Raw genomic sequence first — 72,089 nt, forward strand, 5'->3', positions numbered from 1 at the left:
TTTATACAGATAACGAGTACAAACAGGTGCAGTTAATACAGGTAATGAGTGGAGAACAGGAGGGCTTCTTAAAGAAAAACTAACAGGTCTGTGAGAGCCGGAAATCTTACTGGTTGGTAGGTGATCAAATACTTATGTCATGCAATAAAATGCAAATTAATTACTTAAAAATCATACAATGTGATTTTCTGGATCAAATACTTGTTCTCCCCACTGTATATACAGCAAATGCTTTAGCAAACCAACGACCAGCAAATGAAGCACAAGAAACCTGAAAACACCATCCAACCTGGAACTGAGTGAGTAATGTTTAGTCTGAAGTTACTTTTAAAGCCAAGAAGAAAAATAAATTACAATTATATATTTCACTTCATAAGGACTGAATGCTAAGTTAAGGTTACCAAGCTTGCTAGGACAGATCAGATCAATTAGCACAGGTGTGAAGTGTGAGGTGTCAAAGCCCTTGAGCCCAACAATGGCGGGAGAGTTTCACAGCCTCCCCCACCCAAATGCAGAGGCCTTTGAAGCCCTCTCCATCTGTGCAGAGGTCATTACTATACAGTACCCCCTTGATTCATCTATTTTGAACTGATATGCTGCCAGGACACTTCGATTGTCAATTGCCTCAATAAGAAACAATATTGTTGCTTTGATCACATCAGAAAATATCCTCCCTGCAATCCAAAATACAACGGCCGCAGGACAACTTTGTTTGGACGTCGTAAAGGACCATTCGCCAAAACTAAAAAGTTATAGCTAGCTAACGACCTTCTCCACGTGGAAAAAAAACTGTGGAGAGAGACTTGCTAGCTACGTTAGCTAGCTAGCTGGGATTTTCTACAAGGAATCTGCCTCCCGAAAAAAGCTTCTCCCAAGTGGGTGTGACATCTACTCCCGTTGCATGCTGCACTGCTGCTCGGATTCCACCTGGTGATCTGTTCACAGTGCCCTGGCCTGTCTCCCCCTGTCTGGTACAGGTACCCCCGCCATACTCCCCCCTCTCTCCCGAGCTTTCGCTCGCCTCCAGTACACGCGCTGTTGCGGAGAGTGATTCTTGGCTAGCCCCGAGTCGTTATATATTTTTTCTTGTGCTTTATACTATTTGCCCCATGAGTCCTGTGTGCTTTGTTGACTATGGATTTGCTTGATTACCCAACCATGGGACAGACTATGTTTGTTCCCACACTCGGGACTCTGACTCTCTATTGGTTACACGGACCCTTGGCCTCTCATCCTATTCTAACCACCTCGCGCCTTTCTTTGTATTCATGTTACCTGATGAAATTGCTGTACAATAGGATCTTGTTGCCATCTAATGCACATTCAAATGTCATAAATCAACACTGCAGAGCTCTCCCTGTCCTCTGCCTTGCCTGATTGTATTACTGCTGATGATATCTGGAAATGTGCATGTACACCCTGGCCCATCTACTGTTGCTAGCCCCAATATCTGCTTCACTGATTTCTGCTCTCGTAAAAGCCTGGGTTTTCTGCATGTTAACACTACAAGCTTATTACCTAAAATTGATCAATTGAAATTTTGGGTTCACAGCTCCAATCCAGATGTGTTACTGAGACGTGGTTAAGAAAGTGTTTTGAACACTGATGTTAACCTTCCTGGTTATAACGTTTTTTTCGGCAAGACAGATCTTCCAAAGGTGGTTGAGTGACAATCTTTACCAAGGAACACCTTCAGTGCTCGGTTGTCTCCACCAAGTCTGTCCCCAAACAATTTGATTTCCTGGTTTTAAGCATTAAACTTTCAAATAGCTCTTTGTTGACTGTTGCTGGATGTTATCGTCCACCATCAGCACCGGCCTGTACCCTAAATTCCCTAAGCTCTCTCCTGGCCCCTTACACTAAGTCTGAATTTGTCATGCTACGTGACCTAAACTGGGACATGCTTAAACCACCTGACCAAGTCCTAAAGCAATGGGACTCCCTAAATATTTCTCTGATTATTACCAATCCCACAAGATATGACTCCAAACTAGAGGTCGACCGATTATGATTTTTCAACGCCGATACCGATTATTGGAGGACCAAAAAAATGCCGATACCGATTAATCGGCTTCTTCCTTGCTGAGCGGCCTTTCAGGTTGTGTCGATATAGGACTCGTTTTACTGTGGATATAGATACTTTTGTACCTGTTTCCTCCAGCATCTTCACAAGGTCCTTTGCTGTTGTTCTGGGATTGATTTGAACTTTTCGCACCAAATTACGTTCATCTCTAGGAGACAGAACGCGTCTCTTTCCTGAGCGGTATGACGGCTGTGTGGTCCCATGGTGTTTATACTTGCGTACGATTATTTGTACAGATGAATGTGGTACCTTCAGGCATTTGGAAATTGCTCCCAAGAATGAACCAGGCCTGTGGAGGTCTACAATTTTTTTTCTGAAGTCTTGGCTGACTTCTTTTGATTTTCCCATGATGTCAAGCAAAGATACACTGAGTTTGAAGGTAGGCCTTGAAAAACATCCACAGGTAAACCTCCAATTGACTCAAATGATGTCAATTAGCCTATCAGAAGCTTCTAAAGCCATGACATAATTTTCTGGAATTTTCCAAGCTCTTTAAAGGCACAGTCAACTTAGTGTATGTAAACTTCTGACCCACTGGAATTGTGATACAGTGAATTGTAAGTGAAATAATCTGTAAACAATTGTTGTAGAAATGACTTGTGTCATGCACGAAGTAGATGTCCTAACCGACTTGCCAAAACTATAGTTTGTTAACAAGAAATTTGTGGAGTGGTTGAAAAAACGAGTTGTAATGGTTCCAACCTAAGTGTATGTAAACTTCTGACTTCAACTGTAGCCTCGCTACTGTTATTTTATTGTTGCTCCTTAATTATTTGTTATTTTTCTATTTTTACTTCAGTTTATTTGATTAAATACTTTCTTAACACCTATTTTTCTTAACTGCATTGTTGGTTAAGGGCTTGTAAGTAAGCATTTCACTGTAAGGTTTACACCTGTTGTATTTGGCGAATGTGACAAATACAATTTGATTTGAAACAAGAAAATGAAAATGAAAAACAGGTTCAGCCCCTGGTTCGACCGTGATCTGACAGAGTTACTCCACCTTAAGAATTCCATTTGACGAAAGGCTTGGCACACGTGTACTCAGACTGACTATCTCCCGTTCAGGCAAATGAGAAATAAGTACACTCAGGCTATCCAGAAGACCAAAGTTAGTTACTTTAAGGAGCAGTTCTCTCTCTGTGTGTCTAACCCCAAGAAGTTCTGGAAAACAGTTAAATACCTGGAGAATAAACCCCCCTTCTCACTGCTGCCCATGTCCCTTAATGTTGATGATGTGGTTGTTACTGACAAGGAGCACTTGGCTGAACTCTTTAATCACCATTTCTTTAAGTCAAGATTCCTGTTTGACTCAGCCATGCCTCCTTGCCCGTCCAACATTTCCACATCTCCCACCCCTTCTAATGTGACTAGCCCCGATATTCATCCCTCTTTTTTCCCTGCCCCACTACAAAGTTTCTCCCTGCAGGCGGTCACTGAGTCCGAGGTGCTATGCTAAAGGAGCTCCTGAAACTTAACCCCAAAAAAACATCTGGTTTAGAGCAGGCCTGGGCAATTATTTTCCATGGAGGGCCACATTAGAATATATTTTTTGCCATCGCGGGCCAGAATCATATTACAGGATTATACATCATGTGTATGACTGTGTTGACAGATATACAGTGGCAAGAAAAAGTATGTGAACTCTTTGGAATTACCTGGACTTCTGCATAAATTGGTCGTAAAATGTTATCTGATCTTCATCTAAGTCACAACAACAGATTTATACAGAAATCCAGATAGTTCTAAAGGTTTCACATACTTTTTCTTGCCACTACTGTATCTACTGTAAACCACGTCCATTTTACTTTTTTAACATGCACAGAAATGAACCACTTCCATGTTCTTCTTTTTATAGGTATTTTCATTATTCAACATGCCAGGAACTACAAGGAGGGGAAAAAAAGTACACTTTTCATTCAGTACCACGGACAGAACTCTTGTTAATGGGTATGCACAAAAACACAAGAAAGAGAGAGAGCTCAACATTACATGTAAACTACTCAATCAGTGTGAGGAGTGAAATCTATAATGGGCATTGACTAGAGCAGTGAAGTCAGGTATAGTTTCTGACGTCGCTATGCGCAGGATTGCTGAGAGGTGAGAGTCAGTAAGAGATGACCAGTGCCTTGATTTGTTATATTTCATCACTGAAAATGTCTGTTCACATGCATAGGCTGACCCAAACAGTACAAACATCTTCTGAGCATGACTCCTAATCTTTGGAAAGTTTTGTTCATGGGGAGTTGCATAGAACCTCGTCAATGACATTGTTTTCATTGTTTTCAAGTTGCAGGTCTGTGGGAGTGTTATCCACATTGAAGGTGAAAGGAGAGGAAACCAACAGCATGTCATTTTCCAACACTTTGACATCCTCAAAATGACGATAAAACTCACCGTTCAAAGCACGCAGCTCTCAACCTGCTCCACTACAGCCCTGTCGATGAGTGCTCGGTCCTCCTTTTCCTGTAGTCCACAATCATCTCCTTTGTCTTGATCACAGAAGACCAGCGTTGCAGATGTGTTGTTACCTACCCTTACCACCTGGGGGGCGGTCCGTCAGGAAGTCCAGCATCCAGTTGCAGAGGGAGGTGTTTAGTCCCAGGGTCCTTAGCTTAGCTTTTAGGGCACTATGGTGTTGAACGCTGAGCTGTAGTCAATGAATAGCATTCTCCAGTAGGTGTTCCATTTGTCCAAGTGGGAAAGGGCAGTGTGGAGTGCAATATCTGTGGATCTGTTTGGGCGGTAAGCAAATTGTGTGGTACCATGTGGTGCTGCTGCCATGTTGTGTTGCTACCATGTTGTTGTCATGTTGTTTTGCTACCATGCTGTGTTGTCATGTGTTGCTGCCATGCTATGTTGTTGTCTTAGGTCTCTCTTTATATAGTGTTGTGGTGTCTCTCTTGTTGTGATGAGTGTTTTGTCCTATATTTATCTTTTTATTTTTTTTAATCCCCCCATCCCCGCAGGAGGCCTTTTGCCTTTTGGTACAGCCCAAATAATTCTAAAACCTGTGTTTGCTTTGTCATTATGGGGTATTGTGTGTAGCTTGATGAGGGGGAAAGAAAGATTGAATCCATTTTAGAATAAGGCTGTATCCAAACAAGATGTGGAAAAAGTGAAGGGATCTGAATACTTTCAGAATGTACTGCAAAGTGGATAGCGGAGAACATGCCTTAGTTTACCCTAACTTCTAGGACAGACCACAGACATATGCAGTTTTAGAATCTGTTCTTCATCCTGTAAGCATTACATTGCAATGCAGGAATTTTGATAGTGCACAGGGCTGCGGGCCAGAAAGTTGTGGGTTAGCAGACCAACATAGAAGTGGAAAGATGTTCTTTATAATAAAATCATTGCACGAATCTATCATTGCATTAGCGGGTCTGAGGAAAAGTTGCCTTTTATAAACATTTCATGCAATTCTCCATAATTTTACGTGACTGGAGACCTTAGCAGAAATTACAGGCTAAGAATGAACAGAGATAGGCCTATGCATAAATGTGATCATATATCTCCAATGCCAAATCAGTATGTCTTGTTTGCAACGAAACTGTCCCTGTTTACAAATAATTTAACCTGAGACATCATTATTAATCTAAGGATGGTACTTTCAAAAGTATCTTTCTACCATAGACAGGGTAGGCCTACCAATGCAGAATAATGTAAGCTTTAACTGCTGGCTACTCTTGTTCCGTAGCTTAACCCAATGACAAAAGATCACAAGTTTTCCCTGAAAGCTGTCTGGGTCTGAACATCTTCTATTTTACAGAAAGTGAATAGCTCAATCAATTGACAGTGACAGAATTAGATTACTTTCCAAGCACAGTCAAGATTGTAGCTCAGCCAATGAATATCATAGAAATGAAATATACATTCGGAGTCTTTCCCGGATATTTTACAGCTTGTTTCTAGCATAAACCATTTTGGACGAAAGTGCTGTTACAGATCACTTTATATAATTGGATCCATTTTAATTTCTTCAAAATCTTAAGCTAACAAGGGGTTGTTCTATGCTTTTTGCCATTTTCTTTAACAAAAGGTAGGCCTGTGGCATATGCATACCCTCTCATACCCCCTCAATTCGAGTCCTGGTTTTAACTTCACTGACATTGAGGTAGGCTATTTAAAGAGTGCATGGTGGGTGGAGGAATTGGCTGACAAATCTATAGATAGCAGCCTAGCCTAATTTCGTCCATCAAACAGGTAAACTTACCTCTTATTTCTTAAATAGGAAGAAATAGGCTCCAACGCAAAAGCCCTCTTGTTTTTAGTAAAGTCAAATTCAAAGGAAGACAGTTGAAATGAATTCTGCTTACTCAAATTACCTTCTTTCAGCAACATGAGCTGTCCAAATTGCTCTAATCTGGTTTATTGAGAGGTCAATAACTCTGATAAGTAGCTTCATCATGGGAAAGAAACATATTGTTTTATTTATTCAAATCAATTACAGTAGTAGCAAGCTACAGTATCAAAGTTGATCTCCCCGGTCCTCCTTCTCATATTCGCGCTCTCCCTCTCAAATTGAACAGAACATAGGCTAGTCCGCATGCACAATATTGAATTTTGGACTAATAAAAAAGTATTTTCGGAAGAAGCCTTTGACTCTCCTCCTGAATTGTCCCCGTGGGCCTACACAGCACTGCCTTGGTTAGGCAGCACAAAAAAAAGGATTTGATCAGCATGAGAAGAGTGTAATGCAGCATAGTTTTATTTACACAATCCCAGCAGTGCAAAAAACTCAGGAAGGAAGTACATTTTCTTAGAAATATAACTTTGCTTTGTGCTTCTTTGAGCATACACTTCGTATAGCCTAGCATTTAGCCTATAGGCTATGGATAATTTGGTTGAGACCACTCTAAATAGCCTATAGGCACACTTGATGTTGCAGACTCAGCTGGGAATCAGAGATGAGGGGCAGCATCATGCACACATCGATATATAGCCTAATAAGACTAATAATAGCCTAATAATTCTAAAACACTGAGAAATATTGGAATTTAATCAATTACAAATGACATGACCCTCCCCTGGACTAGATTTTAAAAAATACTCAACCCTGCCCCTAACTGAAATTGAACAATTTTCCTCCAGGTTCCCATTCGAACCATCCCTAGCTCCATTCCAGTTCTTTTTCATCCGGAAAAACTCCCCAATTTTAACGATTACAAGCATACCCATAACATAATGCAGTCACCACTATGCATGAAAATATGGAGAGTGGTACTTAGTAATGTGTTGTATTGAATTTGCCCATTTGCCCATAACACTTTATATTCAGGACAAAAAGTTATTTGCATTGCCAATTTTTTTGCAGTATTTAGTGCTTATTGCAAACAGGATGCATGTTCTGTAATATTTTTCTTCTGTACAGGCTTCCTTCTTTTCACTCTGTCAATTAGGATAGTATTGTGGAGTAACTACAATGTTGTTGTTCCATCCTCACTTTTCTCCTATCACAGCCATTAAACTTTTTAACTGTTTTAAAGTCACCATTGGCCCAATGATGAAATCCCTGAGCGGTTTCCTTCCTCTACGACAACTGAGTTAGGAACGACTCGTGTAAAAAACCTCCCAGGTCTTTGTGGTTGAATCTGTTTGAAATTCACTGAGGGACCTTACAGATAACTGTATGTGTGGGGTACAGAAATGAGGTAAACATTTTAAAATCATGTTAAACACTATTATTGCACACATAAGTCCATGCAACTTATTATGTGACTTGCTAAGCACATCTTTTCTCCTGTACTTATTTAGGCTTGCCATAACAAAGGGGTTGAATACTCAAGGTATTTCTGCTGGTTAAAACATATTTTCACTTTGACGTTATGGCGTATTGGGTGTAGGCCAGTGACAAAAACTCTTAAATGAATCTCTTTTAAATTCAAACTGTAACACAATAACATTTTGAAAAAGTCAAGAGCTGTGAATAGGGCTGGTACCATGACCGCGCTCAAATTCCATGTGACCTTTGAGTCACGGTAACTAGGCTTCTCCAAAACTGTGCTCTGATGGTCATTAGTAGCCCACCAAACTTGCTAATGGCCAGTACTCAGTGCACTATTGTCCTTCTAATCACTCTGACATCAATGCAAATGCATTCGAAAATCAAATCAAACGAGAGCCATGACATTCAGAGTTTGAGTGGAATAGGATCACCTGTTGCGCAGCGAGCATGAGCTCCTCATAGCTGGTTGATGCATGGAATGAAAAATGTGTTCTTGTTGCCCGAACATTTCTATAGGCTATGTTATGCAAATGTGTGAGAGAACCGTTTTGATGGCCTCTATTAAAAAGAGGATCCCATCAGCTTTCTATAGGCTAGGCCTACTATATTTATTTCTCAACTTTCCATATATTAATAAGCACATTGCTTCACTTTACAACTGGAGTAGCCTACCTGGCTGGAATTAAAATCATCTGCGGGAAAAGCATCCTCCATTTGCTATTCAAGTGCATATGGATGATGTATTTGTTTTACCCTGCTCCTGTTCCAACAGGTGCATCATAATTCTAAATCAAAACTAATTTCACACGTATTATTTAGTATATGTTAAGACAAGCTTACAGAGCCTAGTGAAACGTGTTATTATACTGTAAGCCCTGTCATTTCGCAATCGTGTGTGAAAACAGAGTTTTGAATGGCCACTGTTTAAGAGCGGATCCTAGCTTTCTTGTGCTGCTATATTTATTGATAAAATATTTTTTTAAATCATATAAAATTAAGCACAAAAGTAACTGCACGTAACCTCCATTCGCTATTCGAGTGCAGGCTATGAATGCCATTATTCTGTGTGCCATTCTAAATCAAAAATAATTCCACACATATATATTAGTAGGCTATACTGTATGTAAAGACCAGATTGAGAATACTGCTTGAGAATATTATCAAGTGCTTGTCAAATTGTGAATGAGAGATGACTAAAAAAGACATATTTTAATTTAACTAGGCATGTCAGTTAAGAACAAATTCTTATTTACAATGACGGCCTACTACGGCCAACTCCCAATCACGGCCGGATGTGATACAGCCTGGATTCAAACCGGGTACTATAGTGACGCCTCTTGCACTGAGATGTAGTGCCTTAGACCGCTGCACCACTCGGGAGTCTATAAAAGTGTGTGCAGTGTGTGCAGCCTGCGCAAGAAACAGAGCAGAGCGCTTCCCTTTCATGCAACTTTTTTGTATCACAACTAAAGTTGCATAAATAACTAAATTAAGCATATAGGAGGACCTGTTAATTTGTTAAAACTCAACACAGAATACTGCGCACTCCCTCAGAAATCGTTTGGGTAAAAATAATCTTTATATTTTATTCAAATATGTTCAATTGTATTGTTCTTAGTATAAAATCATATAAAATAATGCCATGGGAATTATTGTGATGGTGTAGGCTATATTAAATAGATTTATTGGATTTTTAAAAATGTAGATGTTCCAAAGGTCCTCATCAGGCTATGCTTGGAAGCCGGAGATGCTACATTTGTTTATGTTAATTAAATGTCAATTACCGTGAGACCGGCAGTGATTTGAATGACAATACAATATACTATATTGCCTATAAGTGGGGGGTTGAGTGTCTGTGCTTTTGTTTCCTCAAACCTTTAATAAAAATAATTGAGCTTGTCTGGGAGGTCAGGGTCCTCATTTGAAGGGGGGAGAACATTTCTTTTGTAGTTTATCATCTCCTGTAAGCTTTTCCAGACTAATCTGGAGTCTTTGGCAGTAAATTGTGCTTCACATTTTTTGTGATTTGTTTTGGCCTTCCTTATTGCAAAGCGTATTTCATATTTGGCTGATTTGTATTTTCCTTTCCCCTTCCTTCTCTGAGGATCCTCCACTAAGCCCTAGGTGGGAATACTTTCCGAAGGGACTACATACTGTTCCCTGAAGGAGGGAACAAGGTAAAACATACTATGGGGAGTCAACGACAAATCTTATTCATCTGAAGCAAACTGAAATCACGCCCAACGGGCCAATGGATGCCGAGCCCACCCTACAGAAGCCCCGCTTTTCTGGCTATAATACCGGGGCTCGCATCCATTTCCTCAATTCAGTACCACCCTTCAGCGAGCACAAACCCCCTGCTGACACAGGGCCTTCATGGAACAGTATTTATATTCATAACTGTATGTTCCCTTTCAGTCGGTCACTCGGTATAACATACTATTGGGACATAGTCACACCCCAAGCCAGCTCAGAGTGCACCAATCTAGGAGGCCCATGGTAGCCCAAGCACACTGTCACGTCCGTCATATGAATCGGACCAAGGTGCAGCGTTGTATACGTACATTCTTCTTTATTAAAGAAAGAACACTGAACAAACTAACAAAACGAACGAAATGTGAAGCTATATGAAATAGTGCAGACAGGCAACTAAACATAGAATAAGAACCCACAAACACCAAAGGGAAATGGCTACCTAAATATGATCCCCAATCAGAGACAACGACAAACAGCTGCCTCTGATTGGGAACCATATCAGGCCACCATAAACATACAAATACCTAGACCTACAAAACCCTAGACAATACAAAACCCCTAGACAATACAAAACCCCTAGACAATACAAAACCCCTAGACAATACTAAAACTAGTGTATCCACCCTAGTCTCACCCTGACCTAACCAAAATATAAAGAAAACAGAGATATCTCAGTTCAGGGCGTGACAGTACTTGTCCCCCAAAGGTGCGGACTCCCGGCCGCAAACCTGAACCTATAGGGGAGGGTCTGGGTGGGCATCTACCCTTGGTGGCGGCTCTGGTTCTGGACGCCCCCCCCCCCCCCCCCCCCTCTTTACGCTGATCCCTCCGCCTTTGTAGAACCGGACCGTGGATCATCGCCGGAGGCACTGGACTGCGGATAATCACCGGAGGGAACCGGGAATCATCGCTGGAGGCCCCGGACTGGGGACCGTCGCTGGAGACCCCGGACTGGGGACCGTCGCCGGAGGCTCCGGACTGGGTACCGTCGCCGGAAGCTCCGGACTGGGTACCGTCGCCGGAAGCTCCGGACTGGGTACCGTCGCCGGAAGCTCCGGACTGGGTACCGTCGCCGGAAGCTCCGGACTGGGTACCGTCGCCGGAAGCTCCGGACTGGGTGCCGGAAGCTCTGGACTGGGTACTGTCGCCGGAAGCTCTGGATTGGGAACCGTCGCCGGAAGCTCTGGATTGGGAACCGTCGCCGGAAGCTCTGGACTGGGAACTGTCGCCGGAAGCTCTGGACTGTGAAAGCGCACTGGAAGCCTGATGCGTGGTGACGGAACTGGTGGTACCGGGCTGATGGCACGCACCTCAGGGCGAGTGCGGAGAGGAGGCACAGGACGTACTGGACTGTGGAGGCGCACTGGAGGTCTGATGCGTGGTGCCGGCACTGGTGGCACCGGGCTGGGAACACGCACCTCAGGGCGAGTGCGGAGAGGAGGCACAGGACGTACTGGACTGTGGAGGCGCACTGGAGACCTGATGCGTGGTGCCGGAACTGGTGGTACCGGGCTGAGGACACGCACCTCAGGGTGAGTGCGGGGAAAAGGCACAGGCCGTACTGGACTGTGGAAGCGCACTGGAGGCCAGATGCGTGGTGCCGGCACAGGTGGTACCGGGCTGGGGACACGCACCTCAGGGCGAGTGCGGAGAGGAGGCACAGGATGTACTGGACTGTGGAGGCGCACTGGAGACCTGATGCGTGGTGCCGGAACTGGTGGTACCGGGCTGAGGACACGCACCTCAGGGTGAGTGCGGGGAAAAGGCACAGGCCGTACTGGACTGTGGAAGCGCACTGGAGGCCAGATGCGTGGTGCCGGCACAGGTGGTACCGGGCTGGGGACACGCACCTCAGGGCGAGTGCGGAGAGGAGGCACAGGATGTACTGGACTGTGGAGGCGCACTGGAGATCTGGAGCGTAGAGCTGGCCCAATGCGTCCTGGCTGGATGCTCACTTGAGCCCGGCAAGTGCGAAGAGCTGGAATAGAGCGCACTGGGCTATGAATGCGAACTGGAGACACCGTGCGCATCACTGCGTAACACAGTGTCTGACCAGTCACACGCTCCCCAGCATGCCTGCTCTGCAGCACTCTCAATGCTAGCACCTCTCTCCGGAATCTTGCGTCGAACTCCTCATCCGACACCCTGACTGGCACTGGTTCGCTCCTCGGCTCCACCGACTGCTCCATGTGCACCCCCCAAAAAATTATTGGGGTTTCTGTGGCCTACCTTGCTGGTATAACTCCTCGTAGTATCGCCGTTCTGCTTTTGCTGCCTCTATTTCCTCCTTCAGAAGGCGATACTCCCCAACCTGCGTCCAGGGTCTTGCTCCATCCAAAATCTCCTCCCAGGTCCATTCCTCTTGAACACGCTGCTTGGTCCATTTATGGTGGGTTCTTCTGTCACGTTCGTCATATGAATCGGACCAAGGTGCAGCGTGGTATGCGTACACTCTTCTTTATTAAAGAAAGAACACTGAACAAACTAACAAAACAACAAAACGAACGAAACGTGAAGCTATATGAAATAGTGCAGACAGGCAAATAAACATAGAATAAGAACCCACAAATACCAAAGGGAAATGGCTACCTAAATTTGATCCCCAAACAGACACAACGACAAACAGCTGCCTCTGATTGGGAACCATATCAGGCCACCATAAACATACAAATACCTAGACCTACAAAACCCTAGACATACAAAAACCCTAGACAATACAAAACCCCTAGACAATACAAAACCCCTAGACAATACAAAACCCCTAGACAATACAAAAACCAGGGCGTGACACACACACAGGTTCCACTTGCTCCAAAAAGGGGTTACAGAAGCCACCTTTTCCCCTAATACTTACCCGAGAAGCCTGAACTGTCAGAGTCCCATTTAGGGAACTAGAACCGTCTGCAACTTGGCTATGCGGTTCCAAGAACAATACTTACCTTGCAAGCCTGAAATGTCAGAACTCGTACAAGGAACCCCAAATCCAAGACAACAGAACACCTGTCATGACTTGGTAAAACACACACGCACACTGCATTGCACCGACCAGAGTCGATCAACCACGGCAGCCCGGGGCTCAAACCTACAGGGAAACTGTGGTAACCCGGGAACCAGGGTTGTCTGGGCCAGCTGGGAGCCACCCAAATCAACAACAGACCCTCCTGACGGACCCTCTCCACAGTGGCCTGAATCAAGTCCACCAGAGGAACGCATAGAGCAGGGTACGAGACCACTGATACACCAAAGCATCCGTTCCCAAACCCATGATTTAGAACCGGGTTCAGAACGAGACCCAGAAACTGAATGCGCTGAGCCAGAGTCAAACAACTTTCCTTGTGATTTACTATGAACCCCAGAGACTGAATACAGGAAACCAGTGTGGCAGTGTGGCGCTCCACCTGTTCCCTCGACTCCACAACGGCCAGCCAATCGTCCAGATAGGCCAATACTCTGATCCCCTAGCACCGCACCGGGGTTAAAGCCACCTCCACCACCATTGCAAAGGTTACAGGGCAATAGAGAGATGGGGAGGATGCATAGCACATGAAAATATACATCCTTCAGATCAATAGACGTGAACCAATCACTGGGATGCACCTACTGCAATAGTCAGCGAAGTGTGAGCCTTGAGGTGCTTGTTTAAACAGTCCAGGATGGAATGCAACGTTCCATTGTCCTTGGGAACTAAGAAGTACCAGCAGTACCAACCACTCCGTACTTCTGACACGGGGACTACCTGAACAGCCTGCTTTTGAAGGAGAGAAGAAATCTCCTCTCAAGACAGGCACTAGGACCTCAGGGACCATTGAAGTAATGACGCCACGAAAAGGAGGAGGGCGAACAGCAGACCATACCCCCTCATCACCGATGGTGAAACTGCGCATGCCCGCCACTGTATGGAGCATGCTGCCAGTCTCCCATACATTATCTCCTGAACGGAAAGAGCACCAGTCTGAGGATTGGAATATATATTATTTGTTATGCTCATTTTCATATCCATCACTCTTGACAACCGTGTGTCTGAAGGGGAAGGAACTGTGCATTCTGATACCCGGCCTACACCGGGTTTGGGTACCTCAGCAACCAGTAACCGACCCACATGGGAGCATTGTTGGCACAGTAAATGCTTGGGGAGGAGGGCCCCGAGCCAAACAACCTTGTTGGCAAAACTGGCTCTTCCAATTACATAAGCCTGTCCCTCTCAGGAATCCTGAGAACCTGAATCGCATAGCTATCGTGTGCTTGAAAATTTTGTAAGTTGCGTGACACATTTTTCCTTCAGAGGAGCTGAAGAGTAAGGAATTAAAGAAATGGATGCGAGCCCCGGTATTATAGTCAGGAAGGCGGGGCTTCAGAGGTCGGGCTCGGCATCCATTGGCCTGTTGGGCGTGATTTCAGTTTGCTTCAGGTGGATAGGATTGGTCGTTGACTCCCCATAGGATGTTATACCGAGTGACCAACTGAAAGAGAACTTTCACATGTGAAAATCGAACTCTTACATTTGGAATTGTATTTTCACGTGAAAAACGTTCAAATGTCACGCGTAGTTTCATGGTATCACATGTTGAAATTTTGTATCCCCATGTTGTCACATTTATTTCACATGAGATCATGTTTTCACATGCTCAAATATTTTCACGTGTAGTTTCATGTTATCACGTTTCTTTTACATATTGTCCCGTTATCACATTAACTTCCCATAAGATCACGTTAAACATGTTAAACTCGTGATCACCTGAAATTCATGTGTTTTCTCTGTAAGAGCGTTAACATAAGTGACTATTTCATTGGGGGGCCTGTAGTAAGCGTCACACACACACACAGACACACAGACACACAGACACACACACACACACACACACACACACACACACACACACACACACACACACACACACACACACACACACACACACACACACACACACACACACACACACACACAAACCCCAAACCCCAAACAGGGATAGGATTAAGTCGCTTCTAGACTAAGGTAACCATGATCTAAAGACTGATCTTAGTTCTGTGCCTAAGGGCATCTGCAACCCAGAGAGACTCACCCTGGGTGTATCTGGACAGTCTCAGGACATCCTGAGGGGTCAAATGTCCCCAAGCCTAAATTCAACCACCTCCTCTCCTCCTGAGATGAACCCGTTCCACTCCTTCGTGCCCCATTGTTCTGTCCTCCATTGCATGTCTTTCTCCTCTTGTCTCTCAGCTAACATTTCATCCTCCTCTTCTTCTTCTCTACTCTCTGTCGTGGTTTCTTCTCCCTCGTTCTCCATTTGCTCCACGTGCTTCTACACCTGCATTGCTTGCTGTTTTGGGGTTTTAGGCTGCGTTTCTGTACAGCAGTTTGTGACATCAGATGATGTAAGAAGGGTTTTCTAAATACATTTGATTGATTTGGCATGCTCTCACTGACAACTCTTTGTCAATCCCTCTTTATTCCAGATGACACTGGTCTGTATGGCTCTCTTTCTTCACTGTCTGCGTGGCTTGATGAGTTAATACGGTTGTCCTTTCTTCACCCGGTGCACAGAGCCAGTGCATTTGTGTGGTAATCCATACCTCGCACACCCTCAGTGTCAGTGACTCGAACAGATTAGGTCAATCTCTGGTTGGTAATCTCAGTTAATCCCTAATTAAATACGGACACAGCGGATACAGGAGGTACAACAAATAGAGGGAGAGTAGGAGAGTTGAAATGATAGAAAATAAGAAAAATATGAAAGGCAGTAGAGAAAAAGTAAAAGGACGTGATCGACAGAGCTTTAGAGGGAACCAGTTTGTTTTTAACTGTTTGTTCAAACAATGTAATTTACACATCCTGTACACGTATGTTCATAAATTCATCATCTATGGAAAATTATTTTACAGAATTGAACAAAATTCCCCTAATCTGCACTGGATCATTTTTTTGTCAAGCAGGCATTATGAATAATTACATTATGAGTAAATTGTTTGACATCACTGTTGACCTCAATGGCAAAAACGATAATTACAGACTTGAATGCTATCTGTCACTTTTCTCACCAAACGTCCGCTTATCACTTTGAATCTGTAACGTGTGAAATGGATTGAGTCAACAGGAAGCGGGGTGTAGATCATGTTTTTATTCCAAACTGCCGTCTGAGGGGACTGAGCAATGGAGGATGGAGGCAGGGCCATGTCATACCACATCATCATACCACATCCTGCCTCACCCTCCAACCTGCACCTTATGGCTCTGTTGGCATGGTAATCAAACGGAACGTTTCCTCATGTCAACTTCGAATGGGTGGCTTCTGGTTCGAGGTATCCCATGGGGCCATACGGCAGGGTGCGATGACGAGTGGTGCCGCAGAAGAGGAAATCACGAGTAAAGAGGAAGAGGCAGTGAGATGAGAAAGCTGGACAATTAGGTATGTGTACTTTTCTGTTTATTTGCATATCTATTTTATTATCCATGTTGAGCAGAGTTGATCTCCAATTGTGTGAAACCACTAGATGTACAACTTTGTCATTGAGAACTGACACCTTACTGAGTATGAGACTGAGTGACAATGGGAAGCAATGGCAGAGTGTTCAAAAGTGTGCTACAGTATTACAAGCAAAACAAAGTAATCTGATTAACTGGATGCCTCTGTCTCTCTCTCGTTTTCGCTCTTTATTTCTCATTCTCTTTCTCTCTATCCCACTATTCCTATCTTTCTCTGTCCCTCTCTTTCTCGCACACAGACATGATGAGATTGACTCTGATTTCTCTCGCCATGTGCCTTCCTCACCTCCTCGCCACTCTTGTCTTCCATTCTACCACTTCGGCTCCACCAAGTGCCACAGAAACAACAGCAGCTCTAGACCTTAGTATCAGCACTACAACATCAGACCCCCTGATACTTCCACTCTCCACAACTGAAAACCACTCTGGTAGGACTAGTGGCATGTTCAACACACAAGTGAAGAAAAGCGCTAGTTTAGCAGCTGTCAACAACTCAGGCAGAACGACTCAAGGAAGAGGCATTCTCAGAACAGGAACTGCCACTTACGCCACCACAGCCGTACAGAAGAGCAACAGGCACATAACTGCAGGAGACTTGAGGATGGAAACAGAGAGCCACAATCACCATGAGACTCTTCCCTTCAGCAGACACAAAGCCTCACCCACAACTGACCACCCCAGCACCACCTCTCTCCCCGGGGAGGAAGGGACTGAGTATCATGACAGCAGCACCACTGAAACAGCCAGAGAACTGAGCACACCAAATTCCATAGAGACAGGGGCTGCTGACACCATTAATGACTCCAGGCTAGCGAAGCCACACTTAGACAGGTCACAAGCAGCAGACCAGCACACTGCTACACAAGGACTAGAGATTGCATCAGGAGATTACCACACAACACAGAAAGACTTCTTCACAAACACCCCAACTAGTAGAGTGACAGGTTTGAACAGAGCTAAACAAAGCAAGGCCAACAGCGTCACAACAACGGTTTCACCTACGTACACAGTCACACGTCCTGGTTTTTATGAGCACATGACTGTGACTTACAGGGCTCCAGGCTACAAAACACAACCTGACGACACAAGCCAGTCTATGGACAACCAGGACCACACCACAGCCACAGTTTCAATCCCCCATGCTGACAATAGGACAACTCCATATATCAATGCAAACACGTTTACAGATAATGACACAGGCAACGACACAAACACACTTTCATACAGTAATACCACAACCTCTAATAATCGTAACACAACAGTGCCTTTGAAGAAGAAAACTCATTCATTCAGACACAACCACACAATCTCAGGTTATGACAACAGGCTGAACAACACAACTGAAAACACTGTGCACGATCGTCCAGAGTGCGGAGAGGCAGATGATAGGTCCCTATCGTTGCTTCCTGGCTCTACTAGACTGGTCTGTTTCATTGTTCTGTGGGCTCTGGGATTGACTGCTTCTCTCTTCCTTGGTCTCACTGTCTTCCTGTGGGTGCGTTTGTCAGTCCAGAGAGAGAGGGAAAAGAGAGCGAGGAGAGGAGGAGAGAAGGTGTCAGGGGTGGATCTGGAGAACCTGTGGGTTGACCAGATGTCATCTGTGGAAGAAAGGGTTGAATTCTGGTACACCAACAGCTCCACTATGGCACCCGACCATAAACGGAGGGAGAGAGGGAGAGAGAGGGTGAAGGAGAGGGGGAGGAGGGAGCAGGGGAGGCAGAAAGGGATAGAGTGTGACAACCTGTGGACTCAACCCAAAGTGACACTGGAGAACATCACTGATTTCTGGTATGCAAATGGAAGAGTGATACCAGAAGAAACTACAGACCAAACGCTGTTGGAGACCTGCGTATGATTCTGTTTTTTGTACTACAGTACTACAATTTACCTGGAATTACTTTGGAGAGAAATGTTCACCATTATTTTACCAATTCCATGGCAGATTTGAACACTGTAATCCTGACCGAGTTTAAACATTTCCAAAATGAATTGATAATCTGTATGTTTATTGGCTTTAACAAAAGTATAAGTATATGATCTACATAAATCTACTTGAAAGATAGATTAAGCCTGGGTCTGATCAGAGAGAAAGAAGAGGACAGAGAGAAAGAAGGAGAGAGAGGAATAGAGAGAGAGATTAGAACAACATGTCTAACTGGAAATAACACTTGATAAGAGAGTTTCCATTTTAAGAGAATTCAGACCTTGTTAAGAGACACATCATCATTGTGTGTCAGACAGCAACGAGGAGATAGGTGCCATTTCTACAAACACACTGACACAAATACCGTTGACTCCTAATACTGTACATGCACTGTTATTAGGAGCTAGTCAAATAAAAAGGACTGCACTGGGCGTAAACAATTTAGCTTAATTTATCTGACTGACCATGTTTACACGCGCACAGCATTCCAGATAATAGCTCATAACCTAGTTAAGGTCTTATTCGAGATAAGCTGTTAAAATACATCTTTGATATCCCGCTTACGAGTATCCCTGTATAAACAGAATATTCCTAAATTTACCCATGATACTATGCAAAACCGAGCCTGTACAAACAATGTAAAACAACAGTAAACGGAATAATATATTTGTATGACACAGTATCCCGTCTACGATCAGCATATCCCAGGCATTTTAACTGGGTTTCTCATAACCGGGACACAAGCTTATTCGGGTTATTGTAAACGGGATATGATGCTAATATGCGTCAACTAAAAAACGGAATACTACTAGAATATCCCAAATAGTAATGGAAAATTGGTGTGCCTGTGAACATGTAACTTACCAGGAATCGACTATAGGTCTACCTCACAATTTATAGTGGATCGGGACATTTGATCAATAATGTATAACTGTAAATACAGTAGAAAATATACCCTTGTAGAATTTAACACCTAACCAGCTGAAGTATGACATATAATCTCCCAAGACATGAGATTCATTTTTTAAATTACATAATAAAATTGAATTTATCATCACTCTCTCTACTTTGAATTCTCATGTTTTGACAACCTACGCCCTTTGACTGCCTGCTCCCCACACACATGCACACACACCGTCAAACAAACACACATTCAAGTAGGCCTGTGTGTAGGTGTGCAAACACACTCTGGCTCAAACATTTCAACACACACACCTTCTCTTTGTAGGACCAACTTCTCCTTTTTCCTCGTGAAAATAATCACAAGCTACTCTTAAGTTATTTGGCATCTCTCCAATCGCACCTCTTTTGCAGTTAACAAAACTGTTTTATGACGAATTTGATACCCTGAGGGGAAGAAATAGAGAGAACCAACTAGAGAGAGAAAGGGAGGGGGAGAGAAAGAAGGGAGTGAACAGGAGGGAGGGAGGGAGGGAGGGAGGGAGCGAGCAAGCAAGCGAGTGAAAGGTGATTTGGACATGTACTAGTGCACGAGATGTCATTCACACAGTACAGGAGTTAAAGCATGTGCCTTTAAGGTGGATTCATAATTTCAATCCAATCGTTTTCTCCAAGCAACATGTGGGTAAGTACGATTTTTGTTTTTTATCAAATGGCACATATTGATATATGTCTGATCTAAACAGACACTGATCTGATTAACTGTGTGAAGAGGCAAGAAAAAGGAGGGAGAGAGAGGTTTCGAAAATACAATCAGGTGAACTTTCTTAGGCTTGTGTTAAATTTACTGCCACGCTCTTGTAGTAAGATGGTCCTCCTAATGTATCTCTTCATAATTATTTTTAAATACATTTTTAGGGGCCATTCTTTAAATAGGTTATTTTTATCAATTGGTCTTTAAGTCTTCATCTTTTATCACTGTCTTTTTAAGACAGGCCAACTTGCTTTTAGAAACTCATTTAGATTTTTCACCCCCCTTTCTATTATAAGTAACAGTCAAATGCATGGTGACATCGTGGACAAGAATAAACAACAAAAAGTAGTGTTGGTAACTTCCTTAATTTTTTAGGTGTGTACTAAGCAAACATTTTACATCTACAGCGGTTCAGATAGTGGACGCTGTGAGGAGGTAAACATATTATACAGTACATGTGGCAATGTACGCATAAAATAACCTCTACATTCCTTCTTCCATATCTTCCTTTACCCTTCAATCTGTCCTTTTCTCTATAGGTCTCGTGCTTTTTCTTGGTTCACCGTTGCTGCAATCTCTCACGCTACACTTGAAATAGGCAGCTGATATACAGAAAAGTAGCGTGAAGTGCAGGGGAGGGGAGGAAAGCTGAAGGGCGAGAGAGGAAGAGAAGGGCTGTGTCTTTCCGGTCTATTTGCGCCCAAGTGCACCCTAGTGAACAACAAGTCCAGCAACCAGGAGAGACAGCAAGAGAACAAAAGTTGGACTATGTAAGTGCACTTCATATGCCTAACACTCAGTCAAACCTTAGATTATTAACAAAGGCAAGGCCTGAAAGAAAGGGAAATTCCGAGAGCAGTGAAGATCAAAGCCTGACACACAATCGTAGTCAAACCAAGAACCCCGGTACCTGATGACGAATACCGCTTTTCTTTTCTAGAGTGTACATTCTTCTGCTCTAGACTTGTACAACAAACCTCCAATACCTTTCAAGCCACAACGCTGTCGCTGACGCACCCCAGAAAGAGGAAGACAAACGTAATCTGAGAGATCAGCAAAACCCTTTAGGGACGGTTGACCTCTGTGACCCCTCTCACTTCTTGCCCAGTATGGAGCGGATACGGCTGATGCTTGGGGCTCTGCTCCTCTCCCTCTCTCTGCCCAGTCTCCCTGCCCAAGATAATGTCACCGTCACTGTACCTGAGAATGTCACCATGGCAGCACCTATTAATGAGGATGTCACGATGGCAGCCTCTACACCGGAGGCCACCATAGAGACAAAGCCTGTTCCTGTGCTCGTCACTTGGGCACAGCCTGCCCCTGAAATCATCACCCCGGTAACTGCTATTCCGAAAGTAACTTCTGTTTCAGTACCTACCACTGATGCCATCACTATGGTAATAACAAACCCTGAGATCACCATCGTTCAGGATTCCACCTCTGATGCACCAACTACTACTTCAGAGGCTGAGACGATGACACCTTCCCCTGTGACCACTGAAGGGCTTATAGATATGACCACTCCAACTGGCCCTAAACCCACCCTCTCTCAAGACGTCCTTACGACCGCCTCTTATCTCCCAACCACTTCCCAGGACCACCTGACTTCTGTTATCCCAGTCTGGCCCCTCACCACCCCTCGTCTGACGGAGGACTCCACTTACACACCTGAACCTATCCACACTGCCTCAGAGATTACTGCCTGCCACACAGAGGGACTTACCACTGCACCCACCTCCCCATCGGTCAATGCCGCTCCCGGCCATGCCACGACCCCCGCTACCACCCACACCTCCACAGATCCAGACTCTACAAGTGCTGGGATCAGGGGGAAGACAGGTCAGCCCAGCTTGTTATGGGTCATCATCGTCGCTCTTCTGATCGTGGTTATATTCGCGGGCGTGGGCTACTGTGTATGTCTGGTCATCAGACGAAAGAGGCAGAGCCACACCGCGCACTTTGTGTCCAGCTTCCGGAACGGGAAGAGTTCCAAGCGGAAGAAAGGGGCGGAGGAAGACGCCTGGGCAGGGCCAGTGAAGCTAGGGGGTGGGGACAGGAAGGAGGATGAGGGTGGGGAGGAGGGAGGGAGCCCAGAGGACAACAAGAGAGAGGGGGCTGGAACGGATGTGGTGCTGAGCACATTCATAGCCAACGAGACTGAGGGAGAGAGGGGTGAGCCTGATGGGGGAGTAGGGGTGGCTGGGAGCAAGGAGGCAGAGAAATGGGAGGAGAAGGAGCCTCTGCTGTACATTGATGAGGGAGTGGAGGAGGGGCAAGAGAGGATGGCTCCTCCTTCACTTTCAAAATCGAACTGAGAAAAGACAGGAGGGGAAAGCGGAGAGGGGGAAAGTGAAAAAGAAATGGAGAGGGGAGAAGGGAATGGAAAGAAAGACAATTAGAGTGAAAGAGGTAAGAAGAATGGAGGAGCTGCATTCTGTCTAACCGCTGCAGTTTAAAATAGAAGAGTTTTCCATAAAAAGTTTTTCGAGGTGATAATGTAAAAGTAAAAAATATTTTTGTACTACTGAAAAGGCCTTTGACATTGTATGTATCTGTGATTGTGTGCTCTGTCAACATAACTCAGGGAAGATAGAAGTGATTGTGTGTATGGTCATAAGTTTTACCCTTGGTATTTTGTATGCTGTTTTGCCTTAACATTTTTTTGTTGAATAAAGTTTTAGATGTGCAGAGTGCATGTTCTAGAATGAAGTTGAACGCGACAGAATATGAATACTTTTTGCTTAACAATTTGCGGTCTTCAAATGCACTTTATTTCTGGAACTGCTTAAATCAATAGCACTCAATTCATAGGTGCAAATCTGAACTTCCACTGAGACAAATTTTCACTTAGTCTCCCATTGACATCAATGCATGACTAAGTGAGTATTCAACTTCAGTGGAAGTTAGGATTTGTCCCATAGAAAAGGCTTTGTTTACTTGATTTGATTTGGGGCTCCCGAGTGGCGCAGTGGTCTAAGGCACTGCATCTCAGTGCTTGAGGCGTCAATACAGACACCCTGATTTGAATCCAGGCTGTATCACAATCGGCTGTGATTGGGAGTCCCATAGGGTGGTGCACAATTGGCCCAGTGTAACCGATATGAAATGGCTAGCTAGTTAACGGTGGTGCGCGCTAATAGTGTTTCAATCGGTGACGTCACTCGCTCTGAGACCTGAAGTAGTTGTTCTCCTTGCTCTGCAAGGGCCGCGGTTTTTGTGGCGCGATGGGTAACGATGCTTCGTGGGTGTCAGTTGTCTATGTGTGCAGAGGGTTCCTGGTTCGAGCGAGGGGACGGACGAAAGCTATACTGTTACACCAGCATCGCCCGAATTTGGCCGGTGTAGGCTGTCATTGTAAAGAAGAATTTGTTCTTAACTGACTTGCCTCGTTAAATAAAGATAAAATCAAATATGTGTTGCTGATTATGGCCACTATGTTTGTGCTCTTTCCCTGATCCTTTATGATCAGAGCACAGTTCAATTATGTGACCTGCAGTAAAGAGCGGGTGTTGTGATGACACACAGGTCTTCCGTTCCACTGGTCTGTTTTTGTGGAAGTTGCCTCTGTTGCAAACGTCTGGCAGAGATAACAGCAGAGATCAAAAACAGTTGTTCAGGCAAACAACTCAGTCACAGAACCCCTCTGATGTGATCACAAATTAAACTTAAAAACACAACAACCGCTTTTAGTAATTGATCCTTGGTAAATATAACATTTTATCCTGGCCACTACACCCCTCAACCTTCTTCAACTATTTTTTCAGGAAGGGGAGTAAGTGTGTGTGTGGGTTGGGGGAGGGGGGTGCGTACAACAGAATCAGAGGAAATGGAAGAGAAACAAATCTGCAACTCTTTCAAAGAAACACCTTAATGTCTCTTTGCTCTGCTGAATAGGATAATCTGACAGAGAATAATGTTTGTTTAGAGAGAGAGAAGGAGAGAGGTAGAGAGTGTGAGAGGGAGGGAGGGAGAGAGATGTGGTGAGTAAGGGGACGGAGGTGAGGAGGAAGAAGGGGCGCTGGAGGAGGGACGGCAAAAATACTGAGGAGAGGAGGGGGGAGCAAGAGAGAAAAGAGAGCGGCAACAACACAGTCGCATCTGGAAGTTATTGAGAAGTAGAGAGAGCGAGGGAGAGAGAGAACTGTATTGTGAATTGAAAAGAGGGAGAAAGGATAAACAAACTCTAAATTTAGAGATAGTTGATACATTTAATAAGTCTATCGGAGTTAAAGTTTTACGGGAGGACAGAGTTTATCTAAAAGTTGACAAGAATTCTACAGTGGACAGAGAGAAAGGAACAGAGGAAAATAAAGAGAGAGCGCAAGAAACTGTAATTCTATCCTAAGAACAATCCATACCAAGAGGGGAGGGCGACAAAGAGGGAAAACTAATGTAGCTTTCTAATCTGGAGGACCGTCTAAAACAGAACAAAGTGGACTGAATCAAAACTTATGTTATTGAGTTGAAGTTAAATCAACTCAACAAAGGAGAAGAGTCCAGAGAACAAAAGAGGAGTCCCTTAGTCTGGAATTCTTCTACGCATTTGTCTTCCTATCAAGCCTGTGGAGTCAACCGTCAGACAGGTACAGTAGACTTAATTAAAACACACACACACACACACACACACACACACACACACACACACACACACACACACACACACACACACACACACACACACACACAGTCTTGTACAGCTAACCTTGTGGGGACACACAATTCAGTCCCATTCAAAATCCTATTTTGGCTAACCCCTAACCTTAACTCATATTCTTACCCTTACACTAACCCAAAAAGCTAACCCTAACCCTAACCCTAAAACTAACCCTAGCTCCTAACCCTAACCCTTAACGTTAATCTAGCCCAAACACGAATTCTAACCTTAACCCTAAACTCCCTAGAAATAGCATTTGACCTCATGGGTAATAACAAAATGTCCCCAGTTGATCAAATGTTTGTTTGTTTACTATTCTTGTGGACACACACACACACGTTAAAGGTCTCGGCCATTGCAGGTATGCCTTGTAAGTGTATGCATGAATCCTAGTAATGGCATATATTGATTTAGGATAAATTGGTTGTGTAAGACTGAGACTAATTTATATGTAATATCATTTACATCAGAACTTAAGCCAAAGTAGTTTTTTTCTTCTTCTGTAGGTCTGCCTCCAGTTATGTCCATTCTAAGCGTTGAACAAATAAAAACGCATAAAATGCTTTTGCATTGTTCACACTATTAACATGAATGTCTTTTTGCTTGATCAAGAATTGTTCCCCATTTTCAAAGACTGACTCTTACTTTACAACTATTAATAAAAGACGTACTCCTCTGTTTCATTCTGTTCAAAGTATTTTTAAGTCTATTCTACCACACTATTCTGCCCTCTGGCATTAGCATGCCTTTAGAATGAGCTCTACTTCCAGTCGTGTTATGAGTCATGTTTATCATGTCTCTGGCTGGTCATGGTAACCTTCCACGACCGCCCCACATGAGTTAAATTAGCACGCACACATGCACACACACACACAATTAGCAGTCCGGCAGGAGAAGGGAGGTTCCTTCCTGTCCGCTCCAACAAGCTGACTTCCTGTGTGTGGAACAAGTCACTAGATTCCACCACAGTGGCTGTGTGACCTATCAGACCCACTCAGGAACACAGCCTAGGAAACAAGTACACCATACACACTGTACTGGCTGGCTAAGAACACTACAACACAGGCATAGACCCCCCCCCCCCCCTCCACACACACACACAACTAACCACAGCCACACCATATAAATAACTTTACAAGTAAACTAACCACAATACACAAAACCATCTGCCACCACAACCACACCTCAAATGTGCTGCATGTCCAAGGTATACTTGAGTAGTGTTAAGTAGATTAAACTTCTCAAGTCTTGTCTTGAACTTGTTATAAACTAATTAGCTTGAACTTGATATTAGTATATAACATAATTTGTTCTCTCCCTGACAGGATGTCAGCCTCTCGGAGGTGCCTGTGCTGCGTGAAATACCTCATGTTCGTCTTCAACCTCATCTTCTGGGTCAGTACCTTTACATCTCTGTTCTTTGGCATGCCTCAGCTTTTTGAAGGCACAATCTGTACGATTTTCTGCTGTCCAATGGTAATTTAAATGAATAACATATAGTACAGTATACCAATTGTTTGAATCTTGAAGAATATAACTTACCAAACAAAGTGGGAGGGACAGGCTGTTGAAATCACAGATTGGGCTTTTCAGCTCCAATTCCAGTTCTGATCTGTTTCTGGTCTTTGTGTGGTTGTATTATGGTGTTCCTCTAGCTCTCTTCTTGTCCTGTTCTGGCTCAGTTCTGGTCTGTTCCACTCTGGCTTTGTTCTAGTTTTGTACTGGTTTTGTTGTGATCCTGTTTTTATTATGTTCAAGTTTGGTCTATTTATTTGTCTCCCAAATTAATATATTTGTGATCCCAGATAAACGTGAATATGGCCTTAGGCTGGGGAACAAGTTCACCGTGCACCACACATAATGTACAGTATTGGCTAATAACACAAGGATGTGAATACAAACTCTGAATTCGATATAATAAAGTGCAAAGTCTTAAAGGGTCATGGAGTAAAAAATTTAAAAAGGGTCACAAAGTGGGAAAACACATGATAAAGCCTCTAGTTGGTGCCACCAAGACATAAAACTACACTCCAACAAAGCTGGACATACAGTACTAGTCAAAAGACACATCATACTCATTATAGGGTTTTTCTTTATTTTTACTATTTTCTACATTGTAGAATAATTGTAAAGACATCAAAACTATGAAAAAATACATATGGAATCATGTAGTAACCAAAAAAGTGTTAACAAATATATTTTATATTAGAGATTCTTCAAAATAGCCACCCTTTGCCTTGTTGACAGCTTTGCACACTCTTGGCATTCTCTCAACCAGCTTCATGAAGTAGTCACCTGGAATGCATTTCAATTAACAGGTGTGCCTTGTTAAAAGTTAACAGTTCAAGTAACAGACAAATCTCAACATCCACTGTTCAGAGGAAACTGCGTGAATCAGGTCTTCATCAAATCAAATCAAATTTTATTGGTCACATACACGTTTAGCAGATGTTATTGCGGGTGAAGTGTAATGCTTGTGTTTCTAGCTCCAACAGTGCAGTAATATCTAACAAGTAAAATCTAACAATTTCACAACAATACACACAATACATACAAATCTAAAGGAATGGAATTAAGAATATATAAATATTTGGATGAGCAATGTCGGAGCGGCATAGACTAAAATACAGTAGAATAGAATACAGTATATACACTACCAGTCAAAAATGTTATAACACCTACTCATTCAATGTTTAATTTTTAATTTTTAAAACTATTTTCTACATTGTAGTGAAGACATCAAAACTATGAAATAACACAAATGGAATAATGCAGTAACCAAAAAAGTGTTAAAAGTTAATTTGTGGAATTTATTTTCTTCTTAATGCGTTTGAGCCAATCAGCTGTTGTGACAAGGTAGGGGGGTGTACAGAAGATTTGGTAAAAGACCAAGTCCATATTATGGTAAGAACAGCTCAAATAAGCAAAGAGAATCGACAGCCCATCATTACTTTAAGACATGAAGGTCAGTCAATACGGAAAATAAGAACTTTGAAAGTTTCTTCAAGTGCAGTCGCAAAAACCATCTAGCGCTATGATGAAACTGGCTCTCATGAGGACCGCCACAGGAATGGAAGACCCAGAGTTACCTCTGCAGCAGAGGATACGTAACAGACACATCTCAACATCAACTGTTCAGAGGAGACTGTGTGAATCAGGCCTTCATGTTCGAATTGCTGCAAAGAAACCACTACTAAAGGACACCAATAAGAGGAAGAGACTTGCTTGGGCCAAGAAACACGAGCAATGGACATTAGTGGAAATTTGTCCTTTGGTCCGGAGTCCAAATTGGCGATTTTTGGATCCAAGATCCGTGTCTTTGTGAGACGCGTTGTGGGTGAACGGATGATCTCCGCATGTGTATTTCCCACCGTAAAGCATGGAGGAGGAGGTGTTATGGTGTGGGGGTGCTTTGCTGGTGATACTGTCTGTGATTTATTTAGAATTCAAGGCACACTTAACCAGCATGGCTACCACAGCATTCTGCAGCGATACCCCATCCCATCTGGTTTGGGCTTCGTGGGACTGTCATTTGTTTTTCAACATGACAATGACCAACACACCTCCAGGCTATGTAAGGGCTATTTTACCCTTACCAGAGTGCTGCATCAGATGACCTGCATCAGATTATTTGTTTAACTTCTCTGGGGCAGGTGGGACGCAAATGTCCCACCGGCCAATAGCCAGGGAAAATACAGCGCGCCATATTCAAATAACATGATATAAAAATCAAACTTTCATTAAATCACACATGTAAGATACCAAATTAAAGCTACACTCGTTGTGAATCCAGCCAACATGTCAGATTTCAAAAAAGCTTTTCGGTGAAAGCATAAGATGCTATTATCTGATGATAGCACAAAAGTAAACAAAGAGAGAAGCATATTTCATCACTGCAAGCACGACACAAAACGCAGAAATAAAATATAAATCATGCCTTTGACGAAATTCTTTTGTTGGCACTCCAATATGTCCCATAAACATCACAAATGGTCCTTTTGTTCGATTAATTCCGTCGATATATATCCAAAATGTCAATTTATTAGGACCGTTTCATCCAGAAAAACACAGCTTCCAACTTTCGCCAAGTCACTACAAAATATATCAAAAGTTACATGTAAACTTTACCAAAACATTTCAAACTACTTTGGTAATACAACGTTAGGTATTTTTAAACGTTAATAATCGATCAATTTGAAGACGGGATGATCTGTGTTCAATACAAAAAGAAAACAATCTGACGCAACTTTTTTCGTAACGTGACTCTCTCAAAATATTTACTTCATGTGACCCTCATTTACGATAGCCCTAGTTCTTCACTACACAAAGTAATAACCTCAACCGATTTCCAAGGACTGGTGACATCCAGTGGAAGCGGTAGGAACTGCAAGCAAGTCCATTAGAAATCTGGTGTCTCTAAAAAACCTAATTGAAAAGACAGTGACATCAAAAAAATACAAATTCTGAATGGTTTGTCCTCAGGGTTTTGCCTGCTACATAAGTTCTGTTATTCTCACAGAGATGATTCAAACAGTTATAGAAACTTCAGAGTGTTTTCTATCCAAATCTACTAATAATATGCATATCTTATATTCTGGGGATGAGTAGCAAGCAGTTGAATTTTGGCATGCTATTTTTCCCGAAAGTGAAAATGCTGCCCCCTGCCCTCAAGAAGTTAAGAAGGCACACCTGTTAATTGAAATTAATTGCAGGTGACTACCTCATGAAGCTGGTTGAGAGAATGCAAAGCTGTCATCAAGGCAAACGGTGGCTACTTTGAAGAATCTAAAATATACTTTTTTGGTTACTACATGATTCCATATGTGTTATTTCATAGTTTTGATATATTCACTATTACATTTAACATTTACATTTAAGTCATTTAGCAGACGCTCTTATCCAGAGCGACTTACAAATTGGTGCATTCACCTTATGATATCCAGTGGAACAACCACTTTACAATAGTGCATCTAACTCTTTTAAGGGGGGGGGGGGTTAGAAGGATTACTTTATCCTATCCTAGGTATTCCTTAAAGAGGTGGGGTTTCAGGTGTCTCCGGAAGGTGGTGATTGACTCCGCTGACCTGGCGTCGTGAGGGAGTTTGTTCCACCATTGGGGTGCCAGAGCAGCGAACAGTTTTGACTGGGCTGAGCGGGAACTGTACTTCCTCAGAGGTAGGGAGGCGAGCAGGCCAGAGGTGGATGAACGCAGTGCCCTTGTTTGGGTGTAGGGCCTGATCAGAGCCTGAAGGTACGGAGGTGCCGTTCCCCTCACAGCTCCGTAGGCAAGCACCATGGTCTTGTAACGGATGCGAGCTTCAACTGGAAGCCAGTGGAGAGAGCGGAGGAGCGGGGTGACGTGAGAGAACTTGGGAAAGTTGAACACCAGACGGGCTGCGGCGTTCTGGATGAGTTGTAGGGGTTTAATGGCACAGGCAGGGAGCCCAGCCAACAGCGAGTTGCAGTAATCCAGACGGGAGATGACAAGTGCCTGGATTAGGACCTGCGCCGCTTCCTGCGTGAGGCAGGGTCGTACTCTGCGAATGTTGTAGAGCATGAACCTACAGGAACGGGTCACCGCCTTGATGTTAGTTGAGAACGACAGGGTGTTGTCCAGGATCACGCCAAGGTTCTTAGCACTCTGGGAGGAGGACACAATGGAGTTGTCAACCGTGATGGCGAGATCATGGAACGGGCAGTCCTTCCCCGGGAGGAAGAGCAGCTCCGTCTTGCCGAGGTTCAGCTTGAGGTGGTGATCCGTCATCCACACTGATATGTCTGCCAGACATGCAGAGATGCGATTCACCACCTGGTTATCAGAGGGGGGAAAGGAGAAGATTAATTGTGTGTCGTCTGCATAGCAATGATAGGAGAGACCATGTGAGGATATGACAGAGCCAAGTGACTTGGTGTATAGCGAGAATAGGAGAGGGCCTAGAACAGAGCCCTGGGGGACACCAGTGGTGAGAGCACGTGGTGCGGAGACAGATTCTCGCCACGCCACCTGGTAGGAGCGACCTGTCAGGTAGGACGCAATCCAAGCGTGGGCCGCGCCGGAGATGCCCAGCTCGGAGAGGGTGGAGAGGAGGATCTGATGGTTCACAGTATCAAAGGCAGCCAATAGGTCTAGAAGGATGAGAGCAGAGGAGAGAGAGTTAGCTTTAGCAGTGCGGAGCGCCTCCGTGACACAGAGAAGAGCAGTCTCAGTTGAATGACTAGTCTTGAAACCTGACTGATTTGGATCAAGAAGGTCATTCTGAGAGAGATAGCAGGAGAGCTGGCCAAGGACGGCACGTTCAAGAGTTTTGGAGAGAAAAGAAAGAAGGGATACTGGTCTGTAGTTGTTGACATCGGAGGGATCGAGTGTAGGTTTTTTCAGAAGGGGTGCAACTCTCGCTCTCTTGAAGACGGAAGGGACGTAGCCAGCGGTCAAGGATGAGTTGATGAGCGAGGTGAGGTAAGGGAGAAGGTCTCCGGAAATGGTCTGGAGAAGAGAGGAGGGGATAGGGTCAAGCGGGCAGGTTGTTGGGCGGCCGGCCGTCACAAGACGCGAGATTTCATCTGGAGAGAGAGGGGAGAAAGAGGTCAAAGCACAGGGTAGGGCAGTGTGAGCAGAACCAGCGGTGTCGTTTGACTTAGCAAACGAGGATCGGATGTCGTCGACCTTCTTTTCAAAATGGTTGACGAAGTCATCAGCAGAGAGGGAGGAGGGGGGAGGAGGGGGAGGAGGATTCAGGAGGGAGGAGAAGGTGGCAAAGAGCTTCCTAGGGTTAGAGGCAGATGCTTGGAATTTAGAGTGGTAGAAATTGGCTTTAGCAGCAGAGACAGAAGAGGAGAATGTAGAGAGGAGGGAGTGAAAGGATGCCAGGTCCGCAGGGAGGCGAGTTTTCCTCCATTTCCGCTCGGCTGCCCGGAGCCCTGTTCTGTGAGCTCGCAATGAGTCGTCGAGCCACGGAGCAGGAGGGGAGGACCGAGCCGGCCTGGAGGATAGGGGACATAGAGAGTCAAAGGATGCAGAAAGGGAGGAGAGGAGGGTTGAGGAGGCAGAATCAGGAGATAGGTTGGAGAAGGTTTGAGCAGAGGGAAGAGATGATAGGATGGAAGAGGAGAGAGTAGCGGGGGAGAGAGAGCGAAGGTTGGGACGGCGCGATACCATCCGAGTAGGGGCAGTGTGGGAAGTGTTGGATGAGAGCGAGAGGGAAAAGGATACAAGGTAGTGGTCGGAGACTTGGAGGGGAGTTGCAATGAGATTAGTGGAAGAACAGCATCTAGTAAAGATGAGGTCAAGCGTATTGCCTGCCTTGTGAGTAGGGGGGGAAGGTGAGAGGGTGAGGTCAAAAGAGGAGAGGAGTGGAAAGAAGGAGGCAGAGAGGAATGAGTCAAAGGTAGACGTGGGGAGGTTAAAGTCACCCAGAACTGTGAGAGGTGAGCCATCCTCAGGAAAGGAACTTATCAGGGCGTCAAGCTCATTGATGAACTCTCCAAGGGAACCTGGAGGGCGATAAATGATACGGATGTTAAGCTTGAAAGGGCTGGTAACTGTGACAGCATGGAATTCAAAGGAGGCGATAGACAGATGAGTCAGGGGAGAAAGAGAGAATGTCCACTTGGGAGAGATGAGGATCCCAGTGCCACCACCCCGCTGACCAGAAGCTCTCGGGGTGTGCGAGAACACGTGGGCAGACGAGGAGAGAGCAGTAGGAGTAGCAGTGTTATCTGTGGTAATCCATGTTTCCGTCAGTGCCAAGAAGTCGAGGGACTGGAGGGAAGCATAGGCTGAGATGAACTCTGCCTTGTTGGCCGCAGATCGGCAGTTCCAGAGGCTGCCGGAGACCTGGAACTCCACGTGGGTCGTGCGCGCTGGGACCACCAGGTTAGAGTGGCAGCGGCCACGCGGTGTGAAGCGTTTGTATGGTCTGTGCAGAGAGGAGAGAAGAGGGATAGACAGACACATAGTTGACAGGCTACAGAAGAGGCTACGCTAATGCAAAGGAGATTGGAATGACAAGTGGACTACACGTCTCGAATGTTCAGAAAGTTAAGCTTACGTTGCAAAAAATCTTATTGACTAAAATGATAGTTGGCTAGCTGGCTAGCTAGCAGTGTTGCTAGCAGTGTTGACTAGGTAGGAGAACGGCGGCGCTAGCTAGCGGCGGCGCTAGCTAACCTCGATAATTACTCGATAATTACTCTAAACTACACAATTATCGTAGATACAAAGACAGCAAAGACAACTATGTAGCTAGCTAACACTACACTAATCAAGTCGTTCCGTTGTAATGTAATAGTTCCTACAGTGCTGCTATTCGGTAGAAGTTAGCAAAAAATCTTATTGACTAAAATGATAGTTGGCTAGCTGGCTAGCTAGCAGTGTTGCTAGCAGTGTTGACTAGGTAGGAGAACGGCGGCGCTAGCTAACGGCGGCGCTAGCTAACCTCGATAATTACTCGATAATTACTCTAAACTACACAATTATCTTAGATACAAAGACAGCAAAGACAACTATGTAGCTAGCTAACACTACACTAATCAAGTCGTTCCGTTGTAATGAAATAGTTCCTACAGTGCTGCTATTCGGTAGAAGTTAGCAAAAAATCTTATTGACTAAAATGATAGTTGGCTAGCTGGCTAGCTAGCAGTGTTGCTAGCAGTGTTGACTAGGTAGGAGAACGGCGGCGCTAGCTAACGGCGGCGCTAGCTAACGGCGGCGCTAGCTAACCTCGATAATTACTCGATAATTACTCTAAACTACACAATTATCTTAGATACAAAGACAGCAAAGACAACTATGTAGCTAGCTAACACTAGACTAATCAAGTCGTTCCGTTGTAATGTAATAGTTCCTACAGTGCTGCTATTCGGTAGAAGTTAGCTAGCTGGCTAGCTAGCAGCTAGCAGTGTTGACTACGTTAGAAGGACGAAAATAGCTGGCTAGCTAACCTCGATAATTACTCTAACTACACAATTATCTTTGATACAAAGACGGCTATGTAGCTAGCTAAGAAAAAATTGCTAAGATCAAACAAATCAAACCGTTGTACTGTAATGAAATGAAATGTAATACTACCTGTGGAGCGAAGCGAAATGCGACTACTCGCTCCAACCCGGAAGTGTAGAATGACCCCTTCTGATGTCTGTTTGATTATCCCCCGCGATCCGATCGAGCACAGGTTTGGCCTGCGTCATGCCATTATTGGGCTTACGTATGTATGTTATCACAATCACACCATGAGTAGTTAATCATGAAACATACACCCCCGCGCTTCTTCTTCCCGGAGAGATCTTTATTCCTGTCCGTGCGATGAACTGAGAACCCAACTGGCTGTACGGACTCAGACAGTATATCCAGAGAGAGCCATGTTTCCATAAAACAGAGTATGTTTCAATCCCTGATGTCTCTCTAGAAGGAGATCCTAGCCCTGAGCTTGTCAACATTATTATCCAGAGATTGAACATTAGCGAGTAATATACTCGGAAGCGGTGGGTGGTGTGTGCGACTAGGAGTCCACTCCGAATACCTCTTCTCCGCCGGCTGTGTTTTAGATCAGCCTCTGGAATCAGTTCAATTGCCCTGGAGGATACGAACAAAGGATCCAATTCGGGAAAGTCGTATTCCTGCTCGAAATGCTGGTGAGTTACCGCCGAAAGTTCTTTCCGGTTGAATGTAATAACACAAAAAAAACCTGGGCTAATAATCGAAGAAATAACACATTAACCTCTCTGGGATATGTGGGACGGTAGCGTCCCACCTGGCCAACATCCAGTGAAAATGCAGAGCGCCAAATCAAATAAATTACTATAAAGATGTAACTTTCATGAAATCACACATTCAATATACCAAATTAAAGCAACACTTGTTGTGAATCCAGCCAACGTGTCAGATTTCAAAAATGCTTTACGGCGAAAGCAAACAATGCTATTATCTGAGGATAGCACCCCAGCTAACAATCACAGACCATCATATTTCAACACTCCCGGCGCGACACAAAACGCAGAAATAAAGATATAATTCATGCCTTACCTTTGACGAGCTTCTTCTGTTGGCACTCCAATATGTCCCATAAACATCACAAATGGTCCTTTTGTTCAATTAATTCTGTCGATATATATCCAAAATGTCCATTTATTTGGCGCGTTTGATCCAGAAAAACACCGGTTCCAACCTGCACAACGTGACTACAAAATATCTCAAAAGTTACCTGTAAGCTTTGTCCAAACATTTCAAACTACTTTTGTAGTACAACTTTAGGTATTTTTTTACGTAAATAATCGATAAAATTGAAGACGGGATGATCTGTGTTCAATACCGGAGGAAAACAATGTGTAGCATGTTTTCTGGTCACGCGCCTCTAACAAACAGTACACTTCACTGGAGCCTCATTCTGAACATGGCTAGTTCTTCATTTCTCCAAGGAAAAACCTCAACCAATTTCTAAAGACTGTTGACATCCAGTGGAAGCGATAGGAACTGCAGGAAGGTCCCTTATACATCTGGATTCCCAATGAAAACCCATTGAAAAGAGAATGACCTCAAAGAATTTAATCTGAATGGGTTGTCCTCTGGGTTTTGCCTGCCAAATAAGTTATGTTATAGTCACAGACATGATTCAAACAGTTTTAGAAACTTCAGAGTGTTTTCTATCCAATACTAATAATAATATGCATATATTAGCATCTGGGACTGAGTAGGAGGCAGTTTACTCTGGGCACGCTTTTCATCCAAACGTGAAAATGCTGCACCCTATCCTAGAGAAGTTTTTAAAAATACTGCAAAATTCATTGCCCTGGGAGCTAAAAGCACAACTGCCCTATCTGTCGGCACCATTTTATCATGGTCGAATTGCTGCAAAGAAACCACTACTAAGGGCCAAGAAACACGAGCAATAGACATTGGACCGGTGGAAATCTGTCATTTGGTCTGATGAGTAATATGTGAGATTTTTGGTTCCAACCGCCGTGTCTTTGTGAGACGCAGAATAGGTGAACAGATAATCTCCGCATGTGTGGTTCCCACCGTGAAGCATAGAGGAGGAGGTCTGATGGTGTGGGGGTGCTTTGCTGGTGACACTGTCAGGGATTTATTTAGAATTCAAGGCACACTTAACCAGCATGGCTACCACAGCATTCTGCAGCGATACGCCATCCCATCTGGTTTGTGCTTAGTGGGACTATCGTTTGTTTTTCAAAAGGACAATGACCCAACACACCTCCAGGCTGTGTAAGAGCTATTTGACCAAGAAGGAGAGTGATGGCCTGCTGCATCAGATGACCTGGCTTCCACAATCACCCGACCTCAACCCAATTGAGATGGCTTGGGATGAGTTGGACCACAGAGTGAAGGAAAAGCAGCCAACAAGTGCTCAGCATATGTGGGAACTCCTTTAAGACTGTTGGAAAAGCATTCCAAGTGAAGCTGGTTGAGAGACTGCCAAGAGTGTGCAAAGCTGTCATCAAGGCAAAGGGTGGCTACTTTGAAGAATCTCAAATATAAAATATATTTTGATTTGTTTAACAATTTTTTGGTTACTACATGATTTCATGTGTTATTTCATAGTTTTGTTGTCTTCACTATTATTCTACAATGTAGAAAATAGTAAAAAATAAAGAAAAACCCTTGAATGAGTAGGTGTGTCCAAACTTTTGACTGGTACTGTATGTTAGTTGCTAGGAACATATGGAAACACGATCAACGGGAGACTCCTGCCAAATCTCTACGTATGTAGGTCAAGCAGGCAGCATTGATGATCTCATTCTGTTTTAGCTTTTAAAATGCACAACTTATAACACAGGGTAGCATGATCCCATATGTAAGTGCTTTTATACATGTAAACACATACGGATCTGGGACCAATCACAACAGGCAGGGTGAGTCCCAATGCAAAAACTTCCTTTCCTATGTACTATTTTCTAACTATTGATGCAACTACTTCTGACTCGAAAATCTAAGTTTATCCAACAAATAGATTACTTTTGAGTACTGAAAACATGGATCAAACTTTGATTTTGGAAAGAACTACCACTACGTATTGGGATTCACCCGAAGTCACCTTTTGTGTCTCCTCTCTCCTCTGTAGCTGGGAGGGTGTGGCCTGTTTGGAGTGGGAGTGTGGCTATCATTCACCCAGTCCGAGTTCTCCTCCCTGCCGCTGTCTTTTCCCTCACTCTCTGCAGCAAACCTACTTCTGGTCGCTGGGGGCGTCACCATGGTGACAGGCTTCCTGGGTTGCCTTGGCGCCCTGAAGGAGCAGCGCTGCCTGCTGATGACGGTGAGTCCCCATGACATCACAAAACATGGGTCAACCTCAATCATGTTAAATACCTTTACAAGTCAACTTACCACAGCACACAAAACCACATACACACGCACAGGTCCAAATCATTTTAAATATCTATTCTCATCCCCTAACCCATCCCTCTCTCCCATCTCTCTCTCCCTCCCTCTCCACAGTTCTTTGTAATCCTTTTGCTCCTGGTGTTGACAGAGGTGACTCTAACTCTGGTCCTCCATATCTTTCACAACGAGGTGAGTCCAGTCTACCATCCATCTACAACCCTCCTGGCCACTAACAAAGATCTAGTTTAACCCACTGATGTTTAACAACCCCAAATGGGGGTCATTAGTAAAGTTTTACCACTATATTACCACTAAATTAACAACCAGTGTTTAAAAAAAAAACGATATACCGATACAGAGGTTGATGCAGAAGACAAAGAGGTGGTACAGTCATCTACATTCTAGAAGCCTTTACATTATCCCCTATATCTGTCTCATATGCTGCAAGTATATGAAGGCCCCCACTTCATCTTTCTCTTTCTTTCTTTCTCCCTCTCCATCCCTTCTTTTAGCTGGACACGAAAGCTCAGGATGAGTTAAGGAAGGGGATGAAGGATTACTTGACAGACGAGGGACTGAAGAAGTCATGGGACAATGTGCAGAAAATGGTAGAGGGGGATGGGGGTTAGGGGAAACCCACCAATCTCTAGTTTGTCACTTTATATGGTGCTTGTGTCTGTTCTGTGTATATTTTGTGTATTTCGTGATAAATCACTTAATCTGACTGACGAGGATAGGTAGGACTTACACTGAGTATAGAAAACATTAAGACCACCTGCTCATTCTGTGACAGACTGACCAGGGGAATCGAGAGGTGAAAGCTATAATCCCTTATTGATGTCACTAATTAATCTACTTCAATCAGGGTTAAAGGAAGATTTTTAAGCCTTGAGACAATTGAGACGTATTGTGTATATGTGCCATTCAGAGGGTGAATGAGGCAAGAAAATATATTTAAGTGCCTTTTAATGGGGTATGGTAGTAGTTGCCAGGTGCACCGGTGCAATGCTGCTGGGTTTTCACACTCAATAGTTTCCCATGTGTATCAAGAATGGTCAAAGAGCCAACTTAACACAACTGGGGGAAGTATTGGAGTCAGTATGGGCCACCATCCCTGTGAAACACTTTCAACACCTTGTAGAGTCCATGCCCCGACGAATTGAAGCTGTTGGTTAAATTATTTAAAATTTGTGTCATTATTTCGATAGGCTATACAGCCTACACTTTCTCGTTTTGAACTTCTAATGTGAGTGGGATGGGTTAGTTTCATGACAACTACACGAGCAGACACTCACCGATTTGACAGCTCTAATGCAGTTACACATCCGACATCGCAAAAACACCAGGGGTGTGTTCAGTTCACTTGAACGTTTGCTACGTTGTGGAACAGCTTGTACTGAATGACACGTTTCCCCAAAACGTTCTTGAACAGACTTTGAGGTACGTTTGCTCTGTTTGGTGGATGTGCCGGAGTGTGACTTGAAGCAATGACTGGCATATTTAAAAGGCAGAGGTGCATTTTGAAATCAGAATCCAACACCTCCCTGTTTTTTAACAGGTCGTTCAGTACAGCACAGTTTACGTTCAATTTAACGTTCTATTAAGTTTTATGTACTGCACGCAGCCCAGCTATGCGGGTGTAGGCCAGAGATCCCGGCCTTAGTGATCATCCCGGCCTTGGAAATCAGCTAACTTCCTGCATTTCAACACATTTTGGCATGGTGCAGAGAGAAACATTTGCAGTTTTATAATGCTATTCCACACATTTTGTCTTGAGGCTAAGAGAAAATGTTGCTGTTTTAAAGCAAATTTCCTGCAATTCTACACTTTTCTGTTTTATAGCTCTCCGCTGGGCACTATTCCATGTTGGTTCAACTAAATTTCAATCAATCAATCAATCAATTTTATTTTATATAGCCCTTCGTACATCAGCTAATATCTCGAAGTGCTGTACAGACACCCAGCCTAAAACCCCAAACAGCTAGTAATGCAGGTGTAGAAGCAAATTTCATTGAAATGACGTGGAAGCAAGGTTGATTCAACCAGTGCGTGCCCAGTGGGCCATCCCATGCTTTTGTTCACATTTTACCATGAGGCTGAGAGAGAATTGTGCAATTTAACTGCTAATTTCCTGCAATTCTACACATTTTGCTATCATATGCTATCTGGGGGCCCCCCGACCTCCTGATGGGGGCCCCAAAACCCCCAAAATTAAAAATGTCACGTTTTTGGGGGGTTTGGAGGCCCCCTGGAGGTCAGGGGCCCGGGGCACGTGCACTGCATGCCCGTTTTGGTAATCCGGCCCTGTACCCTCTCCCGTTTCAGGAAAAATCTGAATGATGGGCTGGAGAAACGTAACCACTCTCAAATTTATAGACAGAGCTATGGATGCTAGAGGGGTATCCTACAAAGCACGCTCAATCTACTCAGAGTTATCTAAAGCTAACCAGCTTCAATTAGCTTCACATTCCAGCTCAGGCTTCATCCATACTACAATGGTGGATATTGCTCGTCCACCTGCCGCTAACTCTAGCAGGCTTGTAACTAGAGGTCGACCGATTAATCCGAATGGCCGATTAATTAGGGCTAATTTCAAGTTTTCATAACAATCGGAAATCAGTATTTTTGGACACCGATTTGGCCGATTAAAAAATATATATATATACGTATATATATATATATTTTTTTACACCTTTATTTTATACCTTTTATTTAACTCAGTTAAGAACACGTTCTTATTTTCAATGACGGCCTAGGAACGGTGGGTTAACTGCCTTGTTCAGGGGCAGAACGACAGATTTTTACCTTGTCAGGTCGGGGATTCAATCTTGCAACCTTACAGTTAACTAGTCCAACGCTCTAACCACCTGCCTCTCATTGCACTCCACGAGGAGCCTACCTGTTACGCGAATGCAGTAAGAAGCCAAGGTAAGTTGCTAGCTAGCATTAAACTTATCTTATAAAAAACAATCAATCAATCATAATCACTAGTTAACGACACATGGTTGATTATATTACTAGTTTATCTAGCGTGTCCTGCGTTGCATATAATCGATGCGGTGCGCATTCGCGGAAAAAGGACTGTCGTTGCTCCAACGTGTACCTAACCATAAACATCAATGTCTTTCTTAAAATTAATACACAGAAGTATATATTTTTAAACCTGCATATTTAGCTAAAAGAAATCCAGGTTAGCAGGCAATATTAACCAGGTGAAATTGTGTCACTTCTCTTGCGTTCATTGTATGCAGAGTCAGGGTATATGCGATAATAACAAACGTTTTGTTTTCGAAATGATAGTTTCCGGATTCTACCATATTAATGACCAAAGGCTCGTATTTCTGTGTGTTATTATGTTATAATTAAGTCTATGATTTGATATTTGACAGAGCAGTCTGACTGAGCGATGGTAGGCAGCAGCAGGCTCGTAAGCATTCATTCAAACAGCACTTTCGTGCGTTTTGCCAGCAGCTCTTCACTGTGCTTCAAGCATTGCGCTGTTTATGACTTCAAGCCTATCAACTCCCGAGATTAGGCTGGTGTAACCAATGTGAAATGGCTAGCTAGTTAGCGGGGTGCGCGCTAATAGCGTTTCAAACGTCACTCGCTCTGAGACTTGGAGTAGTTGTTCCCCTTGCTCTGCATGGGTAACGCTGCTTCGAGGGTGGCTGTTGTCGATGTGTTCCTCGTTCGAGCCCAGGTAGGAGCGAGGAGATGGACGGAAGCTATACTGTTACACTGGCAATACTAAAGTGCCTATAAGAACATCCAATAGTCAAAGGTATATGGAATACAAATGGTATAGAGAGAAATAGTCCTATAAATACTATATTAACTACAACCTAAAACCTCTTACCTTGGAATATTGAAGTCTCATGTTTAAAGGAACCACCAGCTTTCATATGTTCTCATGTTCTGAGCAAGGAACTTAAACGTTAGCTTTCCTACATGGCACATATTGCACTTTTACTTTCTTCTCCAACACTTTGTTTTTGCATTATTTAAACCAAATTGAACATGTTTCATTATTTATTTGAGGCTAAATAGATTTTTATTGATGTATTATATTAGGTTTAAATAAGTGTTCATTCAGTATTGTTGTAATTGTCATTATTACAAATAAAAATTAATTAATTAATCGGCCGATTAATCGGCATCGGTGATTTTTGGTCCTCCAATAATCGGTATCGGTGTTGAAAAATCATAATCGGCCGACCTCTACTTGTAACTGCGCGTGCATGTCGCACATGGCTAGTCGAACACCCAACTTTTCATTGAGACAATGCTGAAACATCAATCCGTGGGCGAGTCAGTGCCATATTTTAAATTGTGCCGAAATCAAAATGAAAGTAAAGTTATCTTGCAAATTCAGCAGCGTGAAATAGGCTTTTAGAAGTGCCGTTATTGTATTAAATATCGTTAATATGCTTATCAATGCACAAACTCCTTTTTCCCCCCACTCCTATCAATATTTATTAAGTCATACGAAAGTGTTACATTGCGTGAAGTTGCATTATGTCATTACATTGCGTTCTGTCATTACCAAATGTGTAATTTTATATTTTAACCAAAAAGTGATTAATAAAATATTTAAAATCAGTCAACTTCCTCAAATGAAGGGGATGATGATGCAATCTTTGCAAGAGGGAGGGATCTCGTTCTCAACTCGCAGCTCAGTCATTTCATGCAGGGTAAATGGAGTTAGCCGTGAGTTGTGACTGATTCGTTGCCATAGAAATGTACCTGGCAAAAGGTGAGCTACATTCGTATGACCGGTTATACCTAGTTGAACTCAGAGTTGACCTAAGTTACCTCCTAACTCCTCAAACCTGCTTTGTAGGATAACCCTCAGAACTGACCATCCATTGTATTACTTTGTTTAAAAACATTGGAGTAAAACAAGCTTATATTTTGGGGGGTTCTGGTGGGGTACGACAGTTGAACTAAGCTTATGAGGCATTTATAAGTTATATTCTTCAAGAATCAATGGCTACATATCATTCATTTATATGTCCAAATATGGATGTAGCAATTGCAGATTGTCCCTTTTCAGGGACCTTACTTAACCAGTCAGCATGCTACTGTAGCTGTTCCAGTAGACTTCCAGCCATTACGCGAACACTAGTTAGCATTGGCTCACGAAAATACCTCTAACTTCCTTCGTACTGGACACAGAGACATAAAAATAGTATCCATGAGTTCATCAGACTCTGTGTAAGTAGAAAAGGGGCCAACATCTGGCACTATCCCTTTAAATCTCCTGAATTGGCTAGAAAGTTACATCCATGTACATACTGTATAGTATCAGTGAGTCTGAGGGGCTGTGCAGTTGCTGATTCAGGGACACATTTTTTAGGGGCACATTTTCAAACAAACCAACAGAGATAATAACAAATGCAATATTTGTTTCTTAGTTCAAGTGCTGCGGTGTGACCAACAAAACAGATTGGTACCTCGTGATCAACGGAACGCTCCCCTATTCCTGCTGCTCCGGTGGGATGGACCAATGTGTTGAAGAATGGACCGAGGTCAGACCACTTCTCAAATGTAGGGGGGGACGGGGAGGAGGGAGAGTCAAGGTTCAACAGCCTGCTCACAAGACATTTCCCAGCTGCCTACATGTCTTGCTGTACGATGTGCATGTGCGCTCACACTTACAAGAATGTAAAGAATGACCCTGACTGTGATAATACAATTTATTTTCTCGACTGCGTTCTTTCAACACTCAATTCTCATCAACACATTGCTCTCCTGCTCACTCACATCTGTCCTCCACTCTTCTCTTCTCTTCTCTTCTCTCCTCTACCCAACCCCCGTCTCTCTCTCTGTCCCCCACCCTCCCCCTCATCTACTGCTCCTTTTCTCTTCCCATTTTCCTCTCACATTTCCCTCTCCTCCTCCCATCCTTCCCTCTCCTCCTTCACCTTTGTCTTTCTCTCTTCCCACGGTTTCCTCTTCCTCCTCTCAGCCGTGTTATCAGAAGGCCAGACAGTGGCTCCTGGACAACATCCTCTCTGTTCTGGTGTTTGGAGTCTGCATCGGCATTGTCCAGGTAACTACGACATATTAATTGATCAATCAATTTCCACCAAGCAGGATCATTGTTAGTCAACTAAATTTGCTTAACACCCAGATATACCTTAACTAGCATGTTTATGAAGAAAGCTTGAATCTGGGTTATTGAGAATATTTAGTCTGTTGTAACATATCTAAACTTGATGAACTAAGAAATATGAGCTCAGTGAACTAAGAAATATTAGCTTCAAACATTGAGTCCAAAAAATCTGAACATTTAGGAAAGTTATCTGGCAAACAGTTAACTTATCCGGTTTTGTGAAATATATGTCACCATTTTATAACTCAAACATTCTCTTGTCATTTCAGATCCTCGCTCTGATTTTCTCCCTGCTGATGTACTGCCAGATCCTCCGTGCTGAGAAGTACCTGGACTGATCTGGGACTGGTCCTTCACAAACAGGAGAGGCTGAATGAGAGACTCCCTAGCTGGCACAGAGTTCATCTAACGTTTCTTTAAGGTTTTCCTTCGGTTATTTGAAAAATAACTTCTCCACACCGCTGTGGGAACTAAAAAAAAGTGTTAGCTGGGTCTTGAATGTTTATATACCAGCTGCTGGGGTGGTTTTTCAGAACATTAGATCCAGATCAAAATCATCCTTTTTTGCATGTTCAATTCTGTTTAAGTTTAATAAAATATATTTGAATGAGAACACATCACCCATTTGAAGGGTTATTTTCATCTGGATTGATGGTTCTTAGAACACTGCACCAAAAACCATGGGGCACATTCCAGGTCGTCTTCATTGCGGTCATGTTGCTCAGATCTCACAACGCCTGGCGAAGTGTAATTCAATTGGCTTTGAGAGATCTGATCATCTGGAATACAGCCCTTTACTTATCATGTATAAGGAAGGACATTATTTGTAACTATTGGGGACTACGTGCTACTAGTCACTTTCACTATTGGGCGATACTAATGATATTGTTTAGTAGTGAAAATATAAAGTGCTTGCCCTGATGTCCATGGACAAGCAGTGAGACTTGCCCCAAAGAAACACTTACAGTATTATGTTCAACTGCAGCATATTTTAAACAGAAGTCTAAACTATACGTTTTAAAGTGAGCCTTACCAAAGCAAATAAAATGTAAATACATTGTAATTTGTATGCATGTGAAGTGGTAGTTGTTTTGTGAACTTGAGCATTTTGTAAAATACATGTATATATGTCAAATACATGTATGACTGATTGTGAATGGGGTAATAGTTCAAACAACTTGTTTTCCATATTGTGCGTATGAGGTGTTGTCGGTATGAATTAACTTCTCTTATAGTTGAGACGAGCCTATGCTTTCATATACTTATTCCGTCCAATAGACAACTGAAGAGGTAATTGACTTGCAATAGGGTTCGTCATTCTAATGAAATATATATCACATATCGTTTATAAATGGACTATGAAAGTCTGCTATTTAATTATGATCTGCAGTCATAACCCCAAGCAATGAAACCCAAACCAAACCGATGACTACACTGTACAGTTTTTTTGTAAAATATGTCTATAGAAAAACGTTGATAAAAATAATTATTGTATAAGTACACATAATTCTCAGACATAAATACAATTGTGACAATTCACGTGTCGTAGTGTTATAAAAAGCTAATGCCTCCTCCGTCTCTCATCACAGGAGAGACAGGAGAGACTGAGGTCATAGGAAGGGCCCTGAGTTCTACCTGACCTGATCGGAAACAACTCCAGGCCTTAGTCATAGATTAGAGTTCATACAGTATTCCTGTGTTCACCGTTCAAAGGAAGTAGTGAGTATTTCCGAGCTGCCTTGACGGTGTAGGGTTGTCATTCGTAATCCAAAATCTCTAGCAAACTGGACGATACTTTCCTGCAGATGGAAAATGGGAGGTGTGGGATTAGATTTTGAGGGAAAATCAGCACCAGATGCCTGCTGTGGTCAGTGACTTCTGCCTCTTGTTGGTTGTGTTTGGAAACAACCTTTAAACAGACAGGGGGCGCCAATGTCCACATTTACATTTTTTAAAAGAGGGGTTATCTTACAATGTCACAAACGATGCGCATGCTTCAATGGGGCAGACATCCGTGTGTTGTTGCGATTCTGGATGGCCAGAAGGCTAGCAACAATGACAAGATGCCATGTGGGGAATCGTAGGTGGCTCGTTTCAGCTAGTTTTATCTTGTTCTTGATACCATGTCTTGTTTTGAGGTGTTTTGACTGATGTCACTTCTATGCTAACATGGTCAGAATTCCCTAGCTAGCTAACCAACACCACAAAAAGTGCTCATTGTGCAAATGTATCTATGTTTTCAATAAACATTGGAGACGAAATATAGTTTACAACAATCTAAGTGAATCCTGTCTGATTTGCCCCATAGTTGCGCAGGTATCGGTTTTGTTGCTAAACAACCAACCAGTCTATACAACCAAACAAGTTACTCTTATCAAATACATGTATATATTCTTCACATATTTATCTTTTTAGGAGAAATGGAAAACAATGAAAAAGCTAAGCTAAATCTGTATTAAAGGTTAGGGCTAACTTCCATTTTGCAAAAAGGGTTTAGAGATACATAGAGACTTCTGACACGGACAGGGCCTGTTCCTGGCTGATGAAGGTGTCCAGGAGCTTGGCGAAGGACGGATATGATAGACAGGGGGGGGCACACCATACGAGGGTATGTAGTTCGTAACGGTGTAGGTAGTTCGTAACGGTGTAGGTAGTTCGTTAGTAAATGCAGTGTCAGGTGATTTAGATCTAGTTCTACACCAGAAGCCTCACCTTGTAGTTGATGGCTTCCCCTTCCATAGACAGTACCTGGACGAGCTGGCGTAGCATTTCTTCTTTCTGAGGACAGGAGAGATGGATAGATGGGTAAAAATAAAAGAATAGCCATACAGCAGCATAGCATGTGTGTGTGTTTCCACTCACCAGGGGGAGGACTGACCGGGGTGGTAGCAGGGGTCGTGGCTGGACCTTTGGGGTCTCTTCATACTGTGGGACCACTGAGCAATCCTGTCCAGAGTCTCAGCCACCTCCTCATAGAACTCAGGAGGGTGTGCTACAGAGAGGGATGGGAGAAGAGAATAGTATGAGTGTAGAAAATGGGCCTCCAACTCTGGTCCTGGGGAGCTACTGGATGTTGCAGGCTTTAATTACAGCTTTTGTTCCAACACTCCTGTTTGAAATGATCAACTAAACATTCAACTTTGAATCAGGTGTGTTGCAGTGTTAATTTCATCAACAATAACTATGACGGAAAATGGTCATCAAGAACCTATTGTTCCTGACAAAAACAAAATTACGATTACGAGACACCCTGAAAAAACTATAACTATTACCAGTTGCTTTTCATTTTAGTTGAAAAAATATAACGAGACGATAAGTCCACGTGGGACTAATAGACATTCATTTTGACATGAAGTTCATTTTCATCTGTTTCGGCAACGGTTCAAACTCATAAAAGACACACCCTGGTCCACCTACCCTTGCCTTATTATGCCCTTGGGGAATTCCCGTCATCATCTTGGCGGGCGGTCCAAATGATTAGCCAAGCAAGGGAAGTTTGCAACGTAAGCCCGTCAGCCCTCGTTCAGTCGAGTTTGCGAGTGTACAATTATGTTCACTCCGGGGCCTGAAACTCCTCATAATGGAGAAGTCAACATACAAGTGTATGTAAAAACGAATGTAAAAAGGATAGAAATTGTGCTACTAATGCACAAACACGTCTCGTAAAAGTAATGTTTTTGTTTGGTTAGCTTTTGGAAATTGTAGAAATAAAACATCTTCCTTCTTCAGAAGTTCCATCTAGGCAGGCTAACGTTAATTAGCTAATTAATTTGCTAGCTATCATACAGTAGGCGTATATTAATAATGATATAGTTAATATAATTAGACATGCAATCATAATTGACTATAGCGCATATAAAGCACCCACAAGCTACCGGTGGCTGAAAACACAATCATTGTGGGATGAAAGTGTCACGCCCTGACCTTAGAGAGCTTTTTATGTCTCTATTTTGGTTTGGTCAGGGTGTGATTTGGGTGGGCATTCTATGTTCATTGTTCTATGTTTTGCATTTCTTTGTTTTGGCCGGGTATGGTTCTCAATCAGGGACAGCTGTCTATCGTTGTCTCTGATTGGGAACCATACTTAGGTAGCCTTTTCCCACCTGTGTTTTGTGGGTAGTTATTTTCTGTTTAGTGTTTTCTGCACCTGACAGGACTGTTTCGTTATTCACTTTGTTATTTTTGTTTCAGTGTTCAGTTAAATAAAAGTCATGAACACTTACCACGCTGCGCTTTGGTCCGATTCTTCCTCATCAGACGACGACACCCGTTACAGAAAGACCAGTGTTTCCAACTCCTCAGTAAGGAAAGTAGCTACTGGCTGTCCTAGAAGTCGCTAAATTACGTCATTACCTAATTTGCATATTTGGCCATGTGCATGTAATTGTGATGGACGCTGTAGGAGAGAGGAATAACGTCGTGGGAGAGACAAAAAGTGAGTAAAAAAACACCCTAAATATGTTTAGAACTACAAATGAACTTTCTTCAGTCGATTCTTGTTTTTTTTATGTCACAATTTCAACCCTCCTGCTTTATCCGGGCTTGGGACTGGCAAAAGTGACCCAAAAGAGACACTGGCGGAGTTACTTAGTTTTTAATTTTCTTAATTTGGTTTGGTTTTTAACCTTATGGTCCACTTAGGAGCCTACAACAAGTCACAGTAAAACATTAACATTTTTAACGTAACATTTTTAACATTTTGTTGTATACAATCTACAGTACATTAACAATCTAAATGGACCAAAAAGAGACAATAGAAAAAACTGGCAATGGCAATGTGAGAAATTTATGGTAACTAGTCTGGCCCTAATTCAGTTTATTTTTTATTTTTTATGTAAGCCAGGGCGGAATCAGCCAGCGGTGGCTTCCCGCATGCGCGATTCATTTGCAGCCTGGACTCGGAGGAGTGAACATCTGCTCTGACTGCAGCTGGGACGGACTGCTGCGAGAGGACTGGGCCGCCTGTGAGTGCTTTGGGACGGGGGTGTGGCCCACGGCAGCACCCGCTGCTCGTTGAGAAGAGTAAGAACGATACGTGCTTTCACGTCAGTCTCCAAAAGTCTCCAACAACACCAGAAAAAGTCGCTAGATTTGTCCCTAGTCGCTTTTTTGAAAATGTGTCGCTAGAGGGGTTTGAATACTCGTTAAATATAGCAACCGAGTCGCTAAGTTGGCAACACTGTGAAAGAGTGACGAATTTCTGGGCAAGGGCGGTCTATTTAAATATCATTCCATCCTCCCTCGCCCCTTTTTTTTATTACATATATATTCATTTTTTTAACAAATTAATACAGGAAGTACATGTGGGAACACACATATATATAAATAATATACAAAGGACAATTGGGCTTTGGGGTACAATATCACATTACACAAGGACCTTAAGGGACATACATACATTTATTATTCAAACAGCTTTTTTGTTAGTAGAATATTTAATTGTCTTAAAATACAGTTCAATTAATTTTTTTAAGGTAAGAAAATGTGGTGTTTTGTTTGTAAATTTACATTTGTGAATATGAAATTTGGCCAAAAGAATAATGAAATTAATTACATAAAATTGTTTCAGCTTATTTCTATCGTAGGTAAAGAATCCAAGCAGTACATCTCTCCACAATTGTGTAAATAAACTCTTCAGAAATGTGTTCAATTATAAATCTACTGATGTCTTGCCAGTTTTCTTACATGAATACAATGCCAAAAAGATGCAACACCGTTTCTGGGTGGTCATTACAAAAGGTACAATTTTAGTTGATGTTTTACTTAAACTTCTTCATATAGTGGTTGGCAGGATAATATTTATGAATAATTTTAAAGGAAACTTCCTTAAAACTCCTGCGCCCCTTGCCCTGCAAGTGTATACTCGTTAGACGTCATGATAGGTCATCAGAAGTGTCCACTTAATTTGAGGCCTGAGGGGATAGGGTGTGTCTTTTAAGTGTTGTGAATGCAAGCCGTTGTCCAATCATAAGCATGCATACCTGTGTAGAATACATAATGCAATCCTCTCATTGGCCGATAACATCTTTCTGTTGCGCGAGTTGATTGAGTTGATCTGGCTCTCGCACACACACAGCTCTAGGTCACTTCAATCTCGTCTGTCTTTCTTGTGAACTGATGCACAGCCAGGACATTTCAATTGTAACAAACTAATAATGTATTTGATTATCTTTGCTTTCATATAACCCATTTTGCTCTGATCACATCCGAAGTTCTATTTTGCCATAAGCGCTGTTTTCATGTAGAGCTCTCGCGGTTGGCAAAGCGAGTTGCGGTTGCTTTTTCCGATTGGAAAAAGGAATGCTTTTTGCTGAATATTATGAGCATTGGAAAAAGGAATGCTTTTTTTCTGAATATTATGAGCACAGTAATACTTCTGTCATTGTTGTAAAGCTCATATTCTCCCCTTTTCAAGGAAGTCACTTATTTACCCCCCTCGACGGTTATGATGGGGAGAAAATCAGAGCTAAATTGTTAACCTGTAGGCTTTATATCCTATAGCAGCCTATGGTTAATGTATGTATGGCTGGCATTGGTTACAATGTTGCCAGCTAAGGTATGCGAGGTGATTGATAGTAGGCCTAGTTGGACAAGGCTATCTGAATGTGCACATGATGCACATAAGAGGTAAATATGAATTATTTAAAGAAAAAAATATTTACCTAAATGACTCAAACTAAACAACAATTGTCCAGTTTTTGTTTACTGATAATAACTCAAACTAACAAAGGATGAAATTACAAAAATGTGACAGACTAAAATATATTTTAAGACTACATTTAAAATAGCTGCCAAAATGAACACTGGTGTGTTGAGCGTCATCATACACCGTGGGTTAGGGTTACATCTTAAATTACACCCTATTCCCCAATACTTTAGACACGTGGAATAGGATGTCATTTCAGAGTCAATAAATCAAATATAGCTACAAGCAGCAATGCCAGGGTTCAGCTATGGACCCACTGTGCCACCATCAGGAAAACGTTGACACATTGCCCTGGGAAGAGTTACTTCTGTACTGTTTACATGCCAAGTATCTGAACTCAAAATCAAACTGATCATACAATATAATATGCTTTTGATGTGTTTTGGACTATTTTCAATTATGTTTAATACTTTTTCTTCTACAGAACCGCTGGACCGAATTGGGTATATAGCGTCTATAGATCTTCAAACACAATATTTTCCAAGACTCTTGCTCAAACAATATGACCGTTATGAGCCAATGAACTTGATTGAATTATTTCATGCAATGATTCCTTTCCAACAGCGCCACTATGCGGCCAAACTGAACCATACTATACAGGTTAGCTAGACTCATATCCCTGAGTCATCCCTCTGTCAAACAGATCAAGAGATAAACATGTGCCTGTTACGGCGTCACCGTGTGGTTTATCTGAATGTGCATAAATACAGTGCATTTGGAAAGTATTCAGACCCCTTCACTTTTCCCACATTTTGTTACGTTACAGCCTTATTCTAAAATGGATTAAATACATGTTTTCCCTCACCTACACACAACGCCCCATAATGACAAAGCGAAAACAGGTTTAGATTTTTTTGCCCAAAAATTAATAAAAAATACTTAAATACCTTCATTTACATAAGTATTCAGACCCTTTGCTATGAGACTCGAAATTGAGCTCAGGTGCATCCGGTCTCCATTGATCATCCTTGAGATGTTTCTACAACTTGATTGGTGTCCACCTATAGTAAATTCAATTGATTGGACATGATTTGGAAAAGCACACACCTGTCTATCATTCTTAACTGGAAGAAGTTTGGAACCACCAAGACTCTTCCTAGAGCTGGCCGCCCAGTCAAACTGAGCAAATCGGGGAGAAGGGCCTTAGTCAGGGAGGTGACCAAGAATCCTATGGTCACTGAGAGAGCTCCAGAGTTCCTCTGTGGAGATAGGAGAACCTTCCAGAAGGACAACGATCATTGCAGCACTCCACCAATCAGGTCTTTATGGTAGAGTGGCCAGACGGAAGCCACTCCTCAGTAAAAAGCACATGACAGCCCGCTTGGAGTTAGCCAAAAGGCACCTAAAGGACTCTCAGACCATGAGAGACAAGTGTCCCTGGTCTGATGAAACCAAGACTGAACTATTTGGCCTGAATGCCAAGCGTCACGTCTGGAGGAAAACTGGCTCCACCCCTACGGTGAAGCATGGTAGTGGCAGCATCATGCTGTGGGGATGTTTTTCAGCGGCAGCGACTGGTAGACTAGTCAGGATTGAGGGATTGATAAAGAGCAAAGTAAAGAGAGATCCTTGATGAAAACTTGCTCCAGAGCGCTCAGGACCTCAGACTGGGGCGACGGTTCACCTTCGAACAGGACAACGACCCAAAGCACACAGCCAAGACAATGCAGGAGTGGCTTCGAGACAAGTCTCTGAATGTCCTTGAGGTAATATCTGAGCCCTACACCCTGGGAAAAAAGTTGTCCAACTGTCTATGCAGGTCATACAAGGAGGCTAATGTGTCCGCTGCACAGCTCCCCTTATGCCAGTTGCTTCTCACCACTACCTAGGCCAAGTAGCCCAAGTCCTCTGAAGTGTCTGGCTAGCTAGCTCTGCCTCCAACTTCTCCATACACTGACTAGACTACAAGTAACCCAGCTTTTCAGTCTTTATAAGTAAACTTTGTTTCTGCTTGTAACATGCACTTGATATGTTGAGTTCTCTGGTGCAGCTAGCTAGCCAGATGTAGAGTGGGGCCACTTGTTCTAAATTAGTTTTATTGTTTACGTTCCAAAAAATATCTATTGGCTGGTCTGATAGCTTTTGCCATGTTGCTCCTATACTGCCCGAATCTGAGTGATGAAAGCGGGGAGAACAGGCCGTGGCTCGGGTGGTGGAGGTCCTTGATGATCTTCTTGGCCTTCCTGCGACACCTGGTGTTGTAGATGTCTAGGAGGACAGGCAGTGTGCACCCAATGGTGCATTTGGCTGAGCATACTGCCCTCTGTAAAACCTTGCGGTCAGCGGCGGTGGAGTTGCCTTACCAGGCTGTGATGCAGCCCAACAGTATGCTTTCGATGGTGCTCCTGTAGAATAGTGAGGGCCCTCGGGGACAGGCCAAATTTCTTCAGCCTCCTGAGGTTGTGTCACTGTCATGCCTTCTTCACCACGGTGTCTGTTTGGTTTGATCATTTCAGCTCCTCAGAGATGTGTATGCAGAGGAACTTGATGTTTTTGACCGTCTCCACGGCGGCTCTGTTGATGAAGGGGGCGTGCCCAGCCTGGTTCCTCCTTAAGTCCACAATCAGCTCCTTTATTTTGCTGATGTTGAGAGTGAGGCTGTTTACCTGGCACCACGCCGTCAGAGTGCCTTCCTCCTCTCTGTAGGCCATATCATCGTTGTTGGTAATCAGGCCTACTACTGTCGTGTTAGCGAACTTGCTGATGGAGTTGGAACTGTGTGTGAGGCCACGCAGTCGTGGGTATACAGGGAGTACAGGGGGGGACTGAGGACGCACCCTTGTGGGGCCCTTGTGTTGAGGTAATATTGCCTACCTTCACCACCTGGGGACCGCACGTCAGGAAGTCTAGGACCCATTTGCACAGGGAGCTGGTGATACTCAGGCTGCAGTGTAGGCCTACCGGTTTTCACTACCACCGGATCTTCAGAAATACTCAATCTTTCTACCCTTTTGACAGCCTCTGCATAGGACTTTCTCCTGCCTTGATTTTGGCAACCTCACTCTTTCACCCTTATAGTGCACTCCAAGGATTGCACTGTTTATTATGTATGCATAGTCACTTCACCCCTACCTACATGTACAAATTACCTCGACTAACCTGTACCCCCGCACATTGACTCGGTACCGGTACCCCCTGTATATAGCCTCGTTATTGTGTTACTTTTTTATAATTTTTTTGTTCAGTTTATTTGGTAAATATTTTCTAAACTCTTTCTTGAACTGCACTGTTGGTTAAGGGCTTGTAAGTAAGCATTTCACATGTATTCGGCGCATATGACAAATAATGTTTGATTTGAGTTCGTGCTCTCCACCACAGTTACATTTTGCTTCTTGGCTATTCTTTTCTACTAAACACACAACATCTCCTTCATAGTGATCTTTCCCACATCTCAGCTTCTCTCGTGTGCAGACACTTCTTGCATCTCCAAATATTTTACAGCAAGAACATTCTAAAGTCTGTTTACAAAATCTTTGACAATAGTACACACATCCAAGCTGCACTAGAGTAAGACGAGACTCCACATAACAAAAAAACACTAGAACAGACCAATGCTTCTCCTTCCTGCTGTTAACCATATGATTCATCAAACGTGCATCAAACACTCCTGGAATTTTCATTAATAGAGTAATGTCAACATCATCCGAGACTCCAGACATTTCTCCAGTGACAGGTGCCCTGCGCCTTAGCGCAATGCATGATACATAATATCCATCAACTCAACTGATATCCAACACCCTTTTTTTCCTGATCCGCAGAAACCAGAACAAGCCTACTTCTCGTGATCTTCACTGATTCTACTTTACCCAATGCTTTCTCCATTTTGGATGTTTCGAACGAGTTCCACAAGTCGGGCATGTCACAGTTTAGTTTGAACCCCTTTTAACGCCACCCAACACAGGATTTAATGTTCTCCAGCACACAACTCCAAGACAGAAGATCAGGACAGGTAAGTATGCTCAAGGTACGTTTTTTATTTTCAATTCATAGGTTAACATGGATTGTACCCTGTTTCCCCACCTCCCACAGCACCCACGATTTCCCGCACTGTGTCGACACAGAAGAGCCTCCCCTCAGGAAGGTTACCCTCCCCCGTACTCCCTCAGGTAAGTATCAGGCATGTAAAAGTGATACACTGCATTATTCTGATATTGCACTGCAACAATATTGGTGAAAGGCACAACACATCTCACTCCAATGCACACTGAATTATTCTGATATGGCACTACAACAAGGTAGTTATTCTAAGGGAAGGCACTACAATCTCACTCTGGTGCTGCACACAATATGGGACCCAACCCTGGCCCTACTCTACTCTGCCAACCCCTCTAAATGACAAAATAGGGAGGGGGAAAGACAGACAGGACAAGACAACATATACAGGGTGGGGACTGGTTCTGGATTTCTAGGGTCCGATGAGAACCATATCCCCACAACAATACAATAGTAAACGTGTCAGTCTAGCGATATCCAGATCCGCACAGCTCCCTGTCCTAGAACACGCCCGGTCTGAGACTGCTTGGCGATGTCACCGATGGCCCCGCCTCCGGTGCTGAACGAGAAGACAAACGGCAGGGAAACCTGCCGACAATAGTGATTTTCAGTGGCGTGGCGAAACAGCCCAGAGAGAGAAAGTACTGTAACACAGGAAGAATCACATCCCTTACTTGGCGGAGCTAAAGCTCCTAGTTTTGTACCAATGCCTCTCTCAGGCCTCTGCTCTCAGATCACCAATCAGCTCCACAGTCCCAGTTCATCATCAGCGCAGCCGCCCACTTGCTCACTCGAATTAGCTGGTAAGACTTCTCGCCCGCAGACACTGGTCCAGTGCAATCACAGCAAACACACATTTGTAACCCCTTTTTCCTCCCAATTTCGTGATATCCAATTGCGATCCAATTACGATCTTATCTCATCGCTGCAACTCCACAACGGGCTGGGGAGAGGCGAAGGTCGAGTTATGCATCCTCTGAAACATGACCCGCCAAACAGCGCCTCTTAACACCCGCCCGCTTAACCCGGAAGCCAGCTGCACCAATGTGCCGGAGGAAACATTGTTCAACTGACAACCGAAGTCAGCCTGCAGGTGCCCGGCCCACCACAAGGATTCGCTAGAGCGCGATGAGGCAAGTGAAGCCCCCCCGGCCAAACCCTCTCCTAACAACGATGGGCCAATTGTGCACCGCCCTCTGGGACTCCCGTTTAAGGCCGGTTGTGTGACAGCCCGGGATTGAACCCAGGTCTGTAGTGACGCCTCAAGAACTGTGATGCAGCGCCTTAGACTGCGCCACTCGGGAGGCCCAAGACATAGACACGGAAAGTCATTCTCAACTCTCAGCACCGAACAACACAAAACACAGAGCTTTTAAAGGAAATTACAGCCAATCCCCAGCTACCTATCTGATTAGCTAACTCACTGCAGGCGCCTATGATCACACCAGTCCCGCCACCCACTTAACCATTTATCTACCAATCCATCTCGTGACAGGCATATCCTTTTTTTTTTCAACAACAAAAATTACTCCTACCAGATACAATGGGGTGTTATCAGAACTACACATTATTTCCCACAACAATTTAGCTTTTTTTCCATTCTTCTGGACCTAAGTCCATTCATCCTTATTTCCACCGCCATGAGGTTCAAGCACCATATCCGCTTCTACCAAACGTAACAGCTGCACATGTCCACTCTTTTCTTCTTCTTTAAAGTTTTATGGCAGACTAGACCTATTGGTGTATTGCCGCCACCTACTGTACGGGGTCTTCTTCTTTTATATTACTACGGTCCGCAAACAAATGCTATAAGTGCATGCCGCCACCTACTGTTTTGTCTGATTATCAGCCCAAATATTTAACAAAATAAAACTAAACTAAATAAACCAAACTAAACTCAATGTACTAATTTATTCAGATTAAACTGTCAACGCCCATCCACTACCGGCTTTGGTGCCTGAGAAGGAAGAGCATCTTCGGAAAAGTCCTGGAAACCCAAAAACCTTTTAGCCACAGAAACTATTCTGCCCTACCAAGCAAAAAGGCAGTAACTGCTCATTTGGTCAAAAATTATTTGTCATTTTTGCTACATTAAATACATGCTTAATCATATGGACAAGTATCCTGCCTCGTATTGTTTTTTGGAAAAAAATGGGGGTCATATTAGCAGTAACTGCAATGTGAAACTACTGTGAAACAAAGGTAAATAAAAGCAGTTTTTCTCAGTTCCACGCTATGAGCAGTTACTGCCTCTTTGCTTGGTAGGGCAGTATTATGTTCAGTTTCTCTGACTTTGTTCGTTTGTGCAGTACAACTAATCAAATGTGCAATAAAGACCATAAAAACGACCGTCACAATCAGCATATCAGTTTCCCTCAACTGTTGAACAACACTCTGAATCTCCACAGTCTGCGGATCATCCACCGCCATTTCTTCAGCTCCCTTTGCTCCTTCAACTATTTCACGTGCCAACGTGTAGGAGACCTGCTGTATAGTCCTGACCCTTGTCACTTCATACTACTTTAACCTAACCGGGCACTCCGGGGATTGGGAATGTGGCTGCCATCACAATAACATCGTACACCCTTAGATTCTTCAATAACATTTCTTCGGCACACACTTGTTACATGTCCATACCTTTTACAATTCCGGCAAACAACGGCTTGGACATAAAAGATGTCCGCTCTCTTAAAGTGGGAGCTCTTTTCATGCCACTTCGATACAGTTACACCAGCAGCTCCCAAACTATGTGGGGTCGCCTGGTATGAAAATGGGTTTGCAGGAGAAATGTCAAAATCCTGAAGAAAAAAATTAAGGAATTTATCTAGAAGATAAAATTCAACCAGAGAGCGCCCTTAGATCATGGAAAAAGGCTGCACTTCAATGTTGCATCATTCTCACGGTTCATGGCTAGGCCCGCTACGCTATGAAACCACACATTACTGCAGGGACTTTGATATTACTGGCCACAATTGATATGGTGAAAACAATGTGTGGGGAGGCAGAGGCACAGGATCTCACATCAATACCTTTGTCAGATAACACTGTTGAACAAATAATTTATGCTGTTACTAGCAATCAAGAGGAAACTCTGACTGAAGGACTCAAACTCCCCAGTTTATGCTCAACAAATGGACGTTAGCTGTGAGGACCAAGATGCCCATGTATTGACTTTTGTTTACTGTACATGTCGGGGGGGATGCTATTCATGAGGACATATTGTTCTGTCTCACAATTCCCGAGTATGAAACACTTGATGTGTGCTGCGTGGATATATTGACGAAAACCAGATTCCATGGGATCGAATGGTGGGCTTTTGCATAGATGGGGCTCCATCTATTACTCCCTCTGCCATATGGACGCATTGTATGATACACAGAGCGCAACTGGCGGCAGAAGAGCTAAGCACAGACCTCGGAGACATACTGCAGCAGGTAACTTCGATTGTAAACAACATCAAACCACATCAACTGCACGCATGCATGTTCCAAAACAAGGTGGAGATATGGGATCAGAGCATGACAATGTTCTTTTTGTTATCGAGGGTGAGTGTTGGAAAGATTTTTCACATCGAGAGAGGAACTGTTGTCTTTCACTATGGATGTAAAAAAAAAAAACAATACGTTGACTTTCTGTCTAATGAAAAGAAAATGTGTTTCCTTGCCTATTTAAAATTAATACAGTATTTGCAAGCATGCAAGGGGAATACAAAAACCGAGTGATCGATTCAGAGGAAATAATTCTTATTGGAGAGTCTTTCAAAAGCTAACCATGCCCAATTCCCTCGGCTGTGCATGTTTCTAACAGAAAACATAATTGTAAGTGTCCCACACGAGTGATGACTGCTCACCTCCAACGCTTGGAAGAGCACTTTGGGACTTACTTCCCAATCCGTTTGACTGTGATCCTGGCTCAGTTGACATGTGGGTAAGGGAAATTGAACATCTGATCGAGCTGTCATGTGACCGAATGCATTCACGGGTCACTACGGAGGAGTTTTTGGCTGCAGTCCGAACACTTAAAAGACACACGTAGAATCATGATGTCTGACGAGTATACACTTGCAAGGCGAGGGAGGAAGGAATGGTTTTTAAATGGACCACCCTTGCCCGGAAATTTGTCACTCGTTCATCCCGCGATGATTGTGTTTTCAGCCACCGGTAGCTTGTGGGTGCTTTATATCTGTTACAGTCAATTATGATTGCATGTCTACTTATATTAACTATATAATTATTAATATATGCCTACTGTATAATAGCTTGCAAATGAATTCGCTAACTACCGTTAGCATGCCTAGCTGGAACTTCTGAAGAAGGAACATTTTGTATTTCTACAATTTCCAAAAGCTAACCAAACAAAAACATAGTTACTTTTAGGAGACGTTTGTGCCGTCATGTGCATTAGTAGTGTTGATATCACAAGTTTACTGGAGAACTGAGACGAAGTAGAGACTCTGGACAGGGTGGATAAGGTTTAATTAAAAGCAATTTATTCAGAGGTAAAGATATCTGAAATAGCGTGCACGGACCCTTTCATCAAGCTCAAATTGAACTATCCGAAAGAAGCCCAGATAACAGAGTGCATAGACATTTTATACAGCACAGAAAGTAGGTTGAGTCTGGAAGTTCTGGTCCTCTGGTTGGTCCTGATGAGTTGGGCGAGGTCCCCTTCAGGCTAGTATCACTGTCTCATTGGCTCTGAGTAGAGTTCTTTGTCTTCAGAAATGTTCAGCTAAAACAGGAGATTAGGTGTGTGCGTAGATGTTCCTATTTTGACATTTCTGTGTGTCTCTGTAAAATGTTCAGACTGAAGAGGAGATTTTGTGTGTGCGCAGATGTTCCTGTCTTATCAGTGTTTATGAAAGGTTTGCGTCATCCCTCTGTCCTTGGGTATGTGTGTGTCTCAGTATCTCGTGAAATGCAGTACCAAGCACCCTTTTCTTATCAGTGTTTATGAAAGGTCTGTGTCAGCCATCTGTCTCTGGGTGTGTGTGGGTCTCAGTATCTGCTTATGAGTTTGTGAGAAACCCTGTTTGGAAAGAAGTTAGTTATAACAATGTAATAGCAAATATGCTTGTGTTATAATAAATGATATTTATTACAGTAGCACAATTTCTAACCTTTTTTACATTCATTTTTACTTACACTTGTATGTTGACTTCTCCGTTTATGTCGTTTTTACATTTTGGCTGACTTTTCTTAGCAAATGTACAATCATCGCGAATTGAATTATGGGGAGTTTCAGGCACCGGAGTGAACATAATTGTACACTCGCAAAACTAAAAACGAGGGCTGAGGGGCTTACGTTGAAAACTTCCCTTGCTTTGCTCTTTTATGAGTGAACCGCAGCCTATGTTCCTGTCTCAAAGGGAATACCATGCCGTCTCCCTCTGAGCAATAATGCCGCGTAGAAAACAACTGGGAACTCGGAAATCTCAGACTTCCGACTTCAGTGTTTTTAAGACAACTGAGATCTCGGAAAAAAACTATCTCCGACTGAGAAAAATCATTTTGAACGGTCATTCCAACTCGGAATCTCGGGCCTCTTTCTAGAGCTCCGGCTTTCCGACCTGAAGATCACTGACGTCACCATCAGTGCTCTAGTCTGCATTAAAACCAAATATCGATCCAGTTTGGATGTGACAGCAGAGATGAGGTGCGCACTGTCGACCACGCCCCCTGACTTTTGAGAAGCTCTGACGCAACATGCATCACGCATACCCATCTCATTAGTGGTGGTGAGATAAGATTGTCAGACTAATTTCAAATTTACTGTTATAGCCACACATTAAAGGTATGTGAAGGTGAGTTGAGAAGACAATCAGAAATAATATTAGAATGTTTTTCAATTGACTCCCATAGCCCCAAATGAAAAAGTAAACACTGGCTGTTAATTACAGAATTATTTTCATATGGTTGGGGTCCTGAGAATTTTCAGATATCAAAATGGGGTCATGGGCCAAAAAAGTTTGCGAACCCCTGAGCTACACACTCTTTTCACAGCACTTCGATACAGCTAAGGCCAGAAGTGATTTTCGTAGCAGGTTAGGAGAGCTAACCTAACCCTACTCCTTTTCCTAACCTTAACCTACATTTCCTAACCTGCTATGTTAGTTATCACAATCTGCCGCGTAAATTCTCCCAATCTGCTAGGAAAAAGTCACTTCTGGTCGTAGCTGTATCTAAGTGGCGTGAAAAGAGTTTCTCAGCTCCTTACAGTGCTTTCAAATATCAATCAACATTTTTCTAACTACTGATTCATTGGATTTAGTTCAATTTTAGGTTATAAAATATCAAAAAGTAATAAAAAAAAACAGAACAGTTTTTCATTATGTATCGTACTATTTATTAGTAGCCTGTACAGGCTGTACATATACTCATCAATAAATACATGACATGTATCTAACATCAATGGCATGGAATCGTTGTGAGGTCCAAAAGCAAGGTGGTGCTGTTTATGATGATGATTCAAGAGTCTTATGAAATGCTCTCTTAATTTTGATGACCCCCCCCCCCCCAACACCCAAACACACACTTGTTGCAGAATCCTCAGCACGGCCCCCCCCAAACCCTGCCCAGCGTCAGCTTAAAATCAGACACTGGTACAAGGATTGGGAGAGACTGTACAGAGAGAGACTGTACAGAGAGAGACTGTACAGAGAGAGACTGTACAGAGAGAGAGAGCGAGAGAGTACTGCATGACAGACAGGTTTGAAGGAATAATAAAAACACTACTGATAAGACCATGCTCCATCTGAAATGATAGAAAAACGTCTGACCGCCTTCAGGTTATATGAGTTACAAACAGAAGTACATAAACAAAGTACATTCAAACAAATACTGAACAGAACATACAAATAAATGCTGCATTGATACGGAAATACAATATAATTAACAAAAACATTATGGAGCTCTCTCTCCAGCCAGCCTATCTCTCTTTCACTAACTCTCTTTCTGTTGTTTTCTAAAGTCTCTGCATGTACAGTTTCCTGACTTGCTTCTTGTAGTGCTCCTCTTACCGCGTACGCCTTCAAAGCCATTCCCTCGCCATCATGTTGAACACATTAAGCAGTCCTCTCTCTCTTTCTCCCCTTTAATTTAGCTTGGCACTCATCTTCCTGTCCGCCCAATGCCCTGTCTCGTGCCCTTCTCCCTCTCTACGTCTCTGCTCCCTCTATCTATCCCCCTGTCAGGCCCTCCCTATCTCCCCCCAAATCACTGTTCCTCTGAGCCAGGACCAATGGGGAGCCAGCCAGCAGGGTGAGGCATTTCCTTTGTGACAGGAAGCTGGGGGGGGGGGGGGGGGTAATGAGAAAGTTAGAGAGAGAGATAATGAGTGAGAGAAGGATGGAGGGGGTGAAGAGAGGGCTAGATGTCAGGGTGAATGTTGAAAATTCACCCTAGAGACACAACTCTTGGTGGATTGTGTTCATTACCATCATACAGTATAAGGGTAGATGATGTATGCTTCTTTGGTTATTTTGACTGAACTCACTCTAAAACCTGATAGGCAGCAGTGCTCTTTTACACCAAGGAAACTCTTCCTGTCCTCTGGAAATGTCACAAGAGAGTGAATACAAACACATACAGTGACCCTTGTGAAGTTCAAGAGTGTATGTTCAAAGTTGAAAGTGGTTTGAAGTGAGGTCAAGTTTAGCTGGAGAGTGAGAGCGAGAGGTGTTTGAGTGGGCAAGACCAAGAAGAAGGGAGTAGAAAGCGGGATGGGAAAATATGTGATAGTGATAGACAGAGGGCCATGTTCAAAGACCGACAGTAGATAAGTGATCTCTGATAGAAGTTGAGTTGATGGGTTGGGTGGGTTAGGAGGTAGAGACAGTCCATAGGGGATAGTGGGGATGTGGTTGTTTGAGCAGGGGTTAAGAGTGTCTTGCGTGCAACATCCTCTCGGAATCTCCATACCTCGTTAACTGAATCTAATTACACAAATTTAAACATTGCCACGGAAACCCACAAATAATTATGTTAGCATATAGGACCTAATATGGCTGTGACTGAGTGTTTGTGTTGATTGTGAATATCAAGATTACAAGAACAGTATACGGTATACATATACACAGTTTGGGTATGTGTGTGTGTGTATGTACATGCGCGTGTGTGTGCACATTCATGCCTGTGTGTGTGAGTGTGCACATTCATATGTGTGTGCGTGCATTTGCAAGTTTGTACGAGTGTGTTTCATGTCCTTGTGAGAATTGGTTTGTCAGTCAGGGCATTATTTACAGTGGGTGTGGTGATGTGAGTAACAAAAACAGGAAATCCACAGTCACATAGGCAGGAAATGCTCCTGCTCAGTGACAGAGTGAGAAATAAACAAAAGATAAAGACCATAGAATACACAAGCTCCACCAGAAGTCTCTGAGGGGTGGTTCACTAACATAGATCAATATGTTACTGAAGATTTGGTAAATATTCTCACATTGAAATTAGCCAAAGTCTTTTCGCGTTCAGAAAGAAAGCCACTATCAGGATTTCTCTCTTTCCAGCCATTATTTCCCTGTTTGTACAGTATATGTGGTGTAAATTCACTTGGATCGATTTATTTAAAAATAAAAGCAATGCACATTCCAACTCTTACATTAATCAAGCTAACCGTCTTGTTACTGATAAATTACTGTTAAAGAACAGGCATTGTTTAGTTTCACATTTAGATTTTTATTCTTTGTTCAAACAGCTTCACAAAAAGGGAATACACAAAAATTATTAGCAGTTTAAAGACACACACATACACAAAATGCAACTACACACATACAAACACTCACTCATGCCTGCACGTACACACACACACACGCACTCACACACACACGGTGCTAAATGTACAGGTGAAGGAAAGGATTTTAGAAGGGGTAGGATTGCAAAAGTCAGATTGAAAGAAAGGAATGGAGAGAGGAGGAGGACAAAAATATGGCATCACAGTAACATCCTTATTCACTAGTATTGGTTTTTGATTGTCTTCGACTCTCCTAGGTCATTGGTTACATTAATCCCTGCTCGACTGTCATTGATTAAATGAAATCCATGCTTGACTATGATTGGGGATTTCATTTCAATGCTTGATTGATGAACAAACATCAAAAGGACTGAGTGAGTGAGTGAATGAGTGAGTGAATCTGCTGGGATCCAGCTCCAGTTCATCATTTGATTGCATTGTGCGCTGAGCTCAAGCTAAATTGTAAATACTAGTCCAGTACCAATACTCGATTGTCATTGGCTGCTTCAGGCCCATACTAGATTGTCATTGGTGGTTCCATGGCCATCCATGATTGTCATTGGCTGTTGCAGGTCATTGATACTTTTATTGGTAGTTTTTGTCATTATTAGAATGACTGATTGTAATCGCTTTGGATTGTAACGGATTGGGTGTTTGCGTATCTTAGTCTGTCACAGTCACAGTGAATAGGTGGATCTTCAGATACTGGCAGGTTTGGTGGTGGTCTAGTGTCATGCCGTAACTGTGTTATTCTCACTGGAGTCTGGTCCAGTACTGACCTAAGTCCTGCTCACTACCCGACACACCAGGAGAGAGATATCCTGGGAGACAGACAGAGAGAGACAAAGAGAGAGAGAAACAAAGACAAGAAGGATGAGTTAGCAAAGTGGTACCTAAACTAAATACTAGATCTTCACAGACACACATGCACACATGCTGCAGAGACTCACCTGTGTTGGAGCTGGCAGCGTGAGGGGGAGGCAGGTGAGGAGAGGGGTAAGAGAGGGAGTCAAACTTCCGGGCCAGGGGGGGAGGAGAGGAGGGGGAGGGAGGGAGCATGCAGGGGTAAGAAGGAGCGGACTGGGGTGGCAATGACTGGAGAGACAGAGAGAGAGCAAAGAGAAGAGGAGAGAGGGACAGTAACAGGACATGCAGGAAGAGAAAAGAGAGAAGATTGTTAACCAGTGATAGGACTGATGAGACAGAACAAAGATTCAGTGAAAGTTTTGGTTGAAAATGAAGGACCAATAGTCATGTTAACAATGAACGACATGGGGTTCATAGCACAATAAAAAATAAACATTTGTTGAATTTACCTGCATATTGGAGAAGACTGAGAGAGAGCCGTAGCCTGAGAGAGAGTTGTCACTGCGACTGTGCATTGAGGCTTCATCAAGAAACACAGAAATGTTTTAAAATAATATTGTATACAGTAATACACACATACTGTACATTAACACACAAACACACCCTTGTACACCTACAAACATATTTCAAAAAGTGAATGGTTTCTTACCTGAGCTGTTGCCATGGTGAGAGTGATAGACACCTGTGTTGAAGGAGGTGCTGAGGGGGGCGTGTGCCTGAGAACAGGAAGTCCCGCCCCCTGACCTCTTCTGATTGCGCAACTTCTCCTCCCTCCTCCATTTGGCTCGCCGATTGGAAAACCACACCTGTTAATCAATTAATCAACCAAACTGTAACCATTCAGGTGTGTTTGTGTTGGAATATAACAAATATGTGAAAACTGTTGGTCCCAGAGGAATGGTTTGAGAACTGCTCAGGTACTAATTTGGTAGCTGTCATGCTCTAATATGGCCACTAGGTGGAGTAAAGGATAAGAATAAAGAGACGGAGGGTTAAACAGACAGAGTGAATGGTTGGTTACCTGAATGCGAGCCTCTGGAAGGTCAATTTTAGCTGCCAATCTCTCTCTGGCAAAGACATCCGGGTAATGTGTCCGTTCAAACTCTGTAAGGTGGAGAAAAATTTGTTAACACACACATTAAAATCACATTAACACACACATGCCCGTGGCATTAAACGGAGCTTTTCCTTCATGTTTATTACTATAATTTAATTGAATCTCCACAGGCCTCAACTGAAGCCTGGGGCTGGGGTTAGACCTTTCTCCAGCGCGTCAATCTGCTCCTGGGTGAAACTGGTGCGATTCCTCTGGAGCTTTCTCTTCAGCTGGAGGTGATGCTGGGCGTCCTCTGCATCATCCCTCTCTCTTTGCACTCCTTCTCCTCCTCCTACCATCCGCACACTCACGTCATCCACCACACAGCCATCTAATGGAAAGGGGGAGAGAGATTGTTCTCGAACAGAAGGACAATTTAAGCTATTTTCTTGGTGAAATGTGTGTGTGTGTGTGTCCACCGTTACTGTCTGCCTGAGTGTAACAAGCGTTTATGCATTCTCCATATCTCTACATGTACGTATACATTCAGTGTTTTGTGTTTGTGCACTCTGTCACTGTAGGGGTGTGTGTGTGTGTGTGTGTGTGTGTGTGTGTGTGTGTGTGTGTGTGTGTGTGTGTGTGTGTGTGTGTGTGTGTGTGTGTGTGTGTTGTAGCTGTTGACACACTGTTTCTGCTCAGTCATGTGGAAGATTCTCCAGCTCACCCTATGCTGACTCCACGAGTCACACACACACACACACACACACTATCTGTACCGTGCTGTGTTGGTTGATGGTACCAGTTGTTTGGCCCAGTCCAGCTGGAGGTGTTCTGTAGATTCAGCATGCTGAGTTTCTCACACATAACACTTCCCCTTCACCTTCTCTCCTCCAATCAGAACAGAGATCAGAACTACTGGAAGACATGGGGAGGAGGAGATGAAGAGAGGGGGAGGAAGAGGAGAGAAAGGTAGAGGAAATAAGTGATAGGGTACACACACTACCGTTCAAAAGTTTGGGGTCACTTAGAAATGTCCTTGTTTTTGAAAGATAAGCACATTTTTTGGTCCATTAAAATAACATCAGATTGATCAGAAATACAGTGTAGACGTTGTTAATGTTGTAAATGACTATTGTAGCTGGAAACATCTGATTTTGTTTTATGGAATATCTACATAGGCGTACAGAGGCCCATTATCAGCAAACATCACTCCTGTGTTCCAATGGCACGTTGTGTTAGCTAATCCAAGTTTATCATTTTAAAAGGCTAATTGATCATTAGAAAACCCTTTTGCAATTATGTTATCACAGCTGAAAACCGTTGTCCTGATTAAAGAGGTACAGGTCGCTCCTACCAGGTGGCGTGGCGAGAATCTGTCTCCGCACCACGTGCTCTCACCACTGGTGTCCCCCAGGGCTCTGTTCTAGGCCCTCTCCTATTCTCGCTATACACCAAGTCACTTGGCTCTGTCATATCCTCACATGGTCTCTCCTATCATTGCTATGCAGACGACACACAATTAATCTTCTCCTTTCCCCCCTCTGATAACCAGGTGGTGAATCGCATCTCTGCATGTCTGGCAGACATATCAGTGTGGATGACGGATCACCACCTCAAGCTGAACCTCGGCAAGACGGAGCTGCTCTTCCTCCCGGGGAAGGACTGCCCGTTCCATGATCTCGCCATCACGGTTGACAACTCCATTGTGTCCTCCTCCCAGAGTGCTAAGAACCTTGGCGTGATCCTGGACAACACCCTGTCGTTCTCAACTAACATCAAGGCGGTGACCCGTTCCTGTAGGTTCATGCTCTACAACATTCGCAGAGTACGACCCTGCCTCACGCAGGAAGCGGCGCAGGTCCTAATCCAGGCACTTGTCATCTCCCGTCTGGATTACTGCAACTCGCTGTTGGCTGGGCTCCCTGCCTGTGCCATTAAACCCCTACAACTCATCCAGAACGCCGCAGCCCGTCTGGTGTTCAACTTTCCCAAGTTCTCTCACGTCACCCCGCTCCTCCGCTCTCTCCACTGGCTTCCAGTTGAAGCTCGCATCCGCTACAAGACCATGGTGCTTGCCTACGGAGCTGTGAGGGGAACGGCACCTCCGTACCTTCAGGCTCTGATCAGGCCCTACACCCAAACAAGGGCACTGCGTTCATCCACCTCTGGCCTGCTTGCCTCCCTACCTCTGAGGAAGTACAGTTCCCGCTCAGCCCAGTCAAAACTGTTCGCTGCTCTGGCACCCCAATGGTGGAACAAACTCCCTCACGACGCCAGGTCAGCGGAGTCAATCACCACCTTCCGGAGACACCTGAAACCCCACCTCTTTAAGGAATACCTAGGATAGGATAAAGTAATCCTTCTAACCCCCCCCCCTTAAAAGAGTTAGATGCACTATTGTAAAGTGGTTGTTCCACTGGATATCATAAGGTGAATGCACCAATTTGTAAGTCGCTCTGGATAAGAGCGTCTGCTAAATGACTTAAATGTAAATGTAAATGTAAGTAATAAAACTAGCCTTCTTTAGACTAGTTGAGTATCTGGAACATCAGCATGTGTGGGTTCGATTACAGGCTCAAAATGTCCAGAAACAAATAACCTTTTCTGAAACTCGTCAGTCTATTCTTGTTCAGAGAAATTAAGGCTATTCCATGCGAGAAATTGCCAAGAAACTGAAGATCTCGTACAACGCTGTACGAACAGCGCAAATTGGCTCTAACCAGAATAGAAAGAGGAGCGGGAGGCCCCGGTGCACAACTGAGCAAGAGGATAAGTACATTAGAGTGTGTAGTTTGAGAAACATATGCCTTACACGTCCTTAACTGGCAGCTTCATTAAATAGTACACGCAAAACACCAGTCTCAACGTCAACAGTGAAGAGGCGACTCCGGGATGCTGGCCATCTAGGCAGAGTTCCTCTGTCCAGTGTCTGTGTTCTTTTGCCCATCTTAATCTTTTCTTTTTATTAGCCAGTATGAGATATGGATTTTTCTTTGCAACTCTACCTAGAAGGCCAGCATCCCAGAGTCGCCTCTTCATTGTTGACTTTGAGACTGGTGTTTTGTGGGTACTATTTAATGAAGCTTCCCGTTGAGGACTTGTAAGGCATCTGTTTCTCAAACTACACACTCTAATGTACTTATCCTCTTGCTCAGTTGTGCACTTTTCTTTCAAAAACATGGACATTTCTAAGTGACCCCAAACTTTTGAACTGTAGTGTACATTTGGAGAGAAAGAGAGACACACACACACACACTTGTGCATTAGCCTCCCACGGCAACACACGGGGAGTTCATTACAAACACACTCAGTAATTAGGAGCTACATCCCCTCCACTCTGACACTGACTATACACACACGCATGAGAGGAGAGAGTACCACTGTCAGCTACCATTAACCACACAGGCAGAACACAACCCCAGACACTAACTACACTAATGATACACAGTCACAATGTAGGGACCAAAATACTCACAACATTACACACATAATTATACACACTCTGACTATGATGCACACACAGACAGAAGGGGAGAGGAAATATGTATGCACAACACGAAAGCTATACTAGTGATACAGGGGATCAGAATTACACACAACACTGGCTACACCTTGTAATACACAGAGAAGGGGGGGGGGGGGATAAAAATACTCACAACACGACATTACTACCATTAACCACACAGGCAGAACACAACCCCAGACACTAACTACACTAATGATACACAGTCACAATGTAGGGACCAAAATACTCACAACATTACACACATAATTATACACACTCTGACTATGATGCACACACAGACAGAAGGGGAGAGGAAATATGTATGCACAACACGAAAGCTATACTAGTGATACAGGGGATCAGAATTACACACAACACTGGCTACACCTTGTAATACACAGAGAAGGGGGGGGGGGGATAAAAATACTCACAACACGACATTACTCTAACCTTAAACCTAACTTCACATTAATATGGTACACTGAAAGAAGGGACAAAAGTACATACAACAATACACACTGACTATGTGTGATAGTGATACCGGTATACATAGAATTGGAGCAGAAATACTCACAACACTGTCGTTAACACTGTAACTATACTCTAATGACACATGATGAAAGAGAAATAGAAAAACTAAACACAAGACTCAATGGACTTTGGAAAAACACGCAATAATAGACCCAAATACAGTAACGATGGAAGAGACTAACAACTCACAACACTGGACACACATTATCATGTTGTGGGGCAAAATATGCTCTAACACTATACACTTCATTTTACAGTTGATTCATTGATCCATTAGTCAATTATTATGATTAAGACTGAAATAAATGGGGATGAGACAATTAGTAGAAATAAATCCTGCCTTTTATCCAAAAGTTGTGAGTGTGCTGTGCATTGATGGACTCCCAACAATGACTACAACCAGGTATCATAACCAACACAGAGCCATACCGGTTAAAAGCATAAGACACCGGACAGGCAGATTTCATACATCATTATTAGCAGACCTTTAGCTTGAATACATACAAAGTAAAGTGGGTAAAGGTTATACATTACAGAAGAAGAGGAGAAACCCTGAAACATCAGCGAGTGAGAGCTAGTTCTCTGGCCATATATTCATAAATCTTGCTATAGCGGGGTGTATCTCTACCTATTTGGCTCACAGTGCCTTTCCGTATCTCTATGTTGAGTCAAAGATCAAGTTATCTTGGTTCCGTGTGGTTTCACCCTCTCTAGTCTAGTTGGTACTTTTGCTATCTCTCACTGTCTGTCATAAATAGTTCCTTTATGTTTCGTCCAAATTTGTCTTGTTCTCTTATTCGGTCTCTGTCTGTGTCTGTCTCTCTCCCGCAACATTAGTGTTGGTTGGCAAGTTTAGTGAAAGGACACTCACCTACTCAAGAGAGAGGATGCCGATGGTTTTCCAAACTTGCGTTTCTCTTGTCTCTCCACTGTTTCCAAGGTTTCTCTCTTCCTCTCTTTCGTTATACCCTCATCCCTCTCTTCTGACCTCGCTTTTGTTGACTGTGTGTGCAAAGAGAGCGCAGGGAGGCGAGCCAGAGTAGAGATGAAGAGAGTTAGACAGAGCGAAAGAGAGGAGGCGAGGGAGGGGGGAGTGGGCCAGGGAGAGAGAAACAAGTCTGCAGGCACTCTGGTCCTCGGAGCGATGGATAGAGAGGGAGAGAGAGAGGGAGAGAGAAGGAGGAGGAGGGAGGAAGAGAGGGATGACACACAGACTCAGTGTCAGTGTCAGGTCTGGACTTAATGCCAGGAAAAGGGGTGATGGAGAGAGAGAGCGAGAGAAAGACAGAGAGAGAGAGACGAGAGGAAGGAGGGAGGGAGGGTGGTAAAGGTATGGAGAGAATGGAAGAAACGCGAAGGGAGGGTGAAGGATGAAGGGAGGATGACGATCACCTATATCAATTTTAAAACAAGGCCTAGTAACACTTTATTTGAAGGATGGCTTCTAAACATTATTCAAGTGTACCCAATTTTATGTAAAAGCCATATAATTCATGATCTATATGATTACATGTCCTTGTAATGAATGTTTTTAGACATGCACTGGTATTTACTTGTTTATAAATATATAACAAACGATATATAAACGGTCTATGAATAACAACCTACTTAGTACAGGCTTATAAGCCATTCATAAGAACACCGTAGGTAAAGCTTTAAAACTGAAATGTGTTTGGCCTTATAGTGTTCCAAAGGGTTTGGACTGTAGAGAGAAACTCTGACCTTTCGGATACAGAGGACGGGGAGAGAGAGACCACTGGCCCAGTTCTGGCTCTTTCTGGAGAAACTGCATACATTTTCATGTGCAAATAAGAAAGAAAGGGTCGCATTCTAAGAACACACAGTTATAGCAATAGTACAAACACTTTGAGGTATACACTTTCATACACAGTACTTTGATTATTTTTTACACGCACACACACACACCAGTGACACCCTCACACACCAACTTGGTCAGTTGCTATCCTTACGGACTACGACGTGAGGCCCCTCCCCACATACACACACCCTACACAGTACAAGCTGCCAAATACGCGTGCTACGGCATGTTTGGCTTGGTTTCTCTCTGACTGCACTTTGTCACTCGTGACACCCCATTTGCATATTTCATTGGATTAGCCCAGAGAACTAGAGAGCCCTTGACAGTACAACAATGAGAAGAGATAATGCATCTACAGTTTGAGCAAACGTATGTTGAGTCCTGTAGGGTAATATATCTGTAATACAATAGAATATAGTGGAGATGTATTCAGGAGAACAATATTACTCAAATCCCCTTTATCCATCTTTAGTCTTATTCAGTGAGTTAGAGAGCTCACTATGTTTTACAGTCATAATACAGCATCTTTTGCCTGATATTCTAAAAACACACTACAAACAGATATTTTTGGGGGAGGTAGACTGGATTGTTTGTTTTTCGTAACACACAAGGTTGGGGTCAATTCCATTTTAATTCAGGAAGTGCCGAAAAAAGAAGGATCCCGCACACTGCTCTTGATAGTATCACTGCTCTTTTAATAAGCTTTTACGTATCGTCAGAAGTGCCTAATTTACTTTCAATAAGGATGAGTTTTCACGTCTTGAATTGGAATTTTCTAATGACCTGAATTGATTGAATTGAAATACAACCTTAACAGAAGTGCACAACTACTTCAAGAACAACTACTTATAGAAGACAGAGAGAGAATGGAATGAGGAAGAGCATGTTGTTGTTATGAAGACTATAGAAAAAACAAGACGACCTAAGTATGACTGGGAGAGAGAGACGGGAGGAGGGGGGAGGTGGAGAAGGAGGGTGCCAACATGTTTTATTTCCGGTTGACAAAACTCTGCGCTCTCTCGCTCCCTCCTTCCCTTCTTTCCTTCCCATCTCAACCTCCCTCTCTCTCTGTCATTCTCTCTCTGTCACTGGCTACAGAGAATAATCTGAGGTAAGAGATAGATGACAGAAAAAATAAGGGATTTTGTTTTCCAAAAACAATGAAGGAAGACTAGAAGATATCTCTGGAAATGTGTTTTAGATGTTTCTATGCATGCCGTCTTTGTGTGAGTGAGTTTATGGGCATACATGTACACTGTATCTTCTGTGTATACCTGTATGCACAAGTGTGTGCAGGGCAGGCTCCAGTCATAAGCAGTCACTTAGAGCCCCAATCCCCCCAAATATAAACACAACATGGAAAGTGATGGTTTCATGAGCTGAAATAAAATATTACCATACTCACAAAAAGCTTATTTCTCTCATTGTGCATTTGTTTACATCCCTGTTAGTGAGCATTTCTCCTTTGCCAAGATAATCCATCCACCTGACAGGTATGGCATATCAAGAAGCTGATTAAACAGCATGATCATTACACAGGTGCACCTTGTGCTCGGGACAATAAAAGGCCACTCTAAAATGTACAGTTTTGTCATACAACACAATGCCACAGATGTCTCAAGTTTTGAGGGAGCGTGCAATTGGCATGCTGACTGCAGGAATTTCCACCAGAGCTG

General features: G+C 43.3%; 4 protein-coding genes across 10 annotated transcripts; 3 read left to right on the top strand and 1 right to left on the bottom strand.

Moving 5' to 3' along the window:
* The first annotated feature begins 16,332 nt into the window (after positions 1–16,332).
* Positions 16,333–18,626, top strand: LOC139577595 (mucin-22). Its single transcript, XM_071404719.1, has 2 exons — positions 16,333–16,471; positions 16,788–18,626. Exon 2 carries the CDS (start codon positions 16,790–16,792, stop codon positions 18,401–18,403), a length of 1,614 nt encoding a protein of 537 aa, XP_071260820.1. The 5' UTR covers positions 16,333–16,471; positions 16,788–16,789; the 3' UTR covers positions 18,404–18,626.
* Positions 18,627–19,922: 1,296 nt separating this feature from the next.
* LOC139577596 (leukosialin-like) lies at positions 19,923–22,841 on the top strand. The gene is made up of 2 exons (XM_071404720.1): positions 19,923–20,057; positions 20,666–22,841. The coding sequence occupies exon 2, from the start codon at positions 21,236–21,238 to the stop codon at positions 22,439–22,441; it is 1,206 nt and encodes a 401-aa protein (XP_071260821.1). The 5' UTR covers positions 19,923–20,057; positions 20,666–21,235; the 3' UTR covers positions 22,442–22,841.
* Positions 22,432–44,296, top strand: LOC139577597 (tetraspanin-4-like). Of its 3 annotated transcripts, none has more exons than XM_071404722.1 (9): positions 22,432–22,535; positions 24,595–24,709; positions 26,106–26,175; positions 36,855–37,046; positions 37,229–37,303; positions 37,627–37,722; positions 42,529–42,661; positions 43,083–43,166; positions 43,499–44,296. In XM_071404722.1, exons 3-9 carry the CDS (start codon positions 26,107–26,109, stop codon positions 43,549–43,551), a joined length of 702 nt encoding a protein of 233 aa, XP_071260823.1. In that variant the 5' UTR covers positions 22,432–22,535; positions 24,595–24,709; position 26,106; the 3' UTR covers positions 43,552–44,296. The 3 variants fall into 3 exon arrangements, with proteins under 3 accessions (XP_071260823.1, XP_071260825.1, XP_071260824.1); XM_071404724.1 differs by having other exon boundaries at positions 22,449–22,535; positions 24,589–24,709; positions 42,529–42,642; XM_071404723.1 differs by lacking the exon at positions 22,432–22,535 and having other exon boundaries at positions 24,060–24,709; positions 42,529–42,642.
* An 18,280-nt stretch (positions 44,297–62,576) lies between these two features.
* LOC139578802 (paired box protein Pax-6-like) lies at positions 62,577–69,733 on the bottom strand. Of its 5 annotated transcripts, none has more exons than XM_071406831.1 (8): positions 69,470–69,733; positions 65,335–65,473; positions 64,782–64,949; positions 64,544–64,626; positions 64,172–64,328; positions 63,972–64,042; positions 63,606–63,750; positions 62,577–63,476 (listed from the first exon to the last, which is right to left on the bottom strand). In XM_071406831.1, exons 2-8 carry the CDS (start codon positions 65,420–65,422, stop codon positions 63,409–63,411), a joined length of 780 nt encoding a protein of 259 aa, XP_071262932.1. In that variant the 5' UTR covers positions 65,423–65,473; positions 69,470–69,733; the 3' UTR covers positions 62,577–63,408. The 5 variants fall into 5 exon arrangements, with proteins under 5 accessions (XP_071262932.1, XP_071262933.1, XP_071262931.1 ...); XM_071406832.1 differs by having other exon boundaries at positions 65,335–65,470; positions 69,470–69,732; XM_071406830.1 differs by having other exon boundaries at positions 65,335–65,470; positions 69,466–69,731.
* Positions 69,734–72,089: the final 2,356 nt, after the last annotated feature.

Source organism: Salvelinus alpinus, chromosome 6 (assembly GCF_045679555.1).
Source record: "Salvelinus alpinus chromosome 6, SLU_Salpinus.1, whole genome shotgun sequence".
Classification (NCBI taxonomy): Eukaryota; Metazoa; Chordata; class Actinopteri; order Salmoniformes; family Salmonidae; genus Salvelinus; species Salvelinus alpinus.

Coding starts and splice junctions, on each gene's coding strand:
- LOC139577597 (XM_071404722.1), top strand. CDS start 26,107: ATGTCAGCCTCTCGGAGGTGCCTGTGCTGCGTGAAATACCTCATGTTC. Junction 37,047..37,228: donor AGCGCTGCCTGCTGATGACG/GTGAGTCCCCAT, acceptor CCCTCTCCACAG/TTCTTTGTAATCCTTTTGCT. Junction 43,167..43,498: donor TCTGCATCGGCATTGTCCAG/GTAACTACGACA, acceptor TTGTCATTTCAG/ATCCTCGCTCTGATTTTCTC.
- LOC139577595 (XM_071404719.1), top strand. CDS start 16,790: ATGATGAGATTGACTCTGATTTCTCTCGCCATGTGCCTTCCTCACCTC.
- LOC139577596 (XM_071404720.1), top strand. CDS start 21,236: ATGGAGCGGATACGGCTGATGCTTGGGGCTCTGCTCCTCTCCCTCTCT.
- LOC139578802 (XM_071406831.1), bottom strand. CDS start 65,422: ATGTGTGAGAAACTCAGCATGCTGAATCTACAGAACACCTCCAGCTGG. Junction 64,329..64,543: donor TTCCAGAGGCTCGCATTCAG/GTAACCAACCAT, acceptor ATTGATTAACAG/GTGTGGTTTTCCAATCGGCG. Junction 63,751..63,971: donor CAGTCTTCTCCAATATGCAG/GTAAATTCAACA, acceptor CTGTCTCTCCAG/TCATTGCCACCCCAGTCCGC.